At 42.3% G+C, this 58,492-nt stretch overlaps 3 protein-coding genes across 6 annotated transcripts; 2 read left to right on the top strand and 1 right to left on the bottom strand.

The window, feature by feature from the left end:
- The first annotated feature begins 373 nt into the window (after nucleotides 1-373).
- Nucleotides 374-3,042, top strand: map10 (microtubule associated protein 10). The gene has a single exon (XM_033612909.2). It carries the CDS (start codon nucleotides 479-481, stop codon nucleotides 2,918-2,920), a length of 2,442 nt encoding a protein of 813 aa, XP_033468800.1. The 5' UTR covers nucleotides 374-478; the 3' UTR covers nucleotides 2,921-3,042.
- Nucleotides 3,043-5,056: 2,014 nt separating this feature from the next.
- ntpcr (nucleoside-triphosphatase, cancer-related) lies at nucleotides 5,057-8,175 on the top strand. Its single transcript, XM_033612774.2, has 5 exons — nucleotides 5,057-5,164; nucleotides 5,615-5,777; nucleotides 5,866-5,968; nucleotides 6,530-6,739; nucleotides 7,320-8,175. The coding sequence occupies exons 1-5, from the start codon at nucleotides 5,131-5,133 to the stop codon at nucleotides 7,395-7,397; spliced, it is 588 nt and encodes a 195-aa protein (XP_033468665.1). The 5' UTR covers nucleotides 5,057-5,130; the 3' UTR covers nucleotides 7,398-8,175.
- Nucleotides 8,176-15,356: 7,181 nt separating this feature from the next.
- Nucleotides 15,357-47,222, bottom strand: mymx (myomixer). 4 transcript variants are annotated; one of them, XM_033613243.2, is made up of 34 exons: nucleotides 46,555-47,222; nucleotides 45,876-45,965; nucleotides 44,482-44,625; nucleotides 41,640-41,786; nucleotides 40,884-41,075; nucleotides 39,861-39,944; nucleotides 39,498-39,616; nucleotides 39,290-39,404; nucleotides 39,119-39,196; nucleotides 37,569-37,684; nucleotides 35,621-35,783; nucleotides 31,652-31,797; nucleotides 31,439-31,535; nucleotides 30,829-30,978; nucleotides 30,434-30,583; nucleotides 29,642-29,898; nucleotides 28,422-28,557; nucleotides 27,370-27,564; nucleotides 26,763-26,915; nucleotides 25,679-25,896; nucleotides 25,164-25,347; nucleotides 24,914-25,069; nucleotides 24,426-24,806; nucleotides 24,052-24,171; nucleotides 20,307-22,247; nucleotides 18,966-19,100; nucleotides 18,775-18,849; nucleotides 18,596-18,682; nucleotides 18,399-18,490; nucleotides 18,209-18,294; nucleotides 18,056-18,119; nucleotides 17,265-17,485; nucleotides 16,347-16,493; nucleotides 15,357-16,251 (listed from the first exon to the last, which is right to left on the bottom strand). In XM_033613243.2, the coding sequence occupies exons 1-34, from the start codon at nucleotides 47,056-47,058 to the stop codon at nucleotides 15,986-15,988; spliced, it is 7,209 nt and encodes a 2,402-aa protein (XP_033469134.1). In that variant the 5' UTR covers nucleotides 47,059-47,222; the 3' UTR covers nucleotides 15,357-15,985. The 4 variants fall into 4 exon arrangements, with proteins under 4 accessions (XP_033469134.1, XP_033469136.1, XP_033469133.1 ...); XM_033613245.2 differs by having other exon boundaries at nucleotides 31,439-31,532; nucleotides 39,861-39,947; XM_033613242.2 differs by having other exon boundaries at nucleotides 39,861-39,947.
- Between the last annotated feature and the right edge of the window lie 11,270 nt (nucleotides 47,223-58,492).

A 58,492-nucleotide genomic window follows, 5' to 3' on the forward strand; every position in this document is an offset into this window, starting at 1 on the left:
GGTCTCAGGAGGTATATAGCTTTAAGGTATTTCAACCACCACTGTAAATTATTATCTTCATATCCATTTGACCTGTACTTGCAATGTGTCATGATTTCTTGTAGCAACCTGTAAGATTATTTTGATTTTTTTTTTCTTTTTTCCTCTCCTTTATATTCATTTTGGGAATAGACTTCCTCAATAACTTTCATTTACACTACGCCCTAATTGTTAAAACATAACAACAAACTAGCACTATTACTGATTTTAACAAAACTGAAACCTGTGCTATACGCTAAGCACCCCCTGAAACTACATTTCCCGGGTGTCCCGGGGCAGTGAGTGACGCACAACGCTCGCGACAGCTGTTTGTTTCCATGGAGCCGATAGAAGCTAAACGCTCAATACGCGGATTAGCTAACTGAAAGCTAGCTAGTTAGCTTGTTAGTTTTGGTTGTAGCGCGGCTTTCGGGTGTCAGGGGGACAAAACAGCGATAACATGGAGACTCTGTTTTCCTTTGAGCTTCTGGTGGAGTGTATCCAAGTCGAGAAAGAAAGTCAACTCTCCGACGAGCTGGCTCTTGGAGTGCGACTGCTGGACTTCCCAACTCTGCTAATTTACCAGCCTCAACAGAGCAGCGGTGGCATTAACCAACAAGAACATAGTGGACAGATGCAGCGGGGAGGATACGTCTTTAACAGAGGGAAGTCTTGCTTCTTTAAAATGAACCTGAATACACTGCACACACATCTGTCTAACACCCCTCTGTATGCCATGGTGCTGGATGTGAAAGAAGAGATCCCCAAACTAGTTGGTACCTCACTCATCTCACTGGCCAAAGCGATGGACAGAATCAAGCAGGACGAGGCTGAACATGGTCTATCTACTCCCTCCTCTCACGGTGAAAGGGGGGTTGTTGGTATATGCAACCTCACTGGGGAGAGAATTGGATCAATTTCCCTGAGTTACAAACTGCTAAGTCTGGGGGCTAGTTTACTGCCACATATCACAGAAAGCACCAGTGTACATGGAGGACAGCATGCACAACAAAGCTCCATGGAGGAAAACACATCTGCAGAATCGCTGCCTCATGACTGTTCACCCACATCAGACAAGCCTGGTGTTAGCATCCAAAACAAACAAAAACTAAATGAGGCTAAACACAATGATGGTGTTGCCATGCAGACGCTGAGAAGCCAAATGCCTCAGACAGTCAATGAAACAGAAAACAAATTTGAAGATTTAACTATATTCTGTCCACCTCATCTCTTCTACAGTAATACTGCAGAGGAAAAAAGCAAAAACGAAGGAGAGGGTTACAAAATCCTGAATCTAGACTCAGAGGCTTTTATATACGGAGACTCAGATGAAGAGACAGGTGGAAATGGAAGTGAAGGCACAAACTCTCCGACGATGGACCAGAAAGTAAGACATGAAAACACTTCAAGAAACCAAGAATCAAGTGGGGCAACTCCAAATGTCCTCGGGGAAGCCTTACGACAGTTGCCTCTACTAAATGCTCTCCTTGTTGAGCTGTCACAGTTGAATGGCCAGAACCAACACCAACCCCTGTCTGTTCATCCCAATCTATCTTGGATTTACACACCCTCTTCAGCAGAGCCTTCAGCTGGGCATGGAAACACACCACAAAAGGCACAAACAAAAATGTTGCAGAAAACCAGACAGGGGACTAATCCCCATTCGAAACATTTACATCCCCCCAGGTACTGTTCTACACCAGTGGTTAGGCCCGCGTCTGTGAAAGTGAAAGACAAACAAGAAGGGGCTTTGATGCAGAGTCAAAGCTCCAATAAATCTCCTCCGAAGAAGCTTGTTTATGGCACAACTAAAACATTCAACCTCAGACTGAAGCAGATTTCTCCTCTTAAAGTCAAATGTCGTGAATGCGTGGATTTAATACAGACTGATGCACAGTCAGGTACGGCCAAGGGAAAGATGAAGTCAAGCAAGAAGATCATAAAGTCCAGCAGAAGAAAATCAGCATTTAATCAGAGCTCTAGTCTTAATGAAAATATTGAGACAATGATGGAAAGTATCCCAGCGGACTCCAGACTACAAGAAACAATCACACTTAAACAGAAAACACTTCACTGGAAAGTTCATGGTAAACAAGTCTCTCCGAGAATTTCAGAGCAACCATCCCTCTCTGAAAGAGACTTGAGATTTATTCACATCCCCAGTGTGGATGGGCACGCTGTGGCCCAAAACAAAGACAAGAATGAGCATCACAGTGAATCACTTGGAGTCAAATCACAGTCTCAATCAGACAGGCACAGAGAGAAAATTGAATCTTCAGGAAGCAGCAGACACAGCAGCCCCAAATCTTCATTCTCAGACTCCAGCAGGGAAGGAAACGAGGAGGCTGACTACGCTGATGACTTTAACAGCCTCGAGCCCAGCGATGCCTACTCCCCTGACCCCATGAGCAGCCCCGAGCCCTCCAGAGCCAAGACTCCCAGGTCTCCTCTCTGCCCCGACTCCCTCGGCTCCGAGGGTTTCCAGAGGACAGCAGCCCTCCCTGTGCCCATCAAAGCCCCCAGCTCTCCAAAGCGTGCCCTGAGGGGTACGCACATCATCCGACCTTGGACCCAAGCCTCGGCCCTCAGCTTCTCCTCCGACGATGGTGACAGAGATGCATCGTCCTCCCTGCAAACCATATGCTCCAGAAAACAGATGACAGAGAGTAGTAGAGTTGAGAGGAGCTCTGGTGCTGAGAGTTTCATATCATCAAGAGGTCAGAGGAGTGTGTCAACTAAGAACAGTGGCCCTGTTCGAGGACTCTCTGTAGAATCAATATCCTCCTTTGAGCCACAAGAGTTAGAGGAACTGGAGGATGAGCTGGGATCTCTGGATTTCAGAAAGGAGTATCAGCATATCTCTGAGCTAGTGGCCAACAAACTCCCTGGTTACACTATTTAAACAATATAGAATCACATATTATGTTCACATCTAGCAAATGTCTAAATTGATATGTGTCAGTTTTCCTTTCAATTATGATGTCTGACAACTTCTTTAAATAAAGACAAGCTTATTTGTGGCAATGTGTGTAAAATATGTGATCATTGTACGTCTTAATCACTCAGTTATTACAGGGCTACTGGGAATTTGCATAAATTGTTGGACCATGAGTCTTTTAGTGACATATAAGAGGAGGGAAAATCTCCCTGCGCACACCATTTATGCAAATCATTTAACTTGTAAGCTCTCGTTTCCAGTTGAGTTGTCACGAGCTGAAAATCTCCCAGAGTTCCGAGGGCAGCAGCCTCTGATTTCAGGGTGTTTCCTTTAAATATCGCCTGCTACTTTGCATTCTCCCTTGATATTATTTGGTAAGCAAAACAGAGACAGCTACGTTGTTCATTTTAAAAGTGCTGTGTGTTTTGCATGTCAGTTGTGTTTAGGATTTCTGTGGCAGCTCTTCCAGATGGACAACTAAACCTAATTTGCACTTGTGGTGGTTCATCATTATTATTATTTAGTACATTTACTCAAGTACTGTAATTAAATAGAATGCTAAAATACTTGTAGTTTGAGTATCACAGTTCTACGCTAATTATACTTTATACTGTACTACATTTATTTATTTGGCAGCTCTAATTCTTTTCAGATCAAGATTTTTTAAATCTATATTAAGCATGGAACAGCTTCCTTATACCATATGTACACTGCAGTTAAATTTAGACCAGTTCCTCTTCAACCAACTATGATTTTAAACTTTATTCATTATGCATCAGTAAGTTTAGTCCAGTACAATAATTAAAAACACTGACAGGGTAAAGTCTGCATTAAGAGTACTTTTTAGTGTGTACACAGTGGCTTTGCTCATTTTACACAAGTAAAAGTTTAAGTAGGAGTTGTGTTTCCAGATTCATACAACTAAATAATGTCTGTTGTTTGAATAACTTTTTTTTATCAAAATATCTTAAGGTTATAACTTAGATCTTGTTTAACTAGTGTTTTACATTATTAAATGCTGTTGAACCTGCTCGTTAAACAAACCACTGTATTTATAATCAGTGTTGGGGAAGCTAGTTTAGAGCGAAGTACCAATTACTGTCTAACTGCAGTTAGACAACAGCAAAACTAACCTGGGGCGAAATCTAGGTTGGTTAACAAAAGCTACTTATGATTACCATGACCTGGATGACTGAGAATCTTCACTGATACGAATTAGGGACTGTCTTTTACCAGAGGAGGGCGGTGACTGGGGTGTGACATCGTTTTTTTTACCCTCCCTGAAGCTACAAATACTTTCCCTTGAGCCTCTGTGAGTGACTGGCAGAAAATGCACGGCCCTCCCTGCACCATAAATTAGTTAGAGTTTTAAAACGTACCCTTTCATGTTTGAAAGTCAAAAGTTGAGGACAAAATCCTGGAGTTGAAAAAAAAAATCCTTAGTTTTCCATTCTTGTCAGTATACTGGTTAGTTAGTGCAATTGGGTTGTGGTTTTTTTTTTGGCCAAATCTTAAATGAGACGTAGAATAAAGTGATTTTGATGAAATATTACTATTTTCAGCTCAGATTTGTTCTTTTTAGTTATCTGACGTAAGCATTCGTCGCACATGATGTTTCCAAGGACTGTCGGAAATTTGAAAATCCAAAGATAATTTCTGTTTTTACAGTTTCTGGTTAGGCTAAATGTCGTGATTTGGGCATTTTCCAAAGACAGCATGCAGTTTTTTAATCTGTGGTGAAATACACACAAAATACAACTATTTAAATTAGTATGCCCCTCTCCTAAGCCAAAACACAAAACAAACGTCCTCATCAGTGCTCAAAATATTATTTGACATGCCTCTGCCTTTTTGCGGTGCAGTGCAAGGCAATTGTAAAATTTAAAAAATATCGCATTGCTTACAAGGCTCAAAATTGTTTCTAGTTTCAGTAGTGACTCAAATAAAAGTACTTTAACGATTTGTATATGAAATGTAGATAAACTATAGTTTAATTACTTGTAGTTTCATTACGTGTAATTCAGTAGGCCTACTCCTCAACATTGTTTTAGGATTATTCAGTCTATGCTTAAAATATGACATGATAAAGTTCTTTGGTGTGGTGCCTACCGCGCATGCGTTAGCTCGATGTGTACGGAAGTACTGCAGCAGCATGGTGAACGGTGCAAACTGAAATGTTAAGACACGTTTTCCTGACAGGACCTCCAGGTAACACACACACACACAGCGTGTCCGGTGCTGTTGACGTTACAGTCGCTGTAAATCCAGAGCAGTCAGTCAGCTGTATTAACCCTGTGTCCCAGTCAGTAAACGTTTAGGTCGGTTGTGATGAAAGTTAGCTTGTTTTAGCTACTTTTCCCGGATAATATCTCTTTAAACTGGCGACTTTTATGGTAGCTGTGTCCTACTACATACTAAAGAGACGTTCATCTAAGGAATGAACATTTGAAATACTATTTTGACAGGTTTTTAGTTAATATGACTCAGTCATTCCTATTTAAAGATGGTTTAACATTTTGTAAATTCAGTGGACTCAGAGCACTGATGAAGGAATAAGATGCTATCATCATTAATACATGGATTAAAGACATCCACAATACCCCAGCTTTAAATTGTTATGCTGCAGTTGTTTAACAATGTCCCTTGTTTTGCTTACAGGTGTGGGGAAAACCACTCTGGTCCAGAAAGCCTGCGAGGCTTTAGTGTCATCAGGAGTGGGAGTTGAGGGTTTTTACACAGAGGAGGTCAGAGAGGGAGGCCGGAGAGTCGGCTTTGATGTAGTCACAGTGACAGGAGAGAGGGGCCACCTGTCCAGAGTCAGGTAGCAGGGTTGTCATCCTATCCAAATCAAACCACCTCTCTTTTATCGTGCTGTTTTTGAGTGACTGTCACCTTATTTTGACTCGCAGAGACGCTGCTGGGTCATCCCATGGCAGACGGGAATACACAGTTGGGCAGTATGTGGTTGACTTGCCTTCATTTGAAAACCTGGCTCTCCCCCTCTTCAGAAATGTAAGACGACACACATGCCTTTTAAAACTCATCAATAGATCACAGTAAGCAAAACACTCCCCCTGTCTTTCCCCAACTTAACTCATCAAACCTTTGATTTTCTCAGAATTGATGGAATAATTGGAAGCTTGCAAACACATAAATTCCAGAGTGACATTTTTAGTGTTCGTGGTGCCGTCTGGCTGTCACTGACCGTGATTAATCCGGCATGTAAAGTGAGCCTGGAGTGACGCCTACACATGTGCTGTAAAGGAAGGTGTCTGTGCCTTGGCGGCACATATTCCACTTTCATCTCAGGCGAAGCGTCTCTGTAATCACTGCTGATCACCCGTTGTGCATGACATGCAGACACTGTCACTGGCATGCTATCAGACACATCCATGAGACATTTACATGATGAGCTTTTTCCACATGTTAGATTAGCCACATGGCCACCAATGTAACCTGTTTAATCTCTTTATCGATAACTGTCTAAACTCAACTGGTTTCCTTTTATTTATAGATTGTGCAAGCAGACACTTATGCATGCTCATGCTTAACGCTAACAACCCTCATCTCCAGGTCGGGTCAGCAGATGGGGGGAACAGGAAGGTGTTTGTCATTGACGAGATTGGCAAAATGGAGCTCTTCAGCCAGTCGTTCATCAGGGCGGTGAGACAGACTTTAGACAGCTCCTCTTGCACCATCCTGGGCACCATCCCCATCCCCAAGGGTAAACCACTGGGTCTCGTGGAGGAGGTGCGGAGCAGGAGGGATGTCAAGGTCTTCACTGTGAGTACAAACACCAGCACACTCTCTGGGGGGAAAAATAAAGATATTTAGGTCACTTTAGGAGCTGTTAAGACCCACAATAGCTATAGGACAGTGTTTACACTGTATCCACTTGGTCTTAGGGGGCAGTCAGTCTGCCCACTAACACATAAGGGGCATGCCCTGCATTATCCCTCTCCTATAGCAGGATTAACTCTTAAATCATGCGTGACTGATTCAACAACAAAGGGTGGTCTCAAATGTCAAAATAATTTATCACGGAAGACTCAGTTATGGATATTGTCATGCAAAACACTCACTGTGCTCGAGTGCTTATTATATATTAACAAGGTGATGTGGCAGTGTAAACATTTTTGGCAAACATATGATTTGTAATTTCACTTATAAAACGGTAGGTCAGAGATTAGTTGTTTACAACATGTTGATGATAATCTCAAAGTGGACACTGTGTTGTCTGAGGCTTAGATCCTATAGGATATAGGATAGGATATTCCTGTGTTATTTATCTTGAACACAGATTGTATAATTTTACATTATCTACCATCTGTAATGACTCTTGCTTATTTCTTTTCCCACTTAGGTGTCAAAGGAAAACAGAAATGCCATTCTACAAGACATTATAGCAGCACTACAAAACTGTCTACAACAAACAGCCTGATGAAACCTCTGCATTTTTGTGCTGACAAGTTTTATTTGTGTCGGTGCACATACAGTACACACAGCCAGACTGTTCAGTGAAACTACACACACTTCCTAACTGGGTTTTTGACCTGACCTGAGGGGGCACAGCGAGCTGCTGGAAGAGTTAGTGTGTCACATGCATGTATTTATGTACTCAATTCATTTTTTTCCTTTCTCATAAAGCCTCAAAATGGATTGCATGCTGAATAATTGATTGTGAGATGGAGCACAACGGGGGAATTGTTCAGTTAGTGTGTAAATATCCCGTGCTCTCAGAGTCAGACACTGCTAGTCCTTAAAACAGCTGCGTTTTATTTTTTTATTCAGCTGTTGGTCTTACAGAGATTCCAGCAGGCAGTTCTAATATTAATTCATCCACAAGGACAAGTGCTGCTAATTCTTTCATAACGGGGCAAACAAAGCAGTGCCCCTGTTTATTCATTTAGTTCTGTGCTGTGTGAGCCCCCCCCCCCTATTGTGTTTGTCTAGTCAACCTGAGGATGTGCTCATTGAAAATCAATCAATATTTAACGGTGGAGCTATGTCCAATCCTTTCATGGTTTATTCATCCACTAGCATGAAGGAAGAAATGGAAAAATAAACAGTTACTGTCTCTCTGCAATGAGATTGTTTTTCTCTGGTTATCATTTCTTCTGTTTAAAGATGGAAACTGTTCATTTATTCAGCAGTTGCAAATGTTTTCATAGCGATGGTAAGCTTCAGTGTTGTTTTCAAAATAAATATGATTCTCTTTTGTTTTGGGGATTTTGTGCTCCATCCTGGGAGATAATGGCATCTCTGTCCATGTGCAGCCAGATTACAGTGAAGGATAAATAGTATCACTGACTATAGGATTTCTGAGATGTCAGAGTGCATTTATGAAGGATTTATTACAGTAGTGCAGCTCAAAAGAGGTCTCTGAACGATTTTACAGCTATAGAACGAGGCATGTTGTCAAACTTGAAGTGAAGCTCTCTGCGACTGTCAACAAACACATTAAATCTGGCATATTAACACTTTTTGCCTGAAGTGCATTTGTTAAGACAAAGTTGGCTATATTCTTAGGTTTAAAGGAGAAGTAGGTTTTAAAAGTAGCTCAAGAGCATTCAAGGTTCATGAGTCTGTTGATAGTTCACATCAGACAGACTCGCTGCAAGTGGAATTTCACTGACTCTGCGTGAGCTCCAGAGTCTGGCAGTTGTATCAAGGTTTTTAATAGAAACCCTCTGGCAAAGATATTTGTTTCAACATTAAAGCATCTTCAGGTCATTTCAAAGTGAAAATACATGGAAGGCTTTTTTTTGACTTGGTTTTTTTTTTTTTGTACTGCTTGTGTAACTGATGTAACCTGTCAGGCTGGCTGCAGAGAGAGCTGCCAGCTGTGATCTGCGTCAGACATGCTGCTGTGCCAGCATCTGTTCTGTGGCCACCGCTGACGTACCTCTGGATCTGCTGGCACCGACAGTCGCTGAATTGGCTTCAAAGTCAACCTCGCAATGGTCGTATTTTTGAACCAACATGGAAATATGGCGTTGCGTTGTTGTTTTAGGCAAAAGCTTAACGGGCAATTAGACTTGATGGTATGGTTCATGGTGGGGCAAGCTAAGCAGTAGTGCTGAAGGAGCTGCCTCTCCTGATGGAAGGTGATCCTCAGCCTCACCCTGCAGCAGGGTAGCAGATGGGTTATGTAACAGTGACAGAGGCGGTGCCAGTTTTACCAAATAAAGGGCGTGTGTGTGTGGATGCATTGGATTTGTTATAATGTGATTAGCAACCATATTGCGATATTAAAGGGCATATTTACAGCAGTGATTCCCAGCCAGGGGTGCCTCTGCTGTTGCCTGGGGGTACATGGAAATATTGTGGAGTCGTTCAACCAATTAAAAACATTAATAGAACATGGCCAGCATTTGGCGAATCCAGCGTCCCAGCCAGCATGGACTGTTCGAAGTTGAAAGCTGGGAAGGTTTAAGGCCTTTGACAGTTCATGACACCTGCATTAAAGATAACTAACAGCTTTTATGACTATAAAACAGATGCTCATTCATTTATGTCCCATCTCTGCCAGGCCATTCTTCCTTGGCAACACCGTCTCTCCCTATTGGTCCGTTGCAGCACATTTTGGGGACATGCTTCAACAGCTTAGTTAAAAATATCCACTGAGTTTTGTGATGTTAGACCAACTGTTATTGATTATAACCAAATTCTGCACAAGGCCAAAGTACTTATTTGGTGGCGCCCCCTATTGAGTGATTTCAAAATAATTTTACACAAGTGGTTTAACATTGTTATGAAACATATCCTGCAAGTTTTGTGATGATTCAGCCAACAATTTCTGATTTAAAGTCTGACTTGTGTTATGCCACACCCACTGTTTGCATTTGTAGTGCCCCCTAGTGGTCTATTTGAATGAGACTTTCAGGGTATGTTTCAGGTACTTAGATGGATATATCCTGCAAGTTTGTTGATGACTGGCCCAATGGTTGCTGAGCTAGGTCTTTGTATGCGCTGAGCCACACCCCTTTTAAAGTTCATTGGTCAGTATTTTTGCTATGCAATGAGATGTCAACAAGGTTTTGATAACTGTAGATAAACTTGGTCCTGTAATGATCCACAGAAAATTTGGTACAAAATGAACCAACGATTGAAGCGATGACGTCAAAAATGTGCTTTTCAGACAATTCAAAATGGCAGAAAATCTACACAGGCAGACTTTAATCCTGGTTCTTCAGGATTTTTTGCAGCGCACATTGAGCTGGACTTGTATGTTGAATTTCAAGTCAGTCGTATTTACAATGTAGGACTTATGATTGTTCGAAGTTGACTTTTAATCACAGCACCACAATTAGGCTGATGAGGGTTGTATTTCTCAGGCAGCATTGGCACAACATTTTGAATCTTTGGTGAAAATTTTACGTGTCTTATAAATAAATATCCTCATACTGAATCAGCCAATGAAATAGCTAAAACAAATTGATAAATACTTGCAATATTGTTGGTCAGTTCATCTGTTGGGGAAATAGGTTTGATAATGTGTATAAAATGTTCCATATCATCATAACATCAATATGTGATACAGTAGCAAACAATTCAGATCCATAAAGATAATTATTTCCCTTTATTTGCACAGAAGAGAAACCCTCTCCATACTCAAAAACCTTTTAGATTACATTACTATATTTAATGGCACTCACCAGACATATGGTTATCATGCTTGCTATTTTCCATTGTTAACACCATGGGTTTGTTCATACATAACCATTGTGCAACTGTAACAATTGGATACGCTGTCAGGGGACATGAATGTACTGACGTGACGTAAGCCATATAGAATGGCTTGAATGGATAAGACGTGAATTAATATCCATATCGCAGAGATGCATTTGCACCATATCTGCAGGACAGATGTCTATGTGGCACCCTGTACCCTTTATCCCTCCACACACAGAGAATACAGAAATGCAAGGAGCTTACCAACAATCCAGGACAAAAGGGAGCTTGCTGGTGGGAGGGAGGGAGGGAGGGTTAGCGGGGTGGATGGTGGGGAGCTGGAGCTTAGATGAGGACATTTCTCTCCGGTTATTGCACTTTGTGGTACCAGCCCAGGAGGCACAGTGACAGCTGTGGGGGAGGTGGAGGCGGAGGGGGGGTATTGTGATATATTGTCCGAGAAGCCCTTGGCCAAAATGCCAAAGACGGCTGATGAATATCTGACATATTGTTCAAAGACCATGTGGGAGATACACAAAAGCCCGCTCCAGCTTTCCCAAAGCCGGACTTCAAATTCACAGTTTATTTCCCAGGTTGATCGTGTGATTCATTGAGAGAAGTGGAGCTAAAGCTTCTTAGCATCTGTGATGTCAGACTTCTCAGTGCCAAAGCCTGCACATGGTAAGCACTTAGCAACACTCCTAAATCAAGATAATTTCTAAGCATGTACTGGGTATGTGACTTCTCACCGTTTGTGCCACAAGGCTCTGCACGGCCCACAGGCGCTGTGAGTTCAAATATATTCCCAGAAAGCTGTAATTGAGCTCTAATTTACCTCATTGTGTTAATGGGCATAGCTCAGGTCCGCTGCTCTTGACAGGTGGGCAGTTAATGTCAAACGGGATCCGAAGGCTGTGGAAATTAAGCCATTTGATCTGTAGGTTCCTAACCGCTATTCCACCCTGCTGCCCACCACCGATGATTCCTAAACCACTCTTCCCATTACATCACTTTCATGGGCTCCCCGGGGCTGCTGGAGGCAGACAGTGTTAGGTTTCAAAGCCTGTATCTGGGCCACTAGCACACCCTTCTGCAAGCCTACCTTTTAGCCCGGGATCAAAGCTCAAAGAAGCACGGGAAGGAAAATAAAAAAGGGAAATCTTTGCATCATTTCGACAAATGTCTTCCTTTGCTACTCATAAAACAAGCAGCATTTATAATGTACCAAATTATGGACATAAATCTATTCTTATTATGATGGAATGGGTCATCTATGAAACTAAAGAGCAACTATTAACATATTCCCTGCTGAGATCTGAGATGTGTGAAGAGTCATGCCTCCTTCCAGAGGACCATTTTCCTTCAGCAGCAGGGGAGGGGTGGAGGCCTGAGGACATCCCTCTCCTGTTACACTACCTTGATGGCTCCTTGTGATCTCCGGATCTCTTTGAATGACTGTGGTAACCCCGGTGAGTCACTCCTCAGTTGGCTACATAACAAAACCTGGACTTTACCTCACCTTTGGTAGGATGTGTCATGTGGGCCGTTATTAGTGGTTAGACAAGAGGAAATGCGACAACCCAAGTGTGGAGAAGTGTGTGGGTGTTGTGTTTTTATGGTGTACGTATCCATTGCCCGGCCATATAATCCCACACTTACAGAGGAAGCCTCCAGAGTGTGGTGACACACAAGCGGTGTGAGTGCATCTCTGTCTCTGCAGGGGAGGGCTGAAACCCCCACAGCTGGGAAGGAAGCAGTCAGGAGCTGTCAGTGGATGATATGGAGGTCAGAGGGCACAGAGCGGACACAGTGATCGGGGGCATGGTGATCAATCGATTGGCCAGTGAGTGTTGCATCCCTCAGGGCCAAAAAGGATGTGGCTGTCAATCCAAACTTGACAGAGAAGAAAAATACACAAAAACTGTCTTTATTGTGGAGGGGAAAACCCAAATGTTTGTAGTCCATGCATATTGAGAAAATAGGTGCCATATGTGCACGCAGCAACTATGTGAATTTGCCAATCACATCCTGGATGTCATTGTGGATTATTAGCTTGTCTAAACTAATATCATATAGATCAATGCGGTGGCACATGGACATGACTTATATGGGGATTTTGTGTACACACTGAACAATCTTAGGGTATATTTTACAGTGCTGTGAGAGTCTGAGTCATACAACTCTATAGAGTCTGGATAATGATTCACAGATTGCTGACCTGCTGTGATTAATGCTTCTGCTGGATGCTTCTGACAAATTTGCGCCACAAACGCAGAGCTTTTTCGAGCTGTTTCCATTCCATACGCTACTGTAGCTGCCGCGTGCATGTGTTTATGCGCATATACGTGCCAAGACCACACTGTGACTTTTGGCAGTGTTTATGAGCTGAGAGGTGGTGCAGTGGTCGAGCCAAAACTCAAATCTTCCTCCTTTTTTTTTTTTCTTTAAATAGTTGTGATAGTGTGACTTCACAGTATATAAATATAGTGTGTGTGTATATATATATATAGTTATAATATATACATTTCTTCAAATCAGCATGGATACAGTGTGATCTGAGGGTGTGTTGCTGTGGTCGCTGCTAACACACTAAATGACTCCTAACAGTGCACATGCCTCAACTATTACTGACGCTTAACCTTCAGCTAAAATTTCAATTGCTTTCAGCTTTTACAATTTTGACTAACATGCAGTGGAAGCGCAAAAAAACAAAGACAACCTTACCTCGTGATTATAAGTTGCTATCTCGTAATTACAGCAGGTAGTTAACAGTTGGTGCTAACTTAGGCTACAGGATAAGAGAGTGGACAATGATAGCGCTATCGCATTTAATCTGCTTTTATTTTTTTCTCAGTTAAAGACACTAGCATATTTTAATGTGACTTGATGTGGATGGCAAAAATATCAGTATGTCAGCACTGTGCAGGCACCTCAAGTCGTTGGGATTATTCAGGTGGAAAGCCCTGTCTGACCTGCTGGAATTTGTTCGACTCCTGCAGAAACAGTTAAATCCATGCTTCATGGATATAAACTTATACATTTATGTGGGCTGTTTAGTGCAGGAACCTTGTGAAGAACAGACTTATGATATCCTAGAACAGGGGTCAGTGACCTTTACCATCAAAAGAGACAATTTGGGCCCAAAAATAAAGAAAAGGTGGAGCTACAACACATATTTGAACCTTACAAAGAGCCTAGTTAGGGAGACTCATGAACACTAGCCAAGGCTATCAAGGTTTGTCAAAATTTAGAGGAAATTGCACCAAGTTGGAGACATATTGTTAGTTGACAAAATGTTAAAACTTTTTTTTTTAATTCAGTGTATAGGCATTTATGTAGGCATTTTTAAGCATTTTCCTGATTGGAGATTGTAAAATTCACTTTAGGTCTACAACAATGGTACATTGAAATTAAAATGTTACAAAAAAACCTGTTATTCAAATTTTGTCAAAGCCTCAGGAAGACACTGGAGAGGAGCTAGGGAGCCACATGTGGCTCCAGAGCTGCAGGTTGCCTACTCCTGTCCTAGAAGATAATATCCTCTAAGTAGGAGATCCCTCATAATCATGAGAGCTTTCCTTGTAGTTATGAGATAATGTGTCTATTTACTTACCCTACATGGATGCAATGTACTTCTGAACAGTTGAAATGCTTCTTTTTCTTAGAGTGCTTATATATATAAAACAGGGTGGCAGTAACTCAGCCTGTAGAAACTTGGCTCAAGTCACTGTCCGCACCAAATATGGAGTGTGGACTGGCAGGGGGAGAGCTGCCAGCACGCCTCCAGGGCACTGTCAAGGCGCCCCTGACGAAGGCACGGACACTCCAATTGCTCAGGGCACCCGTCCATGGGCAGCCCCCTTGCTCTGACATCTCTCCATTTAATGCATGTATAGGTCCTGATTTTGTGTATGTGTATTTCAGGCCTGTGTATATGACAACAGAGTGAACCAATTTAATTTCCCCTCAGGGATTAATAAAGTGTATCTTCTTCTTCTTTTATACAAATAGACAGTTCAACTGCCTACATGGCTCAAACTCTCAGTGCTCTCAGTGATTACACCTCAGCCGATCTCAATTGCTTTTGGCTCTTACACTTCAAAATACATTTTACACCCAAACAGTGCTCACACTTTAACCGACACTTCAGCTGCAGCTCCTGTATGACTTTGCACATATAAACTAACGTTTGAGGACATTTCAACCTGTTTAGTGTTTGCACCTGCGATTCTCAGATTAGGCATGCACACTTACACTTTCTTGAGAGACATTAGCCCTTTCTAGTTTTTTATATATTCCAGATCAAAATTGTTTTAAAATGTGCACCAAGTGACCCATTTCCCTCTCTGCTCAATCTAATCTGTCCCTCAGACATCTTGAAGGGAATCACTGAATATTTTGTGATGCTAAACAGTAGCATTTTGCGAACTCTTTATGCATATGACTCATTATGCAGCCATAATGTCTACAAAGAATGTTTGGGTCCTCAGCATTAATGCTGTTGATTATGGATTTGTTTGAATCATGTCTTTAATATGCAAAAAGAAGGCTAATGATGTGAGAATGTTCTTAGCCTGGCCTGGCCTTTAATCTCTCCATTCATCTAATCCTTTTTTCTCTTCAAAGCCTCCAGAGATGACAGCAGGGTTTGAATAACAGACATTTTCACCACAACTGTATTAAAAAATAAATATCTCCATCTATTAATCACAGCCGAAGCAAAGTCTTGGTTTTTAATGTTTTATTATGAATAGCCTTTGCTACAATTAGTATTTTAAATGTGTTAATATCAAACAAGCTTGAGCAGTATCAAACTGCTGATTTCAGTATAAAGGAGAAAATGTTTTGGTGCACCACACGCTGTACATGTGAAGTAAGTGTCATGAGTTCAGGATAAGACTAAGTCATAACTGATTTCAGATTATATCACTGAGATTATTCTGTGAAAATGGTTTTGAAACTGATTCTCCACTGAGCAGATAGGTTTCTTTCAACAGAGACTGTTAACCCAATAACACAACAATAAAAACACCAACAAAACAACAGGAAACATGACATACGGCTGGTAAGAAAACATGTTTTTCAATTAATAGAATCTACATCTACACAGTGCACACTCACACACTATTGCTCCTTTTAACTTGGATCAATATAAACACTCATTAAAGGCACTCATCAGGATTTGAAGTGATTTATATAAAACACATCAAAAATAAAACCATGGTAGCTCTTCCCATCATAAATATAATCAGTAGTAGCATTTTTTTTTTTCTTTTTTTGCTTTCCAACAAATATGTGCACTGCACATGAGAAACTATTTCTAAAACCCTTTATTAGTAAAATCATTAAAATATCTCAGAGGTCCCTTTTCCCAAAGAACTTTCTGAAGACAGACTTGTTGCGCGGCCGTGGCAGGCTGGCGTAGCTCCTCAGAGCAGAGTCCTGATGGGTGTCCTGCTGCCATCCAGCCGAGGCCAGCAGCGGGGGCTCAGAGCTCCTGCTTATAGATACGCCGTCTGACGTCTTGTCTCCAACGACAAGAGTCACACAGTAGTTGGAGCCTCTTTCCAGGCCGCTGCCTCCAGGGGTGTGCTGCATGGGTTTGATCTTCTGAAACGTTGCTGAGAGGAAACAGAGTGAACATTAGGAGGCTGAGAAACAGCTGTTTATGATTCACAGTCACGTTATAGATTTAGGTTAATAACTGCAAACTAACCTGATGTGAAGGAGTGGGAGCGACGCTTGGTGCTGAGCCAGTCTTGACCGCTGGAGACAGGGGAGTGAGGGGAGGGAGAGGTGTTGTCTCTGGATGCTCCAGACAGTCTGTGAGTCACCGTCTGCTTTAAACTGTCTTCATCATCATCTAGAGGGGGACAAGGCATTATTAAAAGCAGACATTAAAGGTCTTGTGTGTAGGATTTAGTGGTATCTAGCAGTAAGCTTGCAAAAACTGAAACTTCTCCCATGTGCCAAATGTGTCAAAGAACTTCAGTGGTTGACGTGAAAATGTGAAAACGTAATGGCACCATCTAGAGTCAGTGTTTGGTTTGTCCATTCAGAGCTACTGTAGAGCAACATGGTGGACTTTGTAGAAGAGGACCCACTTCCTATGTAGATATAACTGGCTCATTCTGAGGTAACAACAACCCAATAATCCTTTTTTTCAGGTGATTATACACTAATGAAAACACAGTTATAAATATTATATTCCATTTCTGACAATAGTTGCCCCTAAATGCTACACACTGGACCTTTAAAACAGAAGAGCTGAGGGACAAAGTGTGAGCTGCCTCTGTGCAGTCCTGTGATACTCTAGTTGTTTAACATGTAGTAAGACAATACCTCAGCTCCCCCTAGTGGAACATGCTATACCTGCAACAGCAATTTTCCTGGTTAGAGCACTTATAGCAGCCTGAAACACTGCTATATGAATTTCTTTTTGAGCTCAAGAGTAAAGAAGCAAGCAACACCAGCTTGTTTGATAAAATCATTATTGGGAAAATGAATAGAACTCCTGTTAAATATCTACCATAGCAGATTCTCTAACCACCAGTGGGCCCAGTGGGGCTATCCAGTAGCCAACAATAGAGGGTGGGGCTTGTATTGCTTTTGTCAGTTCAGCAGAAGGCCTTACCACAGCAGCCTCCATCTGAGGATGACATGGTCGACTGCTCATCCACACTCCTTAAATTACTCTGCGGCATGTGACTGAACTCTCTGGTGACGACAACAATCTCTTTGGTTTGGGTCGCGCCCGGTGGTTTGCGCCTTGGGAACGTGGAGGTGACATCATGGCGGGAGGAGGGGCAGTGGCATTTGGCAAGACCATGACAGTTGGGACAGAGGAAGGGCTTTCTGGAAGGGAGAGGAACATGTTTTAATCACAAACATTATTAGAAAGAAGCAGAAGCATCAGGTGCTGGAGGTTGTTAAAGGGACAGTTCACCCCCAAATCAAAATGCATATTTTTCCTCTGACCTGTAGTGCCATTCATCGGTCTAGATTGTTTTGGTGTAAGCTGCCAAGTGTTGGAGATACTGGCCATAAAGCTGTCTGCCTTCTCTCCAATATAATGGAACTAGATAGCACTCAGTTTGTGGTACTCAATGTGCCAAAAAATTAATTTGAAAACCTCAACAGCACTGTTTCTTTCCAGAAATCATGACCCAGTTACTCAAGATAATCCACAGACCTTGCTGTGAGCAGTTTCATGTCTGTTTCTGTTTTATTATTTTGCCTCTTTGAGCACCAGAAGCTGAGTGCCATCTAATTCCATTATATTACAGAGAAGGCAGACATCTCTACAGCCGATATCTCCAACACTCTGCAACTCAACAAAACAATCTAGACTGATAAACAGCACTACAGGTAGGAGGAAAAAAATATTTGATTTTGGGGTGGACCCTTTAAACCATCATATCTTACAAGGAAATGGGGAAGTCTTGATCAGCTGGGACACTTGATAATGAAGGCACAGACTCACTCCGACCTATGAAGGAAAAAACCCCATATATGAATCACATCAGTTTCGTATCACTACAGAATTTGCATGCATTAGCTTTGAAATATAATGTTTACCTGTGCTTGCTTGTATTTTCATCATCCATTTCTTCATCATGAAGCGTGAGGAAGCATTGAGCAGATATTCAGACCCATCACGAAGCCTGAGTGCCAGAAAAGACAACTGTTAGAGAATGGCCAAACACACAGCTCTCTGTATCATCTATAAAACATCGTCATTGTGAATTAGTTTTTATTACAGTCTTACCGTAGTCGAAAGCAGTTGGGTTTTTTGGTGTACTCTGGTGCAGGTGAACACTCAGCTCCCATGAGGTTCAGCGGCAGGCCACATGCAGAGCTCTGCAGCACAGCACAGATTGATCATCATTGACTTCATACTTTCCAATTCAATTATTTATCATTTCTGTTCTCCTTGGCTCTTTTTGTTGTATTTTTTCTGCTTACCCTCAGTGTATCCTTTCTATCCTGGTAGAAGCACAAGGTGTGTCTATATAGGACAGCATGGTAGGAGTTCCAGCCTCTGGAGGCAGCCTGTGAAAATAAGATAAGAGTGTGTGCTGCTGACTGTGGGCTTTACATTTGCTGACCGTGCTGGCTTAAACATAAAACGGAGCCTTGCTCACTTTCTTTCCTCCCAGCTGCAGCTTGTGCTTCCTCTCAAGCGTTCCCTCCATAGACTGCAGCTCAGGCTTTCCACTCTGAGAGGGTTTGAATTAACAACATTTAGACAAAGAGGAAAACTCCTCTCTGTGGATAATCATAAAAGCCATGTTTCTGAAAGGCAAAGAGCTGAACAGATTGCAGTCACTCTTACCAGGGTGATACAGTGCCCTCCTGTGGCCAGTGATTCTTCCTGCTTCTCCATGTTGTCCAGGCTGTGAGAGGCTTCTCTTTGCTGACAGATGCCATCCAAACCCATATGAACTGACAGTAGACTCATTGACTGGTCCTGTTCAGTAAGAGAAGATACCACAGTCATCACTGATGACATAATATGAGCTGCTCGTGCAGTTACTTGCCTTAAATATCAACACTAAGGTTTACTGCAAAATGACTTTAGTTTGTATTCACTGTATACATCGGATAGTTGACGTACTTGTTAATACTGTATAAACATTTAGATTTATTACTATTGCATTAATTAGGATTCTAATAAATGAGGTAGAGTGGGTTAGAGTTTCAGTTCACCCAAATTACATAAAACACTTTTGATGCTATCTAGTCATGCTGACAGTTTTGGTTTTATTCAGAGGTGGAAGAAGTTGTCAGATGAATTACTTAAAGGTCCAGTGTGTAGGATTTAGGGGCATCTGTTGGCAGAAATGCATTATAATATTCAGAACTATCTTTTCAGTAGTTTATAAAGCACCTGAAAATAAGATTTGTTGTGTTTTGTTACCTTAGAATGAGCTGTTAATATCTACACACTGAGCAGGTCCTTCTCCATGGAGTCTGCCATGTTGTTCTACCGTAGCCCAGAATGGACAAATCAAACACTGGCTCTGTAGGGCCATTCATGTTTTCGCGTTGGCCACTGTTGTTCTTCTACATGCTTGACATGAGAGTAGTTTTGGTTGGGTGCAATCTGCAACCTCACCACTAGGTGCCACTAAATCCCATATGTGGAGCTAATTTTTATTACATATATATTGTTGGATAGCTTAACCTATTGTATTGTATCATGACTTATTAGTTATTTTATTTAAATGTTATGTTAATAATCTGAATCTGGAAAGACATGTAAGTTATCAGATCAATGCACTGAAGTACAGAGCACAATATTTATCTGTGATATATATTGGAGCAGAGGTATGGCATTGGAAATACTAAAGGAAAGTACAAGTATGCCAAAACTGTAGAGTGCTAGAGTAAATGTACGTAGTTACATTCCACCACTTGTTTTATTTGCTGGAGTTTTAGATATGTCAAAGGATTTCTAACAACATCCCACTACAGACTTTGAATGTCACTAACTTAGTTGTAATTCTTTCCATTGTACTGGGAAATCTCAAAGACAGATATCTCCAAACCTGGGTAAATAAAACCACGCATGCATGCCTACACACCAGTAGGAATAAGTTTTTTTCTGTAATTTGGGTGAACTGATCTAGTCTCAAAGGTTTTGACATCACAGTATACCAAACGCTGACCTCACCTTCAAACGACCTGCGTGCTCATCCACCTCCTCCCCCACCTTTGCCTCCTCCACCTCCTCCTCCTCTCTGTACTGATAAATATATCTCTGATTGTCCCCCACATCTGGCAGCTTCACTGGATCAGATGCCGTCTCGTTTACTGTCACTGAGATCTTGCCGGCTGGCTCCCTGTTAGGAAAGGCCGCCCAGGATCTCCTGTCTCCTGTGGCCAGTGGAGGGAGGTTAACTTTGGGACTCTGCTCCTTGTCGTAACCCAGCAAGCTCTGAAGGTAGGAGGGCAGTTTAAACTCGGCCACGAGGAGGTTGGGTGCTGAGGCGGTGACCAGGTTCCTGTAGAGCACAGCCGGGGTCTTGGGTGAAGGTGAGCGGGAAGGGGGCTCTTTGGATTGGACAGAGGGTTCAGACTCTTCCTGGTTGGGCTGGTACATAATGTCTGAGCAGATGCTCTGTCTAAAGTTAGTGGTCTGGTTCCAGATGTCCTCCAGTTCTTCTTCTTCCTCCTCAAACTGCTGGTGGTCGAGGTTGACGGGCTCTGTATCTAGCTCTGCTGAGTCTGTTGACAAACCTGATGATGTTACGGTGTTCTCCCTCGATTTAGCGCAGTCTATACCTCCCACCTCAAGGGACATCAGCCTCCCCACCACACCCTTGGGCTGCTGGTTATCTGGACATGGAGCATCAGTACAAAGCTTGATACTGCTGGAGGTGGAGATTCCAGAGTCAACTGAGTCCTGACGAACACTCACACTCACTGTCGACTTCAGATTCACCACCATATGAGAAGCTTGGCTCAGACACTGTCCAGGACTCTCTCCATGCACACACTGGGTCCTTGCACATTTATGGTACTGATGTCCTTTTAGGTCTCGGATGAGTGTGTGGACACTAGGGCATTGGTGTTTATGTGCAGCTGTATTTTGGGCTTGGTTCACATAAATAGGGAGCTGGGAAGACTGGACGGTCACATCTCTTTCAGCTGTATTGGTTTTAACCTCTGATGACATTTTGTCCCACTCCTGCTCTGGATCCTCCTGCTGACTGAACTGGGTTTGAGACAGGTCGTTACATGGCACGGTCTGATCCTCATCCTGTCCCAGGGAAAGAGGAGGTGCTGGTTGGAAACTCTTCTCCACATCAGGCAGATCTTTCATGACAATCGTCGAAGTCTGAGTTTCAGGAAAACTGATTTCTGCTGAACTGCGTGTGACTGCAGGAGTGGGTCGAGTCTGTTTGAAAGAGCTCAGGGCTGATTGTCTCTGGGAGTGGGGGTCCGGATCTGTCACTGCTCCGGTTTTGGATTCCGGAGGGGCGATGGTAATGATGTCCTGAATGCTGGGGATGAGGGTCATGTCCTTGGGCAGGTCGAAGCTCAGCACAGAGCCCAAAGAGAGGAATCTGCAGTGGCTTCTCGCGTGATTTGTGGTTGGCCCCTCTGATTCAGCATATGGAATAATGCTGTATTCTCCTGAACACTCTGTATCAATGTCCTTCAGCAGGGGGTTCTTCATGTAGGCCATAGCTTCTACTCTATCCCCACTCTTTGGTGAAGTCTTCCTCCTCCTGCCTTCCTTAAGTGGCCATGTATGTGTGTCGTACGTGACTGTCTCGCAGCCAAACTGAGGCATCCCGTCCCTTTGCTCCTCCACTCCCATGATTTTCTGGATAGTGTGTCTTCGACCATCTCTCTTCCTCTTCCTCTTCTTTCCCATTCTCTTAAGGCTGCTGAAAATGGAGCTGCCGCCATTCCCTGCCGAAGCGTGAAAGGTTACATTGGCCGTCTGAGGTGCAGGCGCTGAGGAAGATGACGAGGAAGAGGTGGACGGCAGGAAAGTAGGTGAGGCTGAGGCTGTAGAGCGGCTCTTTTGGCGTGGCAGGGTGATACTCTCATACACAGGGGCCACAGCCAAGTTGTTATCCTTGACATGCAAGTAGGTACTTACCTAGAAAAAGAAACGGATATTAGGCATGTGGGACCTCTCATACTGTTAATGTAAATGCTTTATCACAAACAGTTAACCCCAGGGAGACTCATGCGCGCTGCAGGCTGGAGCCCTGCAGCCCTCTGCGAGAACAAGAGCTGTTTTATGTGTTACAGATGAATGATGACATGAGTGATAACCTGACTAAGACGATCAGCTACTTTTCAGAGACAAACATCAGCCTCTTAACCTCACATCCCACACACCCAAGAAAACAATGGATTCAGGAATGTACAAGCCTCACACAGCAATGCAGATGCATAAAAACACGTGAGAGACGTACAAATTAGATGAAAGGACAAAAGAACACGAACATGATTACAACTGCACGCTTGCAGGACTTAATCAAAATCACATGTGGCTGCACATGCCGTCATATGCAGCTGTAATGGTTTGACCTTTCAACTCTGTGACTAATCTCTTGTTTCTGTGGAAGCCCCAGACTATAAATCACGGTGTGCAGTCTGGGGGCCTTTCTTGAAAAGTTCAGCACCAGTTCTTTGTCTAATGACTGCGCCTGTGTTGGCGTTTGGGATGCACTCCTGCTGGGAGCCATTTTGGAGCAAAAGTTTCATAGGAAGTGAAGGTGAGGTCACTTATTTTAACACAACCGAGGCACAGCCGCGGAGAGCCAAACAAGACCAGGTTTACGTCAGGCTTGTGGTGAAATGACAGAAGGAGAAGAGAGAGCGTCTGTCAACATTCACAGCAGGGAGAAGACTGTGTGTGCTTTTCTTACTCATCACCCTCATTCTGTGTCTGCCATCGGCGCTCTCCAGCTTTAAATCCTGGCTCATTGAACAAGTTAAGCTCCAAAGAAAAGTTTTTAATGTTGGAGGAAAGTTGGAGTGTAAACACACTGATTCATTGTGATTTTTATTTGGGAATTTAACTATTTATCTGAGTTTACACAAGACAAAATGACTACTGACAGATTATTGCAAAGATGGATTTACATCCACATCCAAAACATACAAATTTGTTTCCAGTGCCTCAAACTTAAGTAGGTAATTCCTCGATTTTAAGGCTGGAATGTATGATGGGGACATGGCTCCTTTAAATATCAACACCGCCAAGATTCACAGTCTATTTTTAGATAAAATGCCCTACAGTAGAATACAATAAAATCGATCAATAAAGAACATTTTACTTTGCATAGGTTGGCATAATACTATATATTTGGTCAAATTAATTCTCTTAACTTGTAACAAACTGGAGACAGTAACATAACAAAAATATATTTGTTTCTGAAACAGAGCACTGAACAGATGTTTGTCCACTAATTGGAGATCATATATATTGTTACACTTCATTCATTACGATTATATTTTCACAAGTGGATTGTAAAAGCAGCACCTCTCTGTCCCATCTCATTACGACAGGCTGTGCTTCATTAAAAATAGAATTTATTTGGTTTTAGATTTGCATTTATGACTGCAGTTAAGTAGGAAATTGTGAGTTCTGACAGTAAAACAGTTTGTTATCTTTTCTCACTTTTCTCACATTGACTGTAAATTTTCCAGCCGCAGTGACTTCGGAGATGGTGCGAGTGCAAATATGATAGCACTTTGGCGTGACCTGTTTCCTTTCTGCGCTCATGCCTGGCTTACAGACAGGGCAGCAACACGAGGAAAGCTGCAGACCGGCTGTACCTTGTAACGGGTTAGTAGAGCATGCTGCCCCCAGAAAACAACTACACACAGCATGCAGTCCCAGCACACTTCGAGACGCAGCATGCAATGCCAGTTCACACCGCGCAATTTACCTCATTTGCACTCTGCCGATAAATCTTTCTCTTTCGCTTTAAACTACCCAAAGTATTTTCCAAAAGCCCCTGGCAGCGCCTCCAAAAGTTTTTACAGGCAGAAGATGGAGGCACAGCGGGCTGAGGGAGAAAACGGGGGAAAAAAGGAGGACATGAAGGCCAAAGGAGAGAAGAGGGAGGAACAGCAGCAGACAGTCAAGGAGGGAGATCCCATGCAGTGTCATCACAGGGATATGATGTTACTGCATTGACTTTCAGCAACAAGTATCATTTGCTTCAGTGCTTTAAGTGAGGAATTTATGTAGCCGATAACAGTGGCAGCCCATAATGGTGTTTGGTGATTTTAAATGTGAGGTGATGAGCGTGTTTCTCACCCTGTGGACAGGCTCAGAGGTCTCCTCCACCACCTCGTCCGTCCTAGCAGGTGGGTCAAGCACCTGAACCTGGCTGTCCCCCGTGTTACCAAAGCTAAGGATGAGGTTGACCGTGCCCCCTAAAGCAGGGCTGCTGGGCTCTTTGAGGACCACAATGGAGGGTTTGGGAGACTCTGAGGAGGTAGCCTCGCCACCCCGTGGTCCAATACTGTTCATGACCTCATACCCATCCTCGAACTGCTTCTCGTCCTGCTGCTCAGCTTGTGCTGGAGGCAGGGATGAGGGCCGGCTGTCTCCTGCTGCCTTTGGTTTGTCTTCATCAGAGACTAGAATCTGGTGGGACTGGTAGGACTGGTGGGCCTCCAGCTCAGGAGGTGAACTCTATGTAGGAAGCCATGAAAAGAAAATTAAGAATTTACAGCCAATCGACCTTTCAGTTTTGGATTGTTGAGGTTTTGTGATTAACTTTGACCCCTCTGCTTATTTACCTCTGTCGATGGAGAGCACACTGTGGCCTCAGAATAAATATTATCCTGTGAAGGCTCCTGTTGGCTCTTCTTATGAAGCCACTGCTGTTTCTGAGCCCTCCAGTGCACCGAGATCCACCCGAGCATACTCCTCAGTTCTTCCATGCGCTCCTTCACCTGCAAGACATCCAGGGTTTTTAAAAGCGGAAAAAATTAAACCAACAGTATATCCAAGTATCGCAGTGAGTCATCAGTGTGTCACCCTGCTCACCATCTGCGTGAGGTGGTGCTCTTTGTCTAAAAGGTTTCTCCCCGTTTCTGCCAGCTCATCAAACTCCTCAAACTTTTGCTCAATCTGCATGTCCAGCTCTGCAGCGAGTGGCCTCTGGCCGTCTTTCCCGAAATGCAAGGCGGTATCTGAGAAGATGCACGACCTGGTGTCTTCTGTCCATGAGCTATTCAAACAGGAGAGGGGGAGGAGGTGGTGGAGGAAACAAGGAACAATGCTGTGAGAGAAGCCATACATTTGAAAAAAAACATGAGAATGACCAGACTCTCCCTGATAGGACAGACATTCATCGCCTTGTCACACTCGGCCCGGGAAGCGTGCGCTGACCTCCTCGGCACATCTTAAATTATACATTTCACCAGGGACCTGTGCTTGACAACAAGAACATCCTGTTCCTCCCTTGAAAAGATATTGTAATGGGCAGATGTTCTCACGAAAGAGGATTACGAAAGAACGTCTGGCAGAAAGGGGTCACAGCATCCCCACGCCCTGCTTACATCATGGCGAGGTAGCTCCTGAAGAAGTCCTGGAGCTGCACAAACTCTTGTAGACGTGATTTGTTCTCCGTCACACTCTTCTCCAGCTCTGTCCAGCCCTGCAGCATGGCCTGGATCTTTGCCCCGAGTACATGCACTCGCTCTGGGCACAGTTCTTCCAAGCGAGAAGTCTGCTTCTCCATCTCCTTTACCTCCTCCCTGATGACTTCATAGTCAATCTGTGGAGAATCACAATAAAAATCTATCATCTTCCATCATCCCAGCTATCACTCAAACAGCCTGTATCAATTGTATCTGTGTATGACTATGATCTCATCCCTGTAGCTTTATGCATATCATTCAGCTACAGACCCATATGGTCTGCATATGGGCTGCCACGCTATAGCAAGCAAGCGATCTTGACCACTTTTTTTCTCCTTTTGACGAGGCAGTAATTAATAGTGTTGAGGGTTCTCTGGGAGTAATGCTTCATAACGTTTCTCAGCTACAGAGAGCCTCAAGAACACTGAGTTGTGGATGCCTGTCTGCTGACGGCACAGTTATTTCAGTTTGGGAGATTAGGTCATTTCTGCTCTTCAGTGGTATCAAGTCCAGACAGCTGTGTGTGTGTGTGCGTGTGATAAACATAACACTGCCCAAAAAATGACTCACACAGGACTTTACCAACCTCACAACTCCAACCCCCGTGACCCCCGGACACATAGAAACACACCCCACCAGATTTACTCACAAACACACATGCACTGAGCGCTAACAGAACAATGACTCACACAAGCATAAATAAATATCCCGTGTGGATAATAAACTTTTGCACGCTCTATGTGTGTGATTGCACAGTGAAGTTTATATAATAAATTAAACAGAGCACAAAGCGGGGTGGGCTAGCCTCCCCTTTTTTTTAGATGTGAGAAAATCTGGCACAACAGGAAACAGACTGTGGAACAATGTGTTGGAGGCGGGTGCGAGAAAGAGAGGGGGGCTTCCCTTTTTGCAAAGCTCAATGATCTAAAGTCCAAGGGATGGAATCCTGGATCGTATTAGCACCAGTGAATCATTTTCAATGTTTACACCATCTTCCTCTCACCTCCAGGTGGTCCTGCTTCTCCTGCAGAGCCTCTAGGCCGCAGCGGTCTGGCTCACACTGGACGGCCATGTCTGTCTCCTTCTCCAGGATGTCCAGGCTCAGCTCCTTGCTGTAGCACAAGCACTCCTCCACGTGCACCGCCAGGCTGGCGTGCTGGCGAGGCGCAAAGTCATCATGAGTACTCGTAGGATGTCATTAAGTCATTACGCTTCACTGTGTATTATTTGTTCTCCAAAGAGAGCCACATTGCAAGTTAGTGTTTAAAATGGTGTCATGGAGTCCCTCTGGGGCGTGTGTGTATTATGTGCTATTTTAACATGTGTACTGCTTTTTTACCAAGAATAAATCGAATTAAGGCGAAAACACTCATGTGAGGGGGAGTGGTGGCTCGTTTGGGGCCTATTAAAGTACATAGCCACACACAAAAGAAAACCAGATGTGGCTCTATTGGTTTGTGCAGCTGTTTGTGACAGAAGTGGAGGAAATTAAAAACCATTCAGCATCATCTAAGATCATTATAACCCAACAAACATTGCAGCAACCTTTGGATCTAATAAACTGGAGCTAGAGCTTCCAGTTCAATATAAACTGACTCCCGTCTCCTTACCCTGCTCAGCAGCTCCTGGATGGCCTGGTCATGGCTCTGCGATCGGCCTCTTTCCCTAACGGTATCGTTTAGCATCTCCACGGCCTCTCGTAGTTCCTCCACAGGGTCGCCCATGCTTTCTATCAGGGGCTCACCACTGCCACTGCTTTGGAGTCCCAGCAATGTAGGAGCTGAGGAAATCTCACTGTGGAGAGGCTGTTAGTTACAGAGGGAGAGAGTTGGTATCAGTAGGGTCTAATAACACTGAAAAGGATCTGTGACATTTTCCTATTTTCTCACTTGCTAAACAGAGGGTTTGTGTTTTTGTATGTAAATGTTTAAGGTGTGAGGCTGGTGGATTGTTTGTGGGGGTGAAAATGTTGCAAATACATGATGCAGCTAAGACTATATATTTTTTTAAAAGTCAGCATCGTGAATCAAATTAATTTCTTTTTTTTTTCTTGAAAGGTTACTACAAACAGCACCTGACTGTATGCACAGTACATATGAACACCTGGGGGAAATAATCATATCGTATCACATCGCATCACATCGTATCGTATCGTATCGTATCGTATTGTATTGTACCGTATTAATTTTTTTCTTCCTTGGGTGAGAAGAGCAGGAATGGGCTTTATTTATAATTTTATTTATATTTATTGCAGTTATTATTATTTATTTATTTTTAGGTATTGTACTTATCTACCTGGTTTAAGAATCTCTTGTCTGCCTTGTTGTATTATGCCTAATATGTTTTCGGGTTGTCCCTCCTCTGTCCCCTTGTAATTGCAATATCTCAAGAACGCCTTGAGAGAATTTCTTTAAATGTGGCACAAACATCCACTCAGTCTCATCGATGAACTGATGAGGTTTTGGTGGCCATAGGTCAAATGTCAAGGTCGATGTGACCTTATATGTCTCATTCTTGTCAAGGCGATATCTCAAGAACACCTTGAGGAAATTTTCTTAATATTTTGCAGAAATGTTCTCTTGGGCTCAAGAATGAACTGATTAGAATTTAATTGAATTTTGTCTATTTTAGATTGTTCAGGGTGGCTAACCCAGTGTCTCACCTGTCCCAGGCTGTACTGACTGCTGCTGAGCTCCTGGCTCTCCTCTAGTTCCACACGCTCCAAGAACTCAGTCAGCATCCGTGTGTCCTGCAGCTCTGAGCTCTGCTGGGTCAGGGCACTTTGGACACGACGATACCTGGGAAACACCAGCGGGCATGTTTTAATGTGCAGCTACACCTTAACAGTAATCCACATCTACATATACAGAACAAGTCCGTGTCCTTCAGCAGAACCACATTACAGAGACCACGAGCAGCGCACTGAGCGCATGTCACCATGCTAGAGCGCTGTTTATGTAATCATATATCATGTGTTACATAAACATTTCCTGTACTTCAGGACATGAAGGTACCCTGTCCATGCAGAGTTTATATTTGAGATGGTAAAGGGAGCAATTTCAAAGGGTATTTTCTCCAGAACAAATGAGCCTTAAGTTGCTTGTATGTAGTGTTAAATAATGACATCATCCCAAGTGTCTTACAGCTGCTTGGTGAGAGCCTCTACCTGCATCAATGGCTCCTCAGACTCCACAAGTGTCCATCCCTACCCCATCTAACACCCCCACCCTGGAAACACTTAAACTGAGCCCTTTCCGTTTCTTTATTTTCTTTGGTTAACTTGGTCTGAACTTGTGTTTATGGTCACAGGTACGTCCAGTAAACCAGCCAGCATCATAAGGTTTTACTGAGAGTCCATGGCAACAACCTGTCTTTCGAGGGCCAACCAAAGAGGGAGGCGTCATCTAGCAAACATGGAGCGGGTGACTCTGACATACACTGACAAGCTGTGGGTGAAGTGCATGTCAAGACTGCGGGGTAGACCCCGCTAAGTGCTGCATGAATCACAAATGAATAAACTCGGGTCTTGCGATGAATGAGCGCATGGAGAGTATTTTCTTTTTGCCAACTTGGAGAAAAAAGGCAGCTTATGAGATCTATGGATATATATTTTTTGTGGTTTATGGGGTGAAATTGTTTGTCTTAAATAAGAACTGGGGCTTTTATGAATAAACTCTTCCATGTTGGATTGCAGACACGGCAAGCCCAAAACCTGTGACCTCTTGGAAACACTGACAAAATTCTTACTTTATTTCCTGACCACAGTGGTGAGAGAAACCACCAGAGTGTGATTGTTCAGATCCCTAACATGAATCTTCCATGATGATAGACATCAGGGGGGGCTGCCCCTGACCTCTCCCTCTCCTCCTCTGACAAACTCACTTTCTTTCCACCTCCTCCATGCGTACTGGCAGGCCTCGTGTGTGTGGGTGACTGTGGCTGTGGAGGCGGTCCACCTCCTGCCTCAGAGCGCTGAGCTCCAGGCTGCGTGCTGCGACCTCTTTCTCCAGCAGACAGCTCTCCCTCTCAGCCATACTCATTGTTTCAGGGTCACCGGCGAGAGCAGATTCCTTCATGGAAAGCTCCACGGACTCAAGCCAGGCCTCCAGGCTGCCCAGGGCTTGGAGCACTTTTACAACCTGCACGGTACAGAAGCAGAGAGGCTAATGATGTGGAGACTTTTTGTTGCAGTAATTTGCAAGTGATTTAGTGCACAGCAAAAACAACCAGAGGTGATGTACTGTACAAAGAAGACAATAATATGTTTACCTAATGGAAGTAGACTACGCTCTGACCCACATCTTTTGTAATAAAAGACTCACGCTTTCCAACTAAGTCATCAATCTAGGGGGATTTGCAGCCTCTTTCCATCCTATAATCGAATTACATGGCAGCGCAATTTATATCCTTTGGATTACCCATCATAAATTTGGGGGAATATACCTTGCAGACTCTTCCAATTAAGATGGTGAAGATGAAAGCAAATGAGCTTCTAACCATGAGTGTATGCGAACAGCCCAGGCTCAGGGCCAGCAAAAAGCTTCTCCCAATGGGAGAACTGATCCAGAATCATCCGTCATAACCATAAATTTCCCCCTATAATTTTAGAGGTAAGTCAGAGGCTCGGTATGACTCAAGAGGAGTGCCTGTTGTGAGATATTTTATGAATCTTACCCTAAAACCCAGCTCCTCTGAGGCCTGCAGAAACGCGGCGTTCCTCTGGTGCCTCCTCCGCAGCTCTTCCCATAAGACTTCCAGCTGGCCGAGGAACTCCTCTATCTTGGCGCTGCCTGGGTGCTGTGCACGGACCAGCCCGCGACCCTCCTGAGGATGGAGCGTTAAACTGATGAGAGCATGTGATGACTAAGGACTGGGATTTACTTTGCAAAATATAGACCTAATCTGAAGCTTTTGGGTAACTAAAGCTGTCTCTGGTGAAATGTCAGCTCATTATTTGATTAATACACAAACCAGGCCTGTCAAATGTGGGGGATATTTTCATTCAAGGCATTCATCCAGTGCTTATGTTTTCAGACTAACTGTCAATATGACAGTGTGGCTTGGCTTACCCGTTTGACCACCTCTATCCTGGCCCTGTTGGTGAGAATTTCTTGTTCGAGAGCTTGTTGACACCTCCTGGCTGCCTCTGGCCCATCAAAGCTGGCTATTGAACACACCTGTGTGGCCATGGACACATTGTCTTTCAGCCAGGACAAAGTCTGAGAGGGAAAACAGACCAAATGGGGAAAGGGATAAAGAGATGATCAGTTTAAAAGAGTAATATCTGAATGTGGACCAAGGGAGATGACATTTAGATGCCACAGGAAGCACAGTGATCAGGTGATGTTTCTCATCCTGACCTTTAAACCAAATCAGCATTTGAAAAAAAAAAAATCTAGACAATTACTGGAACTGAGAAAACAGTAGCACATCAGTGTGTCCAGTCACATTGCATTACAACTTTGTCTCATTTCAAAATGTGACATAATGTCTGTGGCTGGTTACAAGAGAAGGGTGTAATAGCTGATGAGAGCAACTGCAGTGCTGACTTGACAATTTGTAGCAATGAATTCTGAAGCTGAGGTCACAAGATGAACCATCTTCATGCACAGACAGCTCCTATAGGTGATTTCCTGTGTAAAGGAGAAATGCAGGTGTTCCCGGCAGGGGTCAGGTCACCTTGTCAGCAGACACCGTGAACTTCTGGAGCTGTGTGTGAAGCTGTGGGTGGCCTCGTGGGGCGGTGGCAAGCTTGGGCTCTGCTCTGGGCTTCCTGCTGCAAAAGAAAACACAGACATGTGACTCCAATTATGACTTACATAAAGACCTCTCATTATGTAAGTCACAGAGAGAGAGACAGAGAGGGAGGGAGAAGCCAAGCTGAAATGTCACCTTTCCCCCTTCAACTGATGTCTGACGATGACATCATGCGCACAGGCAGGGCCGTCTCCCGTGGGTGAAGAGGTGTGGTTCACTGATTGCTGCTCCTGGCTTTGGTTGCTCGGTGTTCTCCTACCAATCCCACATTCAACAGTACTCTGTGGACAAAAGCATAAAAGTCTCTGTAGGAAAATCCAACAGATCAGCAACATGACATTTGAGTAATGTTTTGCTTCTTCTGTCAGCCATCCGTCAAATAAATGTTGACTGGATGCATAAACATCTCAGATGGAGGATTTTATACTGTGAGCAGTCACTAGACAATGAGGCGTTGCTGTAGCTCGCAGCTAATGTGAATGTTACAATGTGGCTGGAGGCCGGACAACATGGACAGCTGCCCGGAGTAAAGTAAAGCCTCTCCTGTAAATGACACAAAGCACACTCTCTTGCAAAGGTTGGCTCGTCTTGGTGAAATAACCCAGACGGGGCTAAAGATACAAGCTTTTTTGTGTTTGACGGCATCAAAGTTTGTAATAAAAATACTAAAAATGGCAGCAAAAGTTTAAATATATTATAATTGCTTTATGAATGAACACATTAAGTCTAACAAGGTTGCCAACATGTGCTATACCACTCTGATGACTAAAAAGAGCCATTACAGTTGGAAATACGACCCCCTGTTTAAATCCCCTGTCCCTCATTAAATAGCAGAAGTGTTTTTTCAGCCTTAGATACCGATTTCCATGGTCGTCCGCTCCGACTGTTTAGAACTATGCAGTGGAGTTTTTAGCAAGGTCAGTGCCAGAGCTATAGACCTTGTCTTTGTGCAGAAATATATTAAAGACGTCAACAGCCACTAAGCCTCTTTTACAACCATCTGAGAGGTTTAAAGGTTGGCCAAAGGACTCAGCAAGGTTTCCAACGAGAGCTACATGTATCTGGATTATAACAGAGAACACAGTGGGATATCCTGATGCTTGGTCTTGTTACCAACTGCAGTCCACTGCAAACATTGGAGCCAACTGAACCAACACAAGAATACATATACTTAGAGCTGTTTGTATTGTATTGAATTGTAATTGTATTGTTTTTGGGGGTTGTTTCCATGGATTTTTTTTTTGGTATGTACTTATATTGTTTCTAACTATGTATAATTTAGTTAGGCAATAGGCACCAACCACTGGTCTAGTTTTTTAAGTGTGTTTTGTATGAAAAAAATCCCTCCTCGAAATCTACATCCATGTCACCAACCAAAGTGCCTTGTAAATACAGTTTTACTTGCTGTGCTCACCAAAACCGGCTGGCATAAATACAAAACAATTAAATTAACAGTGAATTTAGCAAAACATTCTTTTATGCAGACATTTCTCTATCAAACTGTATGAATAATGCAGACCACACTGTGTTAATTGTTCTATATAACATAATGTCTTTCACATATGCCAGTAAAAACTGTGCTGACACACATCAAGTCTCTGCACCAATCAGCAGAGCAAATCTGTCAATGTTTTCATGTAAAAAAAATCAAAAAGGCTGAATTTACACGACAGCCAAACAGCACAAAACAGCCATTAATACTGGTGTTTTATGGAGTAGCTTTAATTTAACCATGCTATTTTCTGACCGGCCTTATAGAAGGAGTGAGTCAGAGAGCTGGAGAAAAGTGTCGCCTCCAAAATTATGCGAGAGATGCAGTAAATTAAAGCGGTCTAACATCATTTACTAACATGCCAGTCATTTTATAGGCCAGTCTGAGTTTCATAGAGGCACATTATCGGCCCATTTCTGTGCTTTAACTGCAGAACTAACAAACTACTGTGATTCATTTGACAGGGCTGATAACCATTGCTGACGTCAGAATTTGCTTCTGTCCTTCATCCTTCACAGTGGCTTCCACTGTAAACAACTCCTGTAGTGCACTCAACATTCAGTTCTGCCATATGAAAAAGAATTATGTCAGCCACAGCAAAAAATAGCTGGTTAATGATTCGCTATGTCATACACAATGGTATTCTGTGTTTTCATGCCTCGTCCAATCATCTCCTGTTTCAGCATACTTTTCCCTATCTTGGTACTGTTGATTCTTATCTGTTTTCTACTGATCTCCTCTTGTCTCGCTGCAATGTGCTATGAGGTGATGTCAGCCAAGAACTATCACTTAGCACCAAGCCCATCTGGTCCGCAGCCCCAGCATCTGGCCACAATTAGCCAGAGAAACAGACGATAGCCATGTTTACCTCCAGCGACATGAGGCCATAATACTGCTGACACAGACACGGACGTATAGATTATAATACGTGTACCCATACACATATAGACACTAAAACCTTTACAGTTACCTTTAATCAGAGTCAAATTGCACCAGAGATGGAGAGACTACAAAAAAATGTGTGTATGTAAGCATGTCTGCAGATATGCTGAAAGTGCCGCGTACAAGCACAGATGCAAATACCCAGAGTCCCCATCAGCCCACAGACCTGTGCAACTGCATGTTATGCCATTAAAAATGCTGTGATCAATTCAGTGCACGGGAGTTAAAGTGCTGCGAAAGTATGTGACAAATTACTTTTACTGTTAAACGGGTGGTTGGACAGTAAAACTGAGTTTGGCTTTTGGGCTCCAGGGTTTTGTTTGGTGTTTCTTATTAGACCTTCCATAAAGAGTAATGAGTGGGGCTCTCACTGACAGTGCACCCAGGTAACTCCCAGCTTCCAGTGCAATAAAGGCAACAAACTGCAGTGAAAGGGCTCGGGACATCCAAGCCAACGAGCTCAGCGTCTGTTAAGTGAAACAACTGAGCAAGACGTGTTGGCCTGATGGGTTCCTGCCACAGGTGGCGATTCCACAGGGCCAGTTAAAGCCTAAAAACATGAGCCGAGAAATAAACTGAACCAGAGACACAGTGAGAATGGAAAGAGTGAATTTTTCTCTCCTTGAGCATCTGGGCACTTTTCTCACTGGGCAAAATGAGGCCAGAAGCTCAGCAGGGACTTCACAAGAGCTCAGGGTCAATAACAGGAGAGGAGCACTGCATTATGGGCTGAACGCAAATAGCCACTGTGCGTTCGCTTACGGATTGTAAAGAGATTTAATGTGCTAACTTAAAAGACTAAATATACACATAATTACTGGTTTTTAACATACCACACACTTAAGTCTCTGGATAACTCCTCTTCTAAACGACGCTAACAGTATTTCCTTGCATGTTTATGGGCAGTGGGGTTACTAAAGGAGCACCCACATGTTCAATAAAGTGCTGGTCCGCCTCCAAGATGAGGAATGTCGTGTCTGAGGAATCCACATGCTCTGCAGATTATCCACTCACCCTGGACTGACCCACAGGCCATCTATTAATATAGCATTAATCCAATGACTGTGTACTTCTGTCAGCGCAGTTGAAAGCCAAGATACTATTCTACCATAAAGTGAAGTTTGGGGTCGGAGGGAGAGGCGTATTTGCTCTGGCCCACCAGTCAGCCATGTTGTACAGTCATGGCTTGACATTTTTCGTGGAAGCTTATGGAATTTGTGCGCCAGGGTAAATAACACCTCTAAAAGCTCTTCCTGTGACTCCTACAGGGCAAGATTCAAAACATTTACAGACTGTGGTTCTTGTCAGCAGATAGAGAAGACTGGCTGGTTACATATTGCTCTAGCTGGTCTCCTCCTCACCATCTCATGGTACATCAAATTATATTATGATGTGCAATTAACTAGCTGGTAGGATGGAAAACCAGCAGTGTTTTGGATGCCAAGACTAGAAGCCACTGCTGTACAGCACATCTGACAGACTCCAAAAACACTGTTATTTAGGAAAAAACCTGCTCAAATTGTAAATCAGGCATTTTCCAAACCAAGGGACAAAGTGCGTCACTTTCTGCAGCCACAGATGCCGTAGGACTGGAAGAGGCTGATGGCGCTGTTCTCTCCAAGTCAAGAGCCACAGTGTGGTTTCTCCAGTAATAGAAAAAAGCTACGTACCACGCAGCCTTTCAGACGATTCTGCTCCTCCTTCACCTCCTTTCCCATGATCCTTTGCGTCTCCATTCCCACGTTGCACTGGGGTTCTCGGGCCGGTGTCAGGGGGTCAGCATCTTCCCTGGTGAAAGCGGAGCCAGTGGGAGAGAGTGTGGTCCTGTCACTCCTGCAGGAGGAGCAGAGCGGGAGGTTACTGTGGTGCTGACAGCAGGGCTTCAGAGCCCCGCGATGAACTCCAATTATGGCTCTGAAGTTTTCTACCAGTGTTTGTGTTATTTGGTTTAAATAGCCATGAAACGCAGCTGATAAGACAGACGAGATGATGTAATATTTGGATCTAAAGATAGCCCGCTGACATGAGAGGCTCTGCCTGAGAAATATTTGGAAAGCTGGAGATGTTGGAGATGGATGTCAGAACTGTGGACTTAAGTAACTCCTGACTGTATTTATTATTATGAAAATGAAAAATGTTCAGTCTTTTTTATCCAGGTAGAGGATCACGATGTTATCCGCTGGCCAGTCCAACACTTTGATCCAGAACAAGGTACCATTTAAAATACTGGTCAGACTGAAATAAAATTTGGCATAAATATTCATGGTCTCTAGAGGATGGATCCCCATGATTTAAAAAAATAATAATAAAATAAAACAAATTAAAAATAATAATAAAAATAATAATCATAAATTTAAAAAAAAACAACTAAGCATTTATCCATAAAATTAATTAAATCTCTCTGTTTTTTTCCCCCCCAGAAAAATTCAATTCTAATTAATTTAACTGAGAACAGTATAGTACCTATAGTGAAATAAATATTTTATTCTGCAAATAGTTTTATTTCATATGAGAATATGCAAATATTTATGTTGCACTAACAAACATAGGTTTGCGTAATATTTGTCTAATTATTTTGAAAAAAATATGATGGATAGGCAAAAGTAGCCTTCTTGTCAATAAAATATATAAATCTACGTGCCATGATGATGTCATGCTTTATATAGCTAATTGACTGTTTTAAAGATCAATAAACAAATAATATCTGACTGGAGTTTCTCCCATTTGTCTGCTACTTTTAAATCTTCCAGGACATTTGCAACAGCACTGATTTCTTTGAGATGGAAATCCTGATTTAAACAGCACTCTCCAAAACAAAATACAAAGTTTGATGACCCTGACATTTTGGATATCATTCAGAAGAATGCCTCATGTTTCACTAAGCGTGCTGTAGGGCTGTGACTAATCGTATTTCATTTTTTTGTAGTTTGGTTCCCATTTTACCGCAGCATTTAAATGTGTACTCATTAAGCAGATATTGCTTCTGATAGTCTAAAATAAGTCTAATGATGTAAAAGCCTGGACTCGTACTGCAGGCTATTAAAGCAACAATAAATTTGTTTTACAAATGCCATAAAAATTACAAAATATTCTTGTAAACGCGTTATATCTCTGATTCAGCAGACAATTCGAGGTGACGGCAGGATTTTAATTGTGAGAAAAGAACAAGCCGTGTTGCCAACTCGACTCTGTGAGCCAAAACATTATTCACCTAGTACAGTAATCAAACACATGGTCAAATTCCAAAGCAGTGCAGAAAACTGAATATTATAAATGAAACCAGTGGGTGGTGAGTGATGCTCTGGGTGGTAGTTGTAGTCTCCAGACATCCAGACAGACCAGTCCTTCACTTTGCTTATAATTTTTCACTGATTCAAACCCAAATTCAACAAGGCTAATCAAGGGAGAGAGAGAGATCTTTATACAAACTTCAAATGGAAAACGTCTTCTAGGTTTTGCCAGTGCACACGTTTAACGGAGGGTACCAGAAGAGTAATAACAGAAAAATACAGTTCCAGCTCAGTGGAAACCTGTGAAGGACCAATTACTGGGTGAAACAATGCATTTACTCACAGGGCCACCAAAGTTGTCAGCGGTATCCTTGGCCTGCTGTCTTACCTGAAAACCTTCTGAAGAAGTGCCCAGCAGTCCTTCACCTCACTCTGCTTCTGTGTGACGCTGGCGGCCAGGGCGGGATGGAGATTAGACACCTGTGACACACTCACATCTAGCATCTACCACACACAGGCCTGCAGGTTAGGCAGAGAAGGCTTCTGCAACACACTTTCAGAATCTAATCACACAGTGCTGCTTTAAAGGGATAGTTCAGACTTTTTGAAACTGGGTTGTATGAGGTACTTATCCATAGTCAGTGTATTATCTGCTGTAGATGACAGTCGGCATGCCCACAGTTTGGAGAAGCAGACAGGAGTACCGGCACAGAAGCTAAGCAATGTACTGCTGTGAACAGGGGCGGCAGCAAAATGTATTTTAGCCATCTAAAAACATTAATATCAGTTTAAGTGATTTAAGTGTACACTATATTTAGACTATTCTTTTCCAAGTCTGTTTATTGGGGTTTTTAAAGTTAAACAAACAGTGGCAGTAGTATGAAAGTGAAAACCGAATTTCTGATCAGAAAAATAGAAGATATTCAGATATTTTCAAAGGTAAAATGTATCATTCTGTTTTATGTTCTAATTAAAACAATAAGAAAAGAAAATTTAAAGAATTAATAAGATAAAAAATGGGCTAGTTAGGGGAAAGATTTAGGACACAAGATCAGAACCTTCAATAGTGCGATCAGTGGATCAGGATCCAAAGGTCTACCAAGGACGTCTGATTGAGACTGAAAAATATGTTGCCAATATGTTGTTGCTCTTGGGCAGTGGCAGAACATATGGGCTAGTGAAACTGGTGGTTGCACACAACGGTTACATGCTGGAATAATATTTGGATACATTTTACTGCGCTTATTTTTTGATAAGTGAAGTCCATGCAGTATTTTAAATTGCAAAAGTACTAGTACAAACTGAGGAAGAATGTACCAGTAATTGAGCTTTTGTCCATGACTCTTCCGTAAAATATTTTCACAGTTTTACAGGAACTGAAGGCAAAATCTATGCTTTTTTCACAGCCACCAGACTCCACTGACAAAAACAGTCATTTTAACCACAGTACGGGAGCTGCTGGTCTACTGCTGCCTAGATTGGTTAGTTACTTTAATTTTTGTGTGACTTTGGTGAATGCAAAATAACCCTTTAAAACACCAAAGTCACACTATAACACAAGTTAACTGCTTGAGGCAGCAGTAGACCAGCAGCTCCTGTGTTCTGTGAAGTAAAATTACTGTTGTTGTCAGAGGAGTCTGGTGTCTTTGAAGAGAACATAGATAACAACAGTACTGTCTCATGGCAAGGTAAAGTAGTAAAATATTCTAAATTTAGTGTACACTTAAACTTATATGGTTTGTATTGATATTTTGGTGGCTAAAAAACATACAGAAGTACATTGCTTAGCTTCCGTGGTGGTACTCCTGCCTGCTTCTCCAAACTAGGGGCATGCTGGCCGCCATACTGTAGGTGATACACTGACTATTGATAAGTACCTCAAACCAGCCTGCTTCATAATATCCTAACTATTCCTTTAAGTAAAAAGATGCTTCCTACCATGATTTGACTGGCGATGTCTCGTATTTCTCTGTCTCCGAAGCTGTCCAGCTCTTTCGATGCAGATATGCTTTTCCTCTGGAAGAGAAGACATAATTCAGTAAATGTGAACAAAATGTGAATCTCAGATCTATGTCGAAGAAGAAACATTAATCAGCCAGGGAAGTGTACCATGTTATTAATAGCAAACAAGGTATTGTCAGCCTGTTGGTAGAACGAGGACACCTCCAGTGCCAGCTGAAGATTTTCATGGTAGTTCTTCAGATGAGACTGTGCCTTCAGCCACCTACACACAGCAGACAACAGGACAGATCAGTTTTCTTTCTGGACTGAAGATGTTTCACGCAGTGACCAGCTCAACTTAAGGGACAACGTTTACATTTTATTGATGTGTTTCCTCTTGCTGGAGATGTTTTTGCCATCTGTCTTCCCTTGTTTCTCCAGTTTTAGGGCCAAGTGGTTGATCTCCTCGTGGAGGTTTCTGTATAGCTGCTCATCCTGCAGGAAAACAGGGGAACACAATCCAACTATGACCTCAGCTGTCTGTACCATACACCCTGGGAGACAAATTACACTCAGACACAGATAAATGACCGGGAAGCCTCTATAGAATTGTATTATAAACTATTAACATATGTGAATGTGTATGTGTTTACCTGAGGAAAATTGTTTAGCATGTGTACTGGTGTTTTTTTTAGTTAGTTATTAATAGCTCCTTTCCTTGTTCCTTTACAACACTCACCTGTTTCAGATCTAAAATTCTCCTTGTCAGCTGCATTTTGTCAACATTTTCCCCCAGGACGTTCACCAGAGACTGCTCCTCTTCCTGCTGGCACACATAAAAGTCAGTGTTTATAGCCCCCATTTGTTAGGAACCCAACCATTATTTCCTTTCAGAGGCACCGGGATTAAACCACACTACCCCTGCTACCAAGGAAGATGCTGAACAGAAATAGCCTTCAGCATTAGGTGAGAACTTGATACTAATGCACGGAGGAAAGGATGAGTGGAACTAAATGGAGAATGCAGTCTCCTCCTGGGATGGATGTTTTATAGCCTTCATACATCCTCCATTACATTCCCACAGGTCCATTATCAATCATCGGCCGCCTTGTGCCAGACATGGACATGAACAGAAAGATAAACACAGAGCTAAAATTGCTTTTTGATAATGACAGGCAGATGTTTTACATCGGTGAATATATACAAACAAGAGACGTCTTCAGGATACTGAGCTAATTTCCTGTATTAGCAAGTTTTTTTTGTGCCAATTATCTTGACAACTGTTGATCAGAGCTGCCTGTCCGCTCATATTTGAGCCAAGTGTTCTTGGTTTTAATTGGTACAAGCGGAGAGCTTTATGGCTTTTCTGTTTCGATAAATGGAAAAAGGAAGGAGGAAATTTGGGAAATTGGGAGCAGAATTATGGAAAAAGAATGAAATATCTGTTAAATTAAAATGAAAATGGATAAAAATAAAAATAACTGATTTAAAGTACTCATTCTACCCTGTTTCACATTAGTGTTAAACTTAAAAATGACAACATGAACACTAATGAATCTATTGTAAATGCTGGCAACATGCAGTCAGCAATAAATTAAAATCCAAACTGCACAAATATCATTAAAAGCTTTCACTCAGTAGTTCAATAAAACTGTCTCTGAAAAGAATGACGAAAGGGGTAAAAAATAGTCCTCCTCAGTCTGAAATTAAATCCACTTCTTACAGATCAAAAAAAAAAAAAGAAAGAAGAATGTTACTTTACCTTCTCTTTAATCCATGCCTCCAGCTTGTCCACTTTTCTGTTGAACTCCTGCAGGTTCTTGGCTCCACCCAGGGCCCTCGTCTGATTAGCAGCCGTCTGTTTCAGGGTTTGCCACTGGTCCCTGAGCTGGCTAAGCTGCTTCTTCACCAGATCAGAGGTGGGGTTCAACTTACAGATCAACTGCTCACCCATCTTTTGAAACAGAAGGAAACATAAAGTCGCTGTTCATTTTAGGGCGCAGCGCAGATGGAGCCGCCAGACTGACACAGAACAGTGGCTGAGTACTTTTGACACCTCAGCTTTGTCAGAGTCATTGCTCCTGTGCCAGCCGGCTTCACAGAGGTTGGAATACTGCCATTCATTTCTTGGATATACCCTTGAAAAAATCTCCTGGTTCTGCTTCTGCCCTTCCTGAGCCGTCTGAGTGTCAGAGGAGGTTAATTATCAGCAATGTACCATTTCCAAACATTTTCTCCTGAGGGAGAAAGTATAAACTGGCTTGACAGAGCCGTCTGGAACACTGAGGGTCTGCTTTTCTCTCTGCTTGGCTGCAAATGCCTACGGGCCCATTATGTTATGCTTTATATGACCTGACAGATGCTTTTGGCAACAAAGACAGTGATTAATGTTTGCATTCAGATCTCCATTACCTGTTAAAAAGTTCAAATAAACATTTCATTTGCAGTGATGTGCTTGCTGTGGTAATGCTGTAATATTTCAGTTACAGCTCAGCCGTGTGTTGCATCATTTTGTTACCTGGTTGAGTTGAATCAGGGTGTTCTCAAAGTCTTTGAGGTCTCTCTGAAGCGTCTGTGAGGCTTCTTCCCAGTCCTGTAGGGGGCAGCGCTGAATATTACATCCATCCTTCAGGTCCTGCAGCTTGCCTTTGATCCACGCCTCTGCCTACATCACAAACAGACACACAGTTTAGGATATGCTTCAAACACTGCACGTCATAGTCAACCACTTAGGTCTGTTAATGGACCTGTTTCAGCTGTTTGATGATTTTGCCCTTTTATTTAAAGTGAAATCTGAGAAGGTATGTGCTTCAGAGACTTGTAATAAAACATGGTTTAGGAGCTGTTAACTCTTTAAGTATGACTGTAGATATGTTTGTGTGGATCAAAATAAAGTTACACATGAAAACATGACAAAATGACTTTCAGATTTCTTAAATGATGTTTTCAATTAAATGTATACCTCAGGCTTTCACACCTATGTCGTGCGATATCCACTGTGTGACAGTACACTCATCAAAGCTGTATTTCTGCACATCAGGAGAGCTGACTTAGAGTAATACGGAGCCTCAAACACATCAAGAACAGCTCTTTGTTCTCTGATGTCACGTTATGCAGAGCAGAAGTTTCTCTTGGCAAGTGCCTGCGCTCCATTGCATAAGGCTTTGTCTTGCAGAGCTGCCTTTTCTGGCAACATTTGTATGGAGTGAGAAACTTCAAACCAGGTGGCCAAAGTCAGAAAGTGTTGGAAAGTACATGTTTGTTTTCTGCAAAGAGCCGCAGTGTGGAAGCGAGCGACCCACCCAAGTCACAATAATTGAATGGATTAATAAATCAACTCCAGTTCTTCCGCTTCTCAGGCTGATCCTGAGTGAGTCATACAGTTGATCAAATCTGCAGAATGTTATTTTTCACAGTGTTGCTATTGTGAAGAATGTCAAATAAAAGCTAAGCACAGAACATTACATCAAAGCGTTAGCTCCTCAGGAATTTAATGACTGACAATGAATAATAGGCTCTACAGTAACACCTCTTTGGGATCAATAAAACATCGAGACCACACATGAACCAGCCTCTAAACAACTCTTTGCTCGAGATTAAAATGTGATGTCACTTCTCCTCAGAGAGGCAGGTCATTAACTTTACAAGGCCCCTGATGCAGCGGAGGTATTTCTGTGTTGAACAGAAGGAAAAGAGCTTGACAAAACAGGCCTGCCCCTATCTCCTCACACTGGCTCCCATGGCATTATAATGACCTCATACAGGAAGTCTATGATTCTCTTGTTTTTTCCTGTCCGCTCTCCACAACAATTGTTCGTTTATCAAAATGTACAGTGTGGTCTTAGTCTCGCCGCACAGAATAGATGGCTAATGCATGCAGCTCAGATTATATCACCGCTTCTGATTTTTTGTGTGAAAAATCTGAGGCCCCACAGGAAAACATCAGTGCAGGCAACACAGAGCAGATTTGAAAATAAACTCCATGTTTGGTGATTATAAATCTGTAAGCACAAACCGACTTTTTTCAGGCTGCTTTTCATTTTGACAAGCTTCAAAGGAACCCATTTTTAGCATTTTAACTGGAGAACGGGTGTGCACATTTTTACACTTTATAAAATGTTTACCAACAAGCCAAATTTTTAGCCCCTCTTGTAATGCAACTTGGCCTGGAAAATCCTGTGGGAGTGGATGTTCCTCGGTTTTCTCTATCATGGAAATGAGACGGTGAAAGGCGAGATGTTTTGCAGAGCAGCCTCGGAGACAGATGGCCCTTAGCGAGCGCCGTCCTTCTCCATGTGGTGACCTGCTTTGCTCTCCTAGCTTGAAACATTAGGGGCCTTTAAAAGTCTCTCCCTGGAAAACTCACTTCCACTTCGACAGCGATGTAATACTGAAATAACACATTTTCATCAGCGATAGCAGTCATCCAAATCCCTGTAAAACAAGCAGGTCCCCAGGTACCAAAAGCTCTGGTTATTTAAAGTACATTCTCAAATAAAGTTAACACACAAAAGGCTGTTTCCTCCAAAAGCAACAGAAATACAAACTCCACTTAAGAGCAAAGAGGCTGCTAAGCTTGTTAACATTAACGACGTGCTACAGAGCTGTTCTCAACACATACATACAACATATGTTTCCCTCAGATGACACATCCAAAATTAATTTCTTATTACTGGAAGTACAGCCTATCACTTGGATGGTTTATGACAAAGCCAACTGCCGGACCAAATGTCCCTCAGCCGAACTCGCAGAAAAATGTCCTTGTATGCTGGGGTGGACGCAGCGATGAGATAACACAACCAGTTGTGCTGCTTGGCTGCGTCTCCCTGGGCCATAGGCGTGAAGAGATGGAGCCAAACAATGATCTCATCCCTAAATAATTGCTTCACTTGTGGCGGTTTCCCCTCCCTCTCTTCCCTCAGCCGAACACAGCTCATACAGTTCTCAGGACAAAATAAGAACCAGTACATATTTTGTTCTACTCCGAGGGTCATGCGACAGGCAGCTTCCATTCTGTTTTCATCTCGGCAACGTCACTTGCTGCCTTTGAGATAAACCCACTCCAGCTTCTTTTCATTTAGCATTTTTTACATCAGAGGAGATGAGAGATAAGTTGCTTACTGTGGGTTAATTTGAAAATGATTTAAAACATCTCCATCTGCATATTCTGGAAAAGTGGAGTGGAAAAAGCACACCCTCCTGAAACATTTTATTAGTTTCCAATTATGTGAGGGAACACAGAAAAGTAGGAGGGAAGTGCAGCTTTTAGTAAGCAGGACTGCAAACTGACGCAGTATGGGATGAACCCCCTGACTGACCGTGACAAACTGTTAAGGCTGAGACTGTGGGGTACATTTTACCTGCAGCACTTCCTTGTTGAAGAGTGAATTGCGCTGAGTGAAGAAGTCACTCTGGGATGGAGCAGCTGCTGATGCTTCATTCTGTGTGTTTGGATGACTTTCTTTCCTCTGTGGCTCTTTCTTCTGCGATTCAGAAACTGAAATCTGAAATCAACACAGACAGTAATTTGCAACTTTAATGAGATGAATCCTCAACACCAGATGATGCTTGCCTCTGATAAAACCTGTAAGGAGACGGTTCAGCTCTCAATGAAGAGATGTTTAAGTGTCCATTCATGTTGATTAAACCTTTTTTCCTTTCCAGAGACATTATAAACTTGTGTGGCCCCTAAGGTCCCTCTAAACAAAAACCTACTGTTAGCACTACGTTAGATGAAATGAACATGACTGGCACGGCTTAACCAGTTGAGCATTCCTGCTGCTCTCAAACCAGGAAACATCTGGGCACATGAAGGAAGCAGGAACGGACAGATCCTTGGATGTCTGACGTTTTTCACTGTCAGCCTTACATGTAAACATATCACCTTTAAAAGGACTTTGGTAGATCATGTTCACTGTCTCATACCTGAACAGGTAAAGGCACCACCACCTTGTCACATGTAATTAGAACAATTTTTGGGGCATTTGCATGAATAATACATGAGAGGAGAAAAAGCAAAGTATTGTTGTGGTTACAGAAGAAGAGGTAATGTCGTTTTTTTGTCTTAAAAGGGGAAATGAGGCCGTTGCTGTGTCAGTGTGTTATTATAAGCAGCCACTTCAGCCTTCAGCCTTTTCTTTTGTTAACATCTTCCCTGACCTCATGTTTTCCAGTGAGCCCTGCCTCTGCAGGGTCTGCTGTAACAGAGCACTTCATCCACAGCACACACACTGATGACTTCAACAAGAAACAGGCCAAATCCAACAGCCCATTGACTTTAAACAATATCCCACAATATGCATATACTGTTTTTCTTCTGTATACTGTTTCTTTAATAAATTAAACTTAAACAAGAGGACACAACAGGCTATTTGTACGGCATTCAAAGACACGTCGCTCCCATAACTCGTTTTCCACCTCTGCGTAACTTTGCTCCAAATGTATAATATAATAAAACTGTTTAAGTTTGGCGAGCACAGCACATGACTTCATTTCCTAAACTCCGAGAGATCCATCAGCTCCACAGCTGGCTATAAAGACCCCACTGTCTCACAACAACACAACATACAGTCTGAATACAGGAAAAAAGAACAATTAACAACAAAATGCTCTATCAAAAATATATTTTAGGCTAAACATGACACTCACAGACCTTTTAAATGAGCTGAGAACAAACAAACACCATCATTTTTTCCACAAGCTAACATCAGCTAACTGTATTAGTCATTTTTAATTTTAGCAGTTAGCATCTTACCTGTTGGACGGATTTCTCTCCATTCAGTTTTAGCCTGGTTTGTCCCTGCGAAGGCTGAGGTTCATCACTGCTGTCTTTTCTGAGTAAAACCTAAAATATTAAGAGAAAATAAGAAGCTAGTAGTGCTAAAAATAAGCCGTAAATGAGGAGAACAAGCTGGATAGGACGGAAGTCATGAATGTTAGACTTCTTTAAAACTAAAATCTAAATTTTCGGTTAGAAATATAAGATTTTACATTCTGCTGTGGTACATTTGTCAAACTATATGTTATAGAGGTTTTCTTTTAAAACCTATAAATTAAAAATAATGCCAAATAACTAAATTACTTAGTTAACAGTGGAAAAGCTGTGTATGTAGCCTGTATGTTAAAAATGTAAAATAAACATTTAATAGGTTAATTACTTTGCTTGTAGAAACATCAACAGTATTTTTTGTAAAAGCTGGTAAAAGTAATGAATAAACTCAATTGTCTATAACTAAAAAACGTTTTATTTTTGAAAATATTTATAAACTACCCACATTTAGTCTTTATGGAGTTAAATGTGTAAAAAAAAAAAAAAGAAGTGCCTTTCAATTATACTTTCATAGGCTACTGAAAAAAATCCCACCTCTGAGATGTGTATCATCCTTAGTTATTTTCATATTGACATATTTGCATTAGTAAAGTGTGTCTTGTACCTTAAAGTGAGAACTGGGCTTATTCTCACAGCTCACACCCACAATCCTGGGCAGATGAGGATCTGACGTGCTGCTGGTGATGTTGTTGTTGTTATTGTTGTTTTCAGATGTGGACCCTGTGATTGAGAGCTGCGCCGATCCCACTGACACCTTGTTCTCTGATCTGTCTCGACTCCCAGAGATTGTGATCTTCTTGATGGATCTGGAGACGGCGGAGGGAGAGGTGACGTTCTGGTTCAGCTGGTCCTCAGCTGCCATGTCCTCCTGATCATGCCTCACGGGAGCTACCTGCTTGACGATGGGTGAGACCAGGCAGGGGCCGTGAGCGCAGACCTGGGATCGGCTGAGGTAGAGCGAGTTCAGGTTGTGCTGTAGAGTGCAGTTATCCAGACTCTGGCTCTGTAGATAACTCTGTGTAAACTCCTGGCATTTTGGCACAGCCGGGACTGACAGCCTTGTCCCAATAGTGAAGGGCTGGACCTTCCTCACAATGCTTTCAGACATTGCCAGTGTCCAGATAAGAATACAAAATATGCTGAAATCCAAATGGGCATTGAAAAGTCTGTCACATCCCCTTGTACACTCTCCTCACTCACCAGTTGTGTCTGTCCAGTCTCTGTTCAGCAGGCAAGTGGAGGGTTGAACAGAAAGTGAAGGGAGAGCTCAGTTCTCCACCTTCTTGTGCATGTTGAGAATGCACAGCACACAGCCCAGGACGGCTTCCTTGGACTCCTGGGATCTAATGCGGTCCCAGACGTGGCGCAGTGCCGTGCCAAGGTGGGCAGCGCCTGTAGAGAGGCTTCTCCTGAGGAACTGTGCCACTGAGCCTGCCAGTCTGCTACTGAGGAGCCTGATAACCAGGGACCGCAGCAAGATGAAAACTGCTGGCATGCTGCCTGACTGAGCTGTGTGAAAAAAAAAGAAAGCTCAAAAAAGGAGGGGGGAAAGAGGAGGGCTGGTTAAGAGAGGGATGAAGTCACCACCTCTCCACTCTCTTACTCTCTCTCTCTCTCTCCTTCTCTCTGTGCGAGGAGCGACAGAGCGGAGAGGGGGCTGTAAAGCCTGGCTGTCAAAACTTCCCCTCTGAACCTGAACAGAAAATCTGTCCAGATAAAAGGCAAGTAATGGAGTCAGAGGGAGAGACCTCTGTCAGACCTCTTCAATCACAGCTTATCCTCTATGAGGTAATATCCTCAGCTGAAACAAACTCACACACACCCACACTGCCTCTACGTTACCTCCACCTTGAAGTGCAGAGGAGCAGATTCAGCCTTGAGGTGTTCTGCTTTGTTCCAGCACAAAAATGACAAAAAAAAATCTTTCTGGCAGCAGACTTTTAAAAATCCAGGGTGAAATCTGAGGAGAGAATAAGCTTCAGAGGCTCATGTGAGCGCTGTCTGTCCAGGAGTGAGAGAACTTTCCTCAGCTCCGAGCCTTTCCCCATCAGTGGGGAGCAGTTGTCGCATGAACAGCCCTGTCGCTCTGCTCCTTAAACCTCAGAGCTACTGGCATGACAAGTGTGGAGGTGGGGGGCAAATTACAATCAAGCAGATGATGATGACCCCTACCACTCCTTGACAGTGGCTAGGGTTCAACAGAGCACATGTTGGGCTGACTGATTGGAATGGCAGGGGTGGCGTGCATATGTCAGGGGAGCAGGGATTACTGAGGAGAGCAGACAGCAGAGAAAATATTTGCAGGGAGCAGAGCTGAGAGAATCTGCTTCCACTGGTGAGAGCTTTCCCAAAAAAGGAACTCTCACTCTTCACTCAGCTGCCCTCTGACTTGACCCCTGCACCTGGTTGAGCGTCTGCTCAACCACTTAAAGCTAAACTCAGTCAGTTAAGTGAAATAAAGTATTTGTATGCCTCATTTTACAACACATGCTTTCAGAATTACCAAATTATGTTGTAAAATTACATAACATTCAGCTACAGAAACATTAAAGAAATAGATTTGTGCTCTAAAGTCGCCAGCGTTGTTTGAGTAGCGTTAAAACGGGGACGATGACAGTCACTCAGCAGGGCTCCATGTGACAGAGGTAGCCCCGGCGTCGACACAGTTAATGATGCTTTTATAAGAGCTCTGGTTTCATGATGAAGTCATCTGAGGAAGAGTTTCAATGTGTTACAGCTTGAAATCAGAGATAAATTCTGCGCAGGCTGGGTGGTGTTCACGGAAGGCTGGATGGGTGGAGTTCAAGGGGTTTGGCTGACTTTAAAATGCCATTTCCTCATATTGCTGGGTGAGTGGCTCTAAAAGTGTGCGATTTATGTGAGCAGTGGGTACACTGTGTAACTATGACACCACCGCATGTTGAAATGTTGGTTGTGTTGGAGTGGAACATTTAGAAATGTGGATTATTTTTAATTAAGGATCATTATTTATTGGGAAAGTCACATAGAGTCACATAACATATCTTTTTGCAAGTCATGCTGTGTAAAGGCAAACCAGCCCACTGATGTTACTGAGGATACTGCAATCCACAGACCAGCCTAAAATACGAGCGGAAGCAGGTAATCAAAAACCCATAAAGATTTACCCCAATAAATCAATTAAACATTGAGGTATACAGAACTTGCAGTAAAAATAAAATGGATTAGGCTATATGTCTGCGTTGTTTGCAGCCATGTTTAACAGGGACTATTGTTTAATCTCCCATATACATAACATAATCAAGAGCAGGGCTGCTCAAGTGGGGCCCACGGACCAGAGTTGGCCTGCCATAAGGTTCGATTCGGCCTGCTATGTTTCTAGCTTTTTTTCCCCAAAACTTAATGCAAGACATTATAATATAAATCACTGTTTATGCGTTTTTCTGTGAGGTAAAAAATCTCTTTAAATACGTGGGATTCCTAAGTATTAATAATTATTTTTCATAATCTGAGCACAGTGAGCAGAGTGAAACTTTGTGCAGAAAGTCAGTTGGTGCTAGTGGGGTAAGAAAAGAATGGAGAGGAAAGGACATATGCACACGGACGCATTTCACTTGCAGGAAAAAGGATCCTAGTACAATCTGTGCATCTTGACAATACAACACATTAATATACAATTTAACACAATAATATACAATAGGTGGGCGGCACAGTAATGCAGTGGTTAGCGTGGTTGCCTCACAGCAAGAGGGATCCTGGTTCAAATTCCAGGGTGGGGGAGCCCTTCTGTGCGGAGCATATTCTCTCTGTGTCAGCGTGGGTTTTCTCCAGGTACTCCGGCTTCCTCCAACAGTCCAAAGACATGCAGGTCACTTAATGACTCTAAATTGCCCGTAGGAGTGAATGTGACCATAAATGGTTGTCTGTCTCTTTGCGTTAGCCCTGTGATAGTCTGGCCATCTGTCCAGGGTGTACCCCGCCCCTTGCCCAAAGTCAGTTTGGATAGGCTCCAGTCCCCCTGCGACTCCCAACAAGTAAAGAAGTTATGTAAAATTAATGAATGAATGAATCTGAACATAGAGAGCAGAGTGAAACTTTGTGCAGAAAATTAATTTGGTGCAAATGAGGTACGAAAAAATGGAGAGGCAGAGACATTTGCAGTTATGGGAAATGGGATCCATTTCGCATCGTAACAATACTACACAATAACATACAATAGGTGTTTGCTTTAGGCCCTTCATCTCGTTATGTTCCATTTTTCGCCCTCCAAGGGAAAACCTTGATCAAGAGGAATTATTATTCTAGTACTTTGTAGCATAACACATTTATTAGCTTGGTATTGTCAGTTTTTACATAATGTGCAACACTTTCAGATGTGTATAGATAGGTTCATCGGGAAGTGTAGCCCAAAAATCATGTCCATAATAGTAACTGAGGACACTTTGTGTATTTTTACTCAAGTTTCCACAAGAGCATGTAAGATTTGCTAAAGGTTTACATAAACACTTTCAGGAGAAAAGTCTAAATGCAAGATTATCAAAATGTATGAAAACTCTTTCTTTACTGTTTGAACTGACTGCTTTGTGTGTATATCCCCTATTTTCCACTTAGCCTGTAAACATTTATAAAGGATGGAAAGTTGTTTGCTCACAGAGTCACTGTCTGATTAGATTTGAACCAGGTGTCCCACCTCTGCCAACCAAGTCAGATTAGGCTACTGTAACACCTTCCTTATGTTGTTTACCCTGGAAGTCCCCCCTCCCTCCCCACAGCTCTTATCCACATCTTGAGCGTAACGTTTAACTGTGTTGCCCACATCCGTTACAAATAATTCAGACCTCAGCCTTGATCTGAAAACTCTTTATTTGTGCCATCTTCCTTTATGTGCATCTTTGAGGATGGCTGTTAAAGACAAGCTGGGTCTGGCCTGATGGCTGATATCATTGCCTCCCAAGATGATAATAAAATCCCGATGCTTCCTCACCACATGCCCCGGTTGGTGATCACCCTTGTTAGATATCTTCCATTTTATTAGAGTCAGTAAATACGACTTGGAAGACTTGCTCAAGGGGTGATGTCACTGAGGCAGCCCGCATGAAAGGAGAGTGATAGCTGCGGCGGAGGAGAGAATATGCATGGGAGCTAGAGGGGGTCTGTACTTTTCCACTTGGTGTGTGTCATCACAAAGGCATGATCGGCCTCCTGGTCAAGTTTCAGTACAGATAAGATGAAGTTTTTGTGCTGGAGCATGATCAAAAAAGATTTGATGTTTTATAAATGGGTGATATGAAAGGAAAAGAAAAATGAAAATACTTCTTTCATGTGTTGTGTCAGGCATGCTTTGACTGAGCTTTGACAGCACCCAGAGAGATCTAACCCCAACACTGGACATTTCTTCAACTTAACATCACACTAAAAAAAAAAACATCCTCTATCAGCTGAATTTTAACTAAAACTTAGCCTATCCCTTAAGTCATTAAAACCAAATCACTTTTATAGTATTGCCAATTAGGTTTTCACACATGAGGAATTTGCTTTGGAACATGGTGCATAACATAAACACATTAAAGGTCCAGTGTGTAGGATTTATGGGGAAATATTGGCAGAAATGGAATATAGTATAATAAGTACATTTTCTTTGGTGTATAGTCACCTGAAAATAATATTTGTTGTGTTTTCCTTACCCTAAAATGAGCAGTTTATATTCACATAGTGAGCGGGTCCTCATCCAAGGAGATCACCATGTTGCACCGCCATGTTTCTGCAGTAGTCCAGACCAGACAAACCAAACACTGGCTCTCGATAGGGCCATTTGTGTTTTGCATTTTCGTGTCAGCCACTGTAGTTGGCAACCCCTCCACAATGACAGTACTGGACAGGAAAAAAAGATTTTTCAACATGAAATTGCTTTATTCAGTGTTTTTACCGGTTTATATCATCTGATCCCTTTGTTTTAGAGAAGAAGAGAGCTCTGTGGATAATTCAGCTCCTGGTAAAAACCTCCTGAATGTCTGGATCTTAAGTTATCAGAAATAAAAGGTGAGCACACATTAGCAGCTACTAGGCTTGCAGCCTGTCTCCGACATTCTGAACAGTGTCAAAGAAACACTGATTTGTAACATGAAACTACTTTATTCAGCGTTCTTATCGGTTTAAATATTCATGTCTGTTTGTTTTGACCTCTGCAGATAATTTGGCTCACGGTAAAAATCTCCTGAGTGTCTGGATCAGAAAAAAGGTGAGCACATATTAGCAGGTGCAAAGCTGCCTATCTGCAACAAGCCATACATTATAAGAAAAACATTCACTTGTAAAGTTAAATTACTTTATTCATTCCTTTTTGCCAGTTTTATCACCTAGTCTGTTTGTTTTATAAAGTAAATAGACCTCTGCAGATAATTTGGCTCTTTGTAAAAACCTCCTGAACAATGATCACGAAAGGAATTGACCAATGGCTAAGCCATGCCCCCCTCCACTCACTCGGACAAAATATCAACATTCAGTGACCGATGCTATGGCAGGTGTCACAGTACACGGCATTTAGCAGGAGGCAATTGATGATTTTTGGAGACATAACAATCAAATTTTGGTGCATTAAAGTGCCACTGAAGTTAAGGTTTCTGGCTCAGAATATGAGAAAAGGATAACAGCCTTTTTACCATCTTTACCAAGAGTGTCTCTCCGTTAGTTTGGTGCTACAGTATTTACACTGAATCATTCAGCATAACGTTTGCCAACCTTTGATATCTCTGCGATTACAGATAAGTTAATGAAGCTAAGCTCCAGAAGTTAACGTTAGCTTAACTAGAGCCCTTTGGACAACAGCTAACAATGATGTACGATCACCAAAGTACAAAACTAGAACAAAATAGGCTAATGAACTCCCAGCAAACGAGGTGACATAATGAACAATGCAGCTAGGAGCTAACGTTAGGCTAACTTTAGCTAACGTTAGCTAGAGATGTTAAAGATAACTCTATATTTCTTTCCAGCAAAGTGACAATATGTTGCCTGAAACACAATGTTGACTTACCTTAGAACAGATGTAGACATCCTTGTTAATCTTATTCACGTTGAGTTGATGTTGTGTTCTAGCGTTACCGCACAACTTTATCCAAAGGAGACACTTTTCTCGGTTGAGATGTGGTTTAAAGTGTAAAAAATACACCCCGTTGCCCAGCCTCTCAGGATACCTTGTGTCGGAGAACCCTATGCACACCGTCTGACTTTTTCTACACAAATCTAAGAAAAAGCTCATAAAACCGAACAAAACTGACTTTCTGTAATGCATTTCAATGAACGTCCAGGCAGAGAATGTCCGAGTGTGTGGGAATGGCTATACGCACTGTGATTGGCTCATTGCGTTTAAGGGCGGGGCTTAGCCATAGGTAAGTTCTAACCAGGAGAAGTTTCAGCTGGTTGCAATATGCAATCCTCACCGCTAGATGTCACGAAATCCCCCTAAATCTTACATATTGTTCCTTTAAGAGAAGATGAAATTAACAATGAAAGCAAGTATTGCAAGAATCAACAGGCATTCATAAGAACAGAAGAAAATAAATACTGTAAATGTATGTGCAATATATTTGAATAAAAATAAAAATGGCCAAAACCGTTGAATGTTGGATGTCAGACCTGGATCACCACCAATATGTAATCATTTGTCCCATCACCCTACTTTTAAGTTTTTACAAGCAGGACAGACAGAGCAAAAAAGACTATTTTAAAACAGAGTCGTTGGCAAAGTTTTAAAGCAATATGAGCATATTTATATCACTTCAGCTCACTTTTACTTTGTTTGAATAGAAAGAAACACACAGACTAAAGAGAAAGTTAAAGCTGTGACTGACAATGAAACCCAAACTCCAAGGCAGTGACGGCATGGTGCCAATGAAATTGTGAGGACATTCATTTGTATTAATGCTTATCTGTTGATCTAAAGAGCTTTAAATTCCTTTGCTCTTAGCTCACAAGTCTGAACCCACATCTTGACAATGACCTAGCCTCTCTCAGATGGCTTGCCTGTGGGCTTTTGTACTCCAGCCACTGCAGCTAATACACAGCATTAACAATGAAATGATTTGTGCTTGAACAGAACAACATGACAGCTGCAGTTTATGGACAAAGGGAAATATAAACACATTACGAAGCCACATTTTCAGCATTTACTACATGATGTCCACATGGGTTTCATGAAGTTTTACCTACCCCAGATCTATTGAGAACACAGTTTATGACATAACTAGCCTAAAAATATAAGTGCTGCAGCCTTGAAAATTGTTAGCTGAAGTACCCAACCCTTTAATTACTGGTTTAACAATTGTGGCACCTAGTTTCTGACACTCACCTTAGGCTATTTGATCTAATGAGACTGCATGCTTGTCAGCTGACGTTCATACTCACACGCACACGCACACACACACACACACACACACACACACGCACACACGCACACACACACACGCACACACACACACACACACACACACACAAGCTGTGGAGTTTCATCCTGGGAGTCCTCTTTCACACGTTTCTTCTGAACATGTCCACTCTTATCATCTGCAATAAAATGCTGTCTTAGTCACTCACTACTCATTGTTGACAGAGACAGTGTGCCAAGTTTGTCACACAGCAGAGAGAGGCAAGCAGAGACAATGAATCTCAACCGTCTGCCATGACGCATATATTTTTCATCTTTTAAACTGAAGCGGCATTGTGCCAAAACCAAATGCGGAGGGGCTTGCTTGAAGGTAAATTCTGAACTCACATTAATAATACTGTGATCTCTGGCCTCCTTTTGCAGCATTCCTCCATGCAAACATGCAACCTGTAATATTTTTTCTATTCAGCCTTCAACTTTGGCAGTAGGGTGGTATCATGAGTAGAAACCAACAAAAGAGCCATTTAGACCAAAAATGATAAAAACAAAATATGTCTGAAGCCACAAAACATATTTTAGCCTTATAATGAAGGTAACACACGCTATTAACTCTAAATTAGCCAATCAACATTACTAGTAGGTCTAAATTAGCATTCATTAATATGTTTTACCACAAGGTAGCTATTCTGCAGTGGGCTATTTATGATTATTCGGAACTTTACCTTTGCAGAGCTGGCTGTAAAAGCAAATTAAGCTGTCCACAAGGTATTTAACTCTCTATTCTCCTGTGAAACTTTACTTTTCTTTAGATTTCGAATCCATAGCTGGCCTAGCTGGGGAGCCACTGGTCTTGAGGTTTGACAAAATTTGGAGAAAAAGGCATCACGTCACAAAATGTTTGAAGCACATTTTAGTTGACGAAATGTTTTACATTTCTTTGAATTTGGTGCATAATTTCTTTAGGCCTACAACAATGATAAAATTTAAAATTGTCTTTATTCATGTCCATACAATTTTTTTATTGTCAAAGGCACAGGGAGCCACTGAAGAAGGGCTAAAGAGCCACATGTGGCTCCAGAGCCACAGGTTGCCTACCCCTGATCTAGAACCTTGTGTCAATGAGTATAATCCAGTATAAAGGCAGAAGTCAGACCTGGCTTTAAGACAAGCGGGCCTTTGATTCATATATTCGTTTCTTGTCCCACCATAACAGTTGTCACGACATAAGAAAAATACATCAGACGTTAAAGATGAAAAGAGGCTTTCCACTGTCTCTTAAAGAAGCTGATAATTCAAGGCCAACATTTAAGCAAGTCAATGAACAAGTCAGTGGGTAGATTTGTAGATGATCAAATGTATCCACTTAGCCGTTAGTTTGTGTTTTACTTCTGGGCTGGAGGCCAGTTGATGACAGATTGGCATCCGTGGGATCATTTGTACTCAACAAGTAAAAGGGTCACTGGGGATGAACTGATTTTTCTTGGCTCCACTAGCAAAGTTTAGGAATTCAAAGAATATGTTTAATTTTTAGCCACACTTTAGCAGCATGCCTCCAGGGATGGCAATGTCCACTTTGGTCCAGACTGAATACGTCTATTTGACTATTTGATGGATTGCCATGGAATTTTGTGTAGACATTCATGATTCCTGGTGAATGAACCCTATTGACTTTGGTAATCCCCTGACTTTTGCTTTAGTACCACCATGAGGTTGACATTTTTGGTATGTAGTGAAATGTTGAGATAGCTGTTGGATGGACTGCCATGATGTGAGGTGTATATATGCATGTCCCTCTGAGGATACACTGTAGTAAATTTGGGATCCTTTCAATTTTAACTAGCACCATCACATCAGGTTGTACGCTGACTTTTCCAGTGCTTTTTTCTTACCAAATGTACCAATCCCATCAGCCTCACTTGAACTTTGTGTTTAGTGCTAATCAATCTTGGCAACCACTGGCTATCGTTTGATGATGATATAGCCTCTGGGGAAATGGCCAATATTTTGGGAGAACTGGTGTAGACAGTGCTCGGCCAAGACTTCCTCTTTGTGTGCTGTTCATTATCCAGACAGGTCTAGACAACATTTCAGTTAATCTCTACAAACAGATATTTGCAGATGAATGCAAAAGCTAATAAAAGCTAAATCATCCTCAGATGATAGCCAGCGGGTTCCCAGATCACATTTCAGCCAAAGCGCTCTACCTCTTTTGCTCTCTGCCCAGAGTGTTAACCTGTATGCAACCAGAGCCCGCTCAAATGTGATTGGTCAGTACTACTAACTAACTACAAATGGACTACAAATGGAAACCAGAACACTTTCGAAACCATAATCAGGGATCTGATTAAATGCTAATTTGCAAATACATGCTAAACTAAGATGGTAAAATGGTTGGCATTGTCATGGTGAGCATATTAGCATGCTAATGTTACCACTTAGCTCAAAGCTTAACGTTATGTAAATCTATAATTAATGGAGTCTAATGAAAGAAAAAGCAGTGCAGCCTGTCCATGCTGCTGATCAATGCTCCAGTGTGGGAAACACAGGCACACACCCTGTCATACAGGCTTTCATTGTACTTTTCTCACACCCTCAGGTGGCACTCAGGCTGAATGGTGCGATGAGGTCACTCCATCATGTGACATCATAGATTCACATGGCAACCATACTCCGGCAGCAGGAAGCAATTTCCCCATATCAAAGGTTGAATAACAGAAACAAGCTGTACCTTAATTTTGCCCTCTCCAACAGTATCAATCACCTTGAGAGGGAGGCTTAACATTTGACCTCTGATGTCATTCTAGCAGCAGGTTGGGTGCCTTTAAGCCTTTATTTGGAAGCTCTGTTGACCTGGCGGTGTGATTTATTAATCACATGCAGGAACTTTAATCATGTGCTGCAGCCTGCCTGGAGTATATTGCTTGCCTGTGCGCTTGACATCTGAATCGGCAAGTGTTGCCAAGTGGAACGGCTTGTTAAACATTATGAACGCAGAAATCAAGAAAGAGGTGAACCTACATATTTACATTTCAGCATTTACATGTCCAGACGTTTGATGGATCGACTTTGTAATCATGATGTACTTCAAAACTTTACAAGAGAAACAGCAGAAGAAAACCGTTTCATCTGAGTGCTGCGGGCAAATGGAAAAATATAGGCAAGCCAAAGCACATCTTGAGTCATTTTTGAGCACCACTATTGCGTTACAGATTAGTTTTGGTTAGGTAATTTTTCACTGACATTTCCTAATTGGAGGTAAATAAGAAAATACAAATAAGTACACAAATAACTTGGAAAAACTTTTACAGATGTTCTTAAACCTTCCCTAAAAGCAGTGGGATCAACACTCATTTTATCTCACTATGAGGACATCACTGCACGTCACCTCAGAGAATCTGGATTCAATACAGGACAGGCGAATGTGATTTTTTATTTCCTGCTCTGACATACAAGGTGGCCTCAAGGGCTTTACATAACAAGCTGGACCCACCTGAAAGTTCTGCGTTATTGTTTGCCTCCCTCGCTCATGTCACCTCCTGTTAGTGGAATGGATGAGCTCATTGCTGACACCAGTCTGAGCTATGCATGGCCTGTTGATGCTAAAATCCAGCTGACACAATAACAAAATCTCTGACACTTGTGGTGTACTTTTACAAATAGAACTAAATGTAGGATGACAATTTGTAACACGTATAAAAGGAAATAAGAATTTTAAAGGTCCAGTGTGTATGAATATATGATATATGAATATAATATAATATAATAAGTATGTTTTCTTTAGTGTATAATCACCTGAAAATAAGAATTGTTGTGTTCATTTTGTTACCTTAGAGTGAGCTATTTATATCTTCATAGGGAGCAGGTCCTTGTCTGAGGAGTTTGTCCTGTTGCATCACCATGTTTCTACAACACAATCTCACTGACCTTGTCACACATTGTCGCTTGCTCGTGGACTTTCCACATCTACATATGTCATGCAAGGTAGCCTGGGTGATCTGTTGTTGTCGATCTGGGACGACGTGCCAACTTCAGCCTGTTACATACATTGTGTCTTTCAAAATACACAATTTATATACAGTCGCTTTCAAAATAAACATACCACATTCTTACAACACTGCACATTGTCATTTATTTCCTTCAACAACAAATGCACATGGTTATGTTTAGCCAACACACACAAGCG

The sequence above is a fragment of the Epinephelus lanceolatus genome, chromosome 17 (genome assembly GCF_041903045.1).
Source record: "Epinephelus lanceolatus isolate andai-2023 chromosome 17, ASM4190304v1, whole genome shotgun sequence".
Lineage (NCBI taxonomy): Eukaryota > Metazoa > Chordata > Actinopteri > Perciformes > Serranidae > Epinephelus > Epinephelus lanceolatus.

Bases quoted from the DNA above. Each gene is read 5' to 3' on its own strand.
- ntpcr (XM_033612774.2), top strand. From the start codon at position 5,131: ATGTTAAGACACGTTTTCCTGACAGGACCTCCAG. The intron at 5,165-5,614 runs GTAACACACACA...TTTTGCTTACAG, and splicing joins TTTCCTGACAGGACCTCCAG to GTGTGGGGAAAACCACTCTG. The intron at 6,740-7,319 runs GTGAGTACAAAC...TTTCCCACTTAG, and splicing joins GGGATGTCAAGGTCTTCACT to GTGTCAAAGGAAAACAGAAA.
- map10 (XM_033612909.2), top strand. From the start codon at position 479: ATGGAGACTCTGTTTTCCTTTGAGCTTCTGGTGGAGTGTATCCAAGTC.
- mymx (XM_033613242.2), bottom strand. From the start codon at position 47,058: ATGTCTGAAAGCATTGTGAGGAAGGTCCAGCCCTTCACTATTGGGACA. The intron at 39,405-39,497 runs GTAAACGTTGTC...TGCTGTGTGTAG, and splicing joins AGGAAACACATCAATAAAAT to GTGGCTGAAGGCACAGTCTC. The intron at 25,897-26,762 runs GTGAGAGGAAGA...GATTCTCCACAG, and splicing joins AGAAGCAGGACCACCTGGAG to ATTGACTATGAAGTCATCAG.